We start from the raw sequence: 70414 nt of genomic DNA, 5'->3' as shown, positions 1-70414 counted from the left end.
AGTAACAAAACACCATCGGCTCTCCCCTAAGCCAAGGTACCATGTTCCTTACCATGTTCCTTCATTACTCTAAGCGAACCTAAGGGCTTTAAAACCCACATGCATAAGAAAATTTTCTTTATAAAACTTATAAACTCTTGTTCAAATTTCATATAGACTTACCTTCAAAATTTATAACCTAATTGAAATATTTTGTCAAACAAATCAAATCATTAAACATTTCTAATTCTCCTGATAACAACTCCTAGAATCTTTTATGTCCCTATTGTGTGTGCTCTACAAACTAGCCTCAACAAGCAACAAAACTATTTTTTTTTTACTTTTAACAAATAGTGATAATCAAGTTTTTTTAATTCCTTTCACAAAATATATAGTTTTCCTTCTATAATTCATTTTATAACAAAACAAAATACCTTACTTTACCTTGACGCTCAACAACGACAAGTTCGTCAAAATTTGAACTCTATCCTTCTTGGCCTTGGTCTCCATAAGGAAAAAAAAATAAATACTATGTTCCTTCACTACGGTCTTTTACGCATTGAATAGTTGGAGACTCTAATCCATGATAGTTCCAACTTAAGATCATTATGGTGCCTATGAACATTGATGAAGGTTATTCTCCAGATTAACCCTAACATGTTCATCTTTATTGAGTGCTTATTGGATTTTTTAGTGAATGTGGACCCCTTGTGTTGTGATTCTCTGAATATGTTCCTACGAGCTTGAAGATTTAGTGATAGTGATCTCTCCAAAGATTCCTTTGCTTATCTCCAAGCCTGAGAATGCCCTCCTTTGCTTAGATGGAAAGCATTTCCAATTTTATTTTGGCTCTATTTCAGCTTGGTTGTGCATTGGTGACCTATTTTCATTTTTTATTGTTTTCACATCCTTTTTGCACGCTCTTGGAGAATGGTAATAGTCCCAACTAGGAAAATCTCCCAAAGAGTCACAATGGAAAATTAACTTAGGCATGGTGAGTTACTTGTCACGTAGGCAAACTAGGAATATTAAGTAGTCATATAGGCAACAAATTAAGACCATGTGGCCATTTCAGCGACGTTGATTGCTTGGTCACCAAGTGAGGTGAAGAGATCATAAGTGGGCACCCAGGCAATGGAGATCACCCAGTCGCCAAGCAACAAATGTTGCCCATTCATCTAGGATCACCTAGTCATCAAGTGACAAGACAGATAAGCATTGGGCAAGATAAATGTCAAATATAATAATTGGGTGTTTAATGTTTAAAACTATCCTATTTTATGACTAGAGTTTATGTATATTTGATCTTAAAGGAGTATAAATAGGGGTACAATTATCTTGTGAGAGATCTTTAACTCAACTCAATAAACATCATGCAATAACCCAATGCTAAACATGCCCCATTGCCTTTTATCCTTCTTATCTATTTATGTCTTTCTCTTTCACTTTCTTCTCCACTTAGTCTCATCCCTTTCTATCTTTCCTTACCACTTCTAATCTAACACTTTTCACCTCCCTCTTTTCTCCCTCTTTCTACGATTTCTACCATTCTATCACTATCGCTTGCACTTTTGATGGGAGTTGACATTAGGAGTCCATTCATAACTAATCCACCATCTACCTATCTAGATCCACACTATTCCTAAAAAGGTGCTTGATTTTTTATCAAACATTATTTTGGCATGCCTGCGCAAGACCTATTATGCTGCTAGTAACTAAAGGTGCAAGGTAAAGCCACGATGTCGCTAAGGTTGATTAGACTTATAGGTATTGATTTAGTGACAATGCGACAACAATTTATAGAAGAGAGTTTCACGTAGTCTCTCAAACCTCTCATAAGGTAGTTGTGACGCCCTGATTTTCATACCATTTTTTTTCCTCTTCAATAAATAATAAATATTAATCAAACACCGACCATGTCAGAAACTCTGATACCATTTAAACATAACCCGACCCGAAGTGGGATACAAGGTAATCAGTTCACCATATACACACATTCCTAACAGCAGAAGTCAATATTTACAAACCATCCAGAATACAAATACCCAGAGTTCTATACAACCATACACATCCCCAAAAACCCACAATATACACTAGGAATCATATATCCCTTCACAAAACACTCACCATGTTTATCAGGGTACCAGCTCCCGTCTATCACGGAGCTCTATCACCTGGTTTGTCACGGTTTACTGAAATATTAGATATTTGGGTAAGACACATCTTAGTAAGAAGGAATAAATTATTTATAGTGTATGGTAGTATGAGTTTCGTTATATCATAATATACTCATTTAAGTGATAATATCATCTGAGAAAATATACAAATTCGTATTCATAGTCATATAGATATAAAACACAATCTTTTATAAGCTTTATTGCATTCCTCAAATTCATGCACATGCAACCCATATTTATTAGTGAAAGTTCCTGAGTATAGGGGAGATTACATGCCCAAACATGTAGCTCCCCTCTGCTCTGATATCATTTGTAACCTTACCCGAATAATTTGGGTGCGACTACAACTGATACTTATCAGGGCACTCACCTTACTTAGTAAGCTCTCAGATAGAGAGTTTTACTTCACCCTAATTATTTATGTAATTAAACTCACACTCTTTGATTTCTCATTTTTATTTCACAATCTAACTCATGAGTGTCCACTGTAACCCATTCATGTGTTGTCTGTAACTTATGGCTGCCCTGAGGATATTCTCCACGCCATGCTTCCCCCCATGGTCAGGGTTGTGCGGCCCGAAGGCTGGATCTAAACCACGGTTAGCCTACCCGGTTAGATCAAAATAAGAAATCCATCATTTCGTCTGTAGTACGATTAGCTTGCCTATCCTTGGTCTGGACCTAAGGGGCAAAACTACCCTTCTCACTAGTTCAATCAACTGTCACGCCACACTCTCCATGAGACTGTGTGGCTGCACGTATCATCCCACTAACAACGATACTGTGCTTTAAAAAATACTTTAGTCCATCAGGGTTCTCATTTCCACATTTTCATATTCACATTTCCATATTCGCATTTCAGTATTCACATTGCAGTATTCACATTGTAATATTCACATTTCAATATTCACATTTCAATATACGCATTGCAAAATTCACATTGCAATATTCACATTTTAATATGTTGGTACATTTCATCACATCAGAAATATTCTTATAAATTTTGGTTTCATTCCCAACATATTAGTACACATTCCATTTCATAATAGTATATATCTCATTCCACGTGTTTCAACATATCTCAATAAAGCATATCGAAATTTCTTATTTCTTCATTTATCATAGGAAAAATATTTATATTCACACACACACACACACACACACACACACACACACACATATATATATATATATATATATTCCATCATTTTCCAATAAAATATACATTGGTATATCACAATTTATCATTCTCAATAAAATAATTCTGTATTCCACTTTTCAACATTTTCCATATTTCAAATCCCAAAACATCACAATTCAGTATAAATCATATGCCACACAATTTTATCTGATATTCGTAGCATAATAATACAGGCAAAATATCATATTCTCATTTTCACGTATTAATTCAACCAGTAGTTTTCAAAATAACTATTATAATTTATTCCCCTTATCTGACTTATTGAGAGGTCTGCTAAAAGACCCAATCCCACGCCCACAACGTTCGAAACTCAAAATCTTGAAATTCACATTTCCCCTAAACCAATCAATTCCCCAGAATAATAATTATTTTAATATTTTCTAAGCCCACACACTCCCAATACTAATTCACCTTTAAAAATAATTAATGAATATAATTCCACTATCCTCACCCTAGCCTAGGAGTAGTGCCTAGGAAACCCAAATTAAAAATCTACTCCGGTTAAAATGACGAGGATCGAAGCTAGAACCCCATGGTGGTGTCCGATCATCGATTTGGCTAAATATTTAAGGAAAAATTGAGAAGAGAGTGAGAGGTTACCTTACCCCAGGAGTGGTGCCTACATCACTCCCACGACAAATCCACTCCAATTAAAATATCGGTGGTAGAGAATGGAACTCAGGGGTATCTTTCGTTTTTCGATCGGCGCTTGTTTGGCTGAGGAAATCGAGGAGAGAGAGAGAGAGAGAGAGAGAAGACGAGGAGAGAGACGGAGAGTGAGAGACACTGGGAGAGAGATGCTTCTGGGCATGCGCAGAGTGAACATCAAAATTTCAAATCAACTAAATCCTCAGGTAACTTCTTGAGGACTCTTATATATATATATATATATATATATATATCATGACACTTTTATTTATTTAATTAATCAATTAACTAATTAACTAATTTATTTATTTATTTATTTTAATTTAATTTAATTTAATTTAAACTTCTTTTTTACATTCCCAAGCATATCATTTTTTGGGGCGTTACATTCTCCCCTCCTTATAAAAATTTAACCTTCAAAATTTGTTGAATACAACCCCAAGTAAAATTCATCGTTAATCTAACAAGTTTTGAGTTAATCTTTTAAACCACTATATTAGAACTAGTAACTAATATAAATCGATGAATTATACATCCTGTCCTAATACACCTTACTTCAGCACCACACTCAACAACTTCAATTTTCATCTCCAATCTTCTAAAGATCTAACACCGACATAACCTTGGAAGAATCAATAGATAATTATCCTTTGATTATGACATGACCCAAAAATTTTGTACTAGTTGTCTAGAACCCACATTTCCTATTTAGCATATAACTAATCCTCTCATAATGTTTGTAAAATTAATCACAAATGTTGTTCATGCTCTCTTGAGTCTTTGAATACCCCAAAAATCATCCATAAAATTATAATGAATTGATCCAAGTATGGTTGAATAACTTGATTCATTATATCTATGAAAATGCAAGGTGCACTGCTAACCCCAATTGGTAACACCAGAAACTTATAGCGATCTTGCTGTGTACTCAATTCAGTCTTTGGGATGTGTAATTCTCAAATCTTAATTAGTGATAATTTAATTGCAAATCAACCTTCAAAAATTTTGGGATTTTACCAATTAATCAAATAATCCACCAATTCCTAGAAGTCGATACTAATTCTTAATGTAACATGATTCATCTTCCAATGATTAATGCATAGCCTTAAGATCCCATTATGTATCTTAGTGAATAACACAGATGCAACCTATGATGATATACTAGGTTGAACAAATTCTTTGTCCAGAAAATTTTCTAGTTGTACTTTAAGTTGCCTTAGTTCAATTAATGTCATTCTATATGAAGCAGTCGATATAGGCTCTGTTTCTAGCACCAAATCAATATTAAATTCAATCTCCTCTTGGAGGTAATCCTGATAAATCATTTGGAAAGAATATCTAAAAATTCATCACCTATGGGTAAAGAAGTTTGAGATTTGTTAACTCATATATTTCTTTCATTGTTGCTACAAACCCCAGACATATGCCCAAATTCTATCATTTCCCAAGCACTCAAGACGTCAAATATGAGAGCTTGTTAGTTGGAAAGAAACCATCACTCCATTTGGATCTCTGAGTATTACCTTTTTTTGAATACACTCAACTAGGCGTATGATAAATAGATAACCACCAATGGTTAGCCACATCTTTAAACAGAGAATTTGCAATGATGACTCAACTTATGGCGGCACACGTTGAGTATCAAAACATAGTTGGAAAATATCCTCAATGAAAAACGTGGATTGCAATTATGACAAGTCTAAGTTCTGATATACTGACTTCTAGTCAACCATGATTTTACTCCAGTGACTGGACTAATATGCAATAAACAAGTGTCTTGGTTTTCTGGTATAAAATACAATATAGATGAAGTTGTTTAGTTAGCTATGATTAGTGATTGGACATTGTCTAGCAACATAAATCTTGTATGAGAAGGCAGGAAGGAAAGGGTGATATTCATTTGTACTAGAGAGTTGCTAATGGTAGAAGGATTAGATTCTAAAGATGGCTTCAAAAGCCACGATAAATTGTAGACAACAACAGAATATTTCACATTAAGCTGTATACAAATCAAATCCCAACCGAGCTGATGCCTAAGCGATTAAATTGGTGTCCTACTGCCAAGTAGGATTCGCAAAGGATAAAGCGAAAGATAAAGCTCTGGGTCCTCGCATGTATGGTTTCCTTTTGGACAGCAGATTGCTAAAGGTTCGAGTATCATTATGATTTTTTTTTTCTTCTAAGTAAGTTGCTAAAGATGATTCAGTTAGATGTTATTTGATTCACACGATTTTTCAGAATACTTGGTAATGTGATGCCCATGGCATCTTATTCTCATGCTTATTTTCAGGTTATGGTGATAACATCACTTCCTAGGGAATAAAGAATTTCCACAAAACATGAGAGTCCAATTATTGCCCACTTAGTATCTTACATTCATATGAGCATCTTAATTTTAGGATTAAATTGTTATAGAAATATGAAAATATGTAGTCAATGCACATTCTCGTCGACCCATCTTTCTTTTTCCACAAACAATACCGGCGCTCCCCAAGGTGACACGCTAGGCCGGATAAACCCTTATCTAATAATTCTTGTAATTATTCCTTTAACTCTTTTAATTCCACTGGTGCCATTTTGTATAGCGCTTTACAATTCAGCACTATTTTCGGAGTTAGGTCAATAGCAAACTCTACCTCACAATCAAGAGGCAGTCCTGGCAAATCCTCTGGAAACACATCAAGAAAATCCCTCACTATCGGATTATCCTCTAACTTTAGCTCCATTTCCAGCACTTCTTTTACACAAACCATATACCCCTGACAGCCCTCCAGCAACAACGTCCTTGCCTGAATGGCGGATAATATCTATGGTGGGGTGCGCGTACATGATCCCACAAATATGTACTCCTATCCTCCTAGAGGTCTGAATACCACCTCTCTCTGATAACAACCTATACTGGCGCAGTTTGCAGTTAACCAGTCCATCCCCAAAATTACCTTGAACCCATGCATATCTAAAATCACTAGGTCAACTGGTAAAGACCTTCCCTGAATACAAACTAGATAGTTTCTAAGTACCTTTCTACACAACACTACAGCCCCAATCGGCGTAGACCTATGCTAGGTGGTATTCCTCTGCTGACCACCTCGGGGTGCCTAGTGACCTCCTCTATACGGTCTAGGAGCAGGCGCAATCATTGGCCATACTTCTCTTGCTATATGGCTAGGTCGATAGCATTGGTAACATATCACCTCTTTGGCCCGACACTCTCTTGTGTGTCTCCTATAGCATCTAGGATAGGGAGGGGGCATCGGTCTGCCCTGTACTGCTTGGTCTCTCATCCCCTGTCTCCGACCACCTCTACTATCTTGCCTACTTCACAGCCCCCAGCTGGACCTTGCTTAAAAATCTGGAGGCGCGAACCTCTTCCTTTAACTCTATACCGCATCGCTTCTCTGTAGGCCACTCTCAATCACTGTGGCTTTATCAACTATCTCTGAAAAAGTCTAGATCTAGAAGCCTACAACCTGCTCATACAATCCCTGACTCAGGCCCTCCTTAAACTTCCTCACCTTATTTTTCTTATCTGGCACTAGGTATGGAGCAAAGCAGAATAGCTCGACAAATCTGATGGCATACTGTTGCATCATCATGTGTCCCTGTGTCAAACTCAAAAACTATGCTGCTTTTGCAAACCTGTTAGCAGTAGGAAAGTACCGCTCAAAAAATATTTCCTTGAAATGGCTCCATGTCATCACTTTAGGTTCAGACTTCTATTCCTTTAACATTCTTACCGATCCCACCAGTGTTTAGCCTCTCCCATCAATTTAAAAGTAGCAAATAGAATCCTCTACTCGTCAGTACATGGGAGGATTGTCAACGTCTCCTCAATCTCCTGGATCCAGTCCTCAGCCCTGAATGGGTCAACCCCTTCAAAAAAAGACGGGGGTTCGTACGCGTGAACTGCTTAATCATGCAGCTCCGCTCCCCTGAACTCCTAGCCATCTCTGCCATCACCTGCTGGGTGACGCTACGTAATACCACTAATACACTTAACAAACTAGGATCCATAAAATAATCTTTTATAACCATTCATCTTATCATCCTCAATCCTAATTTAGGATTCAATCCTACCACTCAGAAGCAAGACCCAACAATAGTTTACTATGTTTTCCTGAAGTCGTCACCCCATGAAAATCACAGAAACAATCACGGAATTTCCTGCCTCCAGGCTACAAGATAGAACCCTAAATTCCAATCTCATCCTCTAACAACAACTAACTCATATCTCAATCTACCCATCTCCTATTATCCTTACAATCCATTCCTATACTCTGGTATTGTATTCCGCTATTTACGAAGTCTGCAGGACCTAACAACTTAGACTTTGATACCAAACTGTGACGCACCGATTTTCATACCATTTTTTTTCCTCTTCAATAAATAATAAATATTAATCAAACATTGACCACGTTAAAAACTCTGATACCATTTAACCATAACCCGACTCGAAGTGGGGCATGGGGAAATCAATTTACCATATACACACATTCCTAATAGCGGAAGTCAATATTTACAAACTCTCCAAACTACAAATACCCAGAGTTTTATACAACCATACTCATCCCCAAAAACCCACAATATACACTAGGAGTCATATATCCCTAAACAAAACACTCACCCTATCTATCAGGGTACCAGCTCCCCTTTATCACGGAGCTCTATCACCTGGTCGTCACGGTTGCCTAAAATATTCGATATTTGGGTGAGACACATCTCGGTAAGACGGAATAAATTATTTACAGTGTGTGGCAGTATGAGTTTCGCTATATCATAATATACTCATTTTAGTGATACTACCTTCTGATAAAATATACAAATTCGTATTCATAATCATATAGATATAAAACACAATCTTTTATAAGTTTTATCTCATTTCTCAAATTCATGCACATGCAACCCATATTTATCAGCGAAAGTTCTTGAGGATAGGGGAGATTACATGCTCATACATGTAGCTCCCCTCTGCTTTGATATTTTTTGTAACCTTACCCGAATAGTTCAGGTAGGGCTACAACTGATACTTATCAGGGCACTCACCATACTCAGCAAGCCCTCAGGCGGAGAGTTTTACTTTACCCTAATTATTTATGTAATTAAACTCACACTCTTTCATTTCTCATTTTCATTTCCCAATCTAGCTCATAAGTGTCCACTATAACCCATCCATGTGCCGTCTATAAATCATGGCTTCCCTGAGGATACTCTCCACGCCATGCTTCCCCTTATGGTTAGGTTTGTGCGGCCTAAAGGCTGGATCTAAACCGCGGTCGGCCTATCCGGTTAGATCCAAATAAGAAATTTATCATTTTGTCTGTAGTATGATTGGCCTGCCTATCCTTGGTTCAGACCCAAGGGGCAAAACTACCATTCTCACTGGCTCAATCGACTATCATGCCACACTCTCCACGAGACCATGTGGTTGCATGTATCATCCCACTAGCAATAGTACCGTGCTTTCAAAAATACTCCAGTCCGTTAGTTCTCATTTCCACATTTTCATATTCACATTTCCATATACACATTTTAGTATTCACATTGCAGTATTCACATTACAATATTCACATTTCAGTATACGCATTGTAGAATTCACATTACAATATTCACATTTTAATATGTTGGTACATTCCATCGAATCATAAATATTCTTATCATTTTTTGTTTCATTCCCAACATATTAGCACACATTCCATCTCATAATAGTATATATCTCATTCCAAGTATTTTAGCATTTCTTAATAAAGCATACCGCAATTTCTTATTTCCTCGTTTATCATAGGAATATATATATATATATATATATATATATATTTATTTATATATCATATTCTATCATTTTCTAGTAAAATACACATTGGTATATCACAATTTATCATTCTCAATAAAATAATTCTGCATTCCACTTTTCAACATTTTGTATATAGTTATGTTTTGGTCTACTATGCGCTATATAACATTTTGAGGAGATGTGTATGTAATTATGGTGATCTTAGAACTCTGGTACTGTATCTGGGATATTATGTGTATGATTCCGCTACATGGTTAGATATATGTGATGAACAGGTCAGCCTGGTACCACTTCGGGTCCAGGATATCATAGTTGGTATCAGAGTTTTATGTGTATATATATAGCAGAATTTTCAAGTTGTGACACCAAAGGCCTAGGAAATCTTAAGAATGAAAATGATCTCATGGCCAATTTGGAGATTGTTAGATTCATAATTCTAAGTTAGGCAAGGACCATCCTTGGTTTGGCCTAGAGCCATTATCAGAGATATTTTCTTATTCTCCATCATCGATCGATCAAATGTAGTCCAACTAGCTTAAAGGGGATTACTTATAAGTAAATTAACTTATCAGACTACTATTTAACCTAGGAATATAGCAAATATATAATAATATTCTAGGCCGAAAAGCTTTTGTGGCTGCTCATTTAAAAATATTTAAGTGCAACTAAATGGACTAGCCACGGGGGACATTGTTATCATTGTCTTTTTGCATTCCCTTAGGAAAATTGCCCAAAGAGTCACTATGAAAAAATTGCTTAGGAAAAGCTAGTTACTTGTTGTTTAGGCAAACTAGGAATACCAAGTAGTCGCCTAAGTGACAAAGGCCATGTGGCCATTAGGCGATGTTGATCTCCTAGTCACTAGGCGAGGCAAGGAGATCATAAGTGGCCGCCCAGGCGATGCGAGATCGTCCAATCACTAGGTGACAAATATCACTCACCATCTAGGATCACCTAGTCATCCGATATTAAGGTAGATAATCATTGGGCAAGTATGAATGTTAACTATAATTATTGGGTATTTAATGTTTAAAATGGTCCTAATTTATAATAGTAATGCCCCGAACCCGCCAATGGGACCCGGGGTGTTATGTGTTTCTTTCACCTATCTCTGATACCACAATCATTATGCACATAGCAGAATTAATAATACATCCTCAATTAAAATACCAGAGTACTATACTATACAACAAAAACTATAAAACATAACCAAAATACATGTGAGTTTCTGCTACCACTCACATTATGTTATAAAATCAACCCTACTCTAGAGCTTTCTAAGATCGACCACCAGAAGGTTCTGAAAAAGATGAGTTGTATATTGGGGTGAGACACTTCTCAGTAAGAATGAAATAAATTATCATTAGTGTGTGGCCAATGAGTTTAGTGTTTACCAAATATAACCATTTGTTAATCAACAACAATTTTAAAATCATTTATAGACCATACTCACACATACATCATTATTTATAAGCGAGAGTTCTTGAGGATTGAGGAGATTACAAGCCCATAACATGGAACGCCCCTTTACTCTGATACCTTATGTAACCTTGCCCATTTAGCTTGTACGTAGCTACAACTGATACCTATTAGGACACTCGTCTTACCCAGCAAGCCCTCGGGCGGAGAGTTTACTTCGCCCCAATCACATGTAATGTCACAATATAAAATACATTTAATTCTTTACTATAAATAACTTTCACATGAAAACTATAACTCACACCCGAATGGATAAACAACATGCTTCTCCCCATGGCGGGTTGTGCAGCCCATAGGCTGGATTTATCCTTGGCCGACCTGCCACCAGGCTACGTCAACTATACTGTATGTCTATTAGTACGAATGGCCATCCCATAGTTGGTCTAGACTCCAGGTGGGAACTCTATACTTCACTGACCCACTCGACTATTCAATACCAACACTCTTCTCGAGACATGTGGTTGCACTAAGATCTTCATTACTGTAGCTGCGGTACCAAGCGTTCTATGGTCCATTGAAGTTCTTAAACCATACATTGCAGTTTAACAATAATAATACTCTATACTTTACTTTTTTTTCCACAGTTCAAAAAATAGTATAATACCCACACATTTCAGTATATCAATATATCATACTATAAACTCATAACTTTAATTAAACAATAATATTCTTTCTCATGCCACACGATTTGGGTGTTTCTCATAATTATATAAATTACTAGAAAACCAGTCGTTCTGTTTTCAATATCTGTTTTACCGAAAACACCGGTTTAATTATCTCCACCATTTATTTAACTCAAAATATGTATTTAAAGGAAAAACAGAGATAACCAACTCTAGTTACTTTAATTCTTTACAAAATACGTATAATAAATGAAACCAATAATTTTAACTAGTCAAATCATTCTAGAAAATCTACCACAATAATCCATAAATCAAATACTTTAATTCAATCAGTTCAATTTTAAAATAACAATTATTATAAAATCCCTAGTCTCACAAACACCAATTTAATTAATTCATAATAATAATAATAATCCAAAATTCAATTTCCATATGCCAAACTATTCAGAAAAACGTGTATATAATTCATGTAATCTCATATTACAATTTAATCGGTTAAATTATAAAAATTCTTGGTATAATTTATTCCCCTTACCTTATTCCAAGAGTGGTGCCTACGACGCTTTTACGACAAATCCACTCTAGTTAAAATGTTGGTGGTTGAATTTGGATTCTAAGAGTATTTTCCGTTCTTCGATCAGTGCACGTTTGATCGAAAAAATCGAGGAAAGAGGGAGAGGGGTTGAGGAGAGAGAAAGTAGAGAGAGTGCAAAGAGAGAGTTGAGAGCGTGCGAGGGGGGGCTCGGAATTGAATTTCAATCCCTCAGGATCCTTCAGGTTAACTTTATTATTATTATTATTATTATTATTATTATTATTATTATCATATTATATTATTTAATTATTAATAATAATTAATTTATTTTTAAATTTTTTTAATTTTAATTTTAATTTATTTTTTCGGGTTACTACAATAATGATACTTTTATATTTAGAAACCAATCGAATTTATGGCTTGAGTTTATGATTTGCAACCTTTAAATTTATGTAAGTTTAACAACAAAGAAGCATAAATAGGGGTACAACTATCTTGTAAGAGATCTCCAACTTATCTAAATAAACAAAATGGAACATTTCAATGCTAAACAGGCCCAGTGCCTTTTATCTCTCTTATCTCTTTATCTCTTTCTCTCTCACTTTCTTTTCTTAGTTTTTTTTTTATCTCTATCTCTCTTTACTTATTTTAATAGAAGTCTTTTCATATCTTTATTTTCTCCCTTCTTTTATGATTTTTTCTGCCATTCTTGGATTTTTTTTATGAGAGTTGACATAACGAGCTTATTTACAACCAATCCACTATCTACCCGTTTAAACCCACACTGTCCCTTAAAAAGGGGCTTAGAAGAAAGGGCATATAGGTGAAAATGTCAATGCCTCTATCATGGTATATAAGAAGATACTAGCCAAAACATTATAAATGCAATGTTTTTGTGAGTTTCTATTGCCATTAATGTGACACCCCGAAACCCAACAAGTGGGGCCCGGGTGCCACGTGTTCCAATCACCTATATCTGATATCATAATTAACATGCACACAACAGAATATAAATAAATAACCTCAAATAAATACCAGAGTTTTATATAACAACCCAAAAATGAATACAACATCCAAATATCTGTATCCACAACCAGCATTTACAATATAACCCAATACAAATATATATCTGTATATATACACTAGTATCTCACAATACCCCAAAAAAAACCACCAAATACAATCCCAACCTAGGCCTTCAAACCCGGTCTTCAGAAGAACCTGAAAAATTGTTAATCCACTAGGGTGAGACACTTCTCAGTATGGGTGGAATAAATTATAACAGTGTGTGACAATTGAGTTTTAATATTAATATTTCAAAATAAACGGCTTCTTGTATAACATCAACAACAACTGAGAAAATGTACCATTAATAAAATCCCCGACATCTAATATCATACACACATTCAATATGCACAAGTACATAATTTTTATGCAGGCGAAAGTCCCCAAGGATAGGGAAGATTACCCGCCCATTCAAGTAGCTTCCCTCTGCTCTGGTACCTAAAAGATACCTATTAGAGCACTCACCTTACTCAGTAAGCCCCCAGGTGGAGAATTACCTCGCCGTCAATATACACATCTTTATTATTTTAAAGGCGAAGGTTTTCGAGGATCGGGATGTCTACCCGCCCATACAAGTAGCAACCCTTTGCATTAATACCAAGAAACTACCTAGCAGAGCACTCGCCTTTCTCTGTAAGCCCCTGGTGGTATGTTTACCTCCCCACATGCACACACATGCATTCACAATATGCTATATCATTACTATTATGTTTTAATTTAATTCACATGCGCACAACACATCCACACAGGAATCATGCATCTCATACTTCATCTTCTAATGTCCTCAATACGTGGCCCACACAGAACAACTGCGTACATGTCAGTACGTGGCCCACACAGGCACCTACGTACTTCTTATCTACACATGGCCCACACAGGCACCACTACCCACACAGGGTATATAACATGGCCCACACAAGTGCCATTATCCACACAGGATATAACGTGACCCACACAGCCACCACTACCCACTCAGGGTACGTAACATGGCCCACACAAGTACCACTACCCACACGGGGTAGATAACATGGCCCACACAGGCGCTATTATCTACATAAGATATAACGTGGTCCACACAGGCACCATTACCCACACAGGGTACATAACATGGCCCATATAGGCGCTATTATTCACCAGTATCCAATCCCCATGACCTACCTATCATACATCAGTAGAACAAGCTCCTCGACCTGCCAACGTCATATCATGATTTACATTATGGCAATATAACAACCTTCTTATTCCAACGTTATATTGAGATGCGTACGAATAACCAAATCAGTTAGTTCGCATCAATGCATTTCCACATAGGAATCCAATAGATCAATTCATTTCCTACACAGTATCCCAACAGATCAATACATTTCCACACATGAGTCAAACATAACAATTCATTTATCATGTCATAATCATTCCAAACATCCCCACATACAAACCCAAATACCACAGTAATTCATATTCAATTTATTAGAAAAAATTGTTCCCATGTCACACGAATTTAATATCATATGCAATTATCCCATATATAATCTTAAACAAAATCATCATTTTCCAGTACTCAAACTGTTATAAAAAAAATCATATAAAGAAATAATAAAATTCATATACTTGTAAATAATCAGTTCACCTTAATAAAATACTGATATAATTTTATTCCCCTTTACCTGATTCCCTGAATCACGCCTGCAGGGCTCCCAAAATTATACCTGCGACGCTCACCCGAACCCTGATTCAATCAAATCAACCCTAATAAAATATTATTTTAACATTTCTTAATTTACAATAATTAAATAATAATTAATTTTTAAATAACCCATTTATCCAAATTTTGGGGCTATTTCTACAACGACCCTACGAGAAATCCGCTCGGTTAGATTTGCAGAGAATCATCCCTAGATTCTCGTGGTGGTGTCCAATCGCCCATTTGGCTTAAAATTTAAGAAAAATTGAGGTAAGAATGAGAATTTGCCTTACCCCAAGAGATATGCCCACGTTGCTCCTACGACAAATCCATTTCGGTCGATATGTCGGTGGCGGAGAATGGAGTGTAGTGGTATTTTCGGATTTTCAATTGGGCAAAAATCCGCTGTGAAATCGTAGAAAGAAGAGGAGTGGAGAGCATGAGCTGATAGAATTTTTCTTTTTTTTTTCTCTTTCTTTCTTTCCCTGTTGTTCTGCGCGTGAGAATGAGTTTTCTTTTTCTTTCTTTCCTCTCCTACTTCTCCAAGAACTTAACCACTAAGTTTCCTTTTTCCTTTTTTTTTTCTTTCCTTTATCCTTTACTTTACTTTTATATACTTATATATATATATATACTTACATATATACTTATATATATATATATATATATCCAAAATCCTCAAATTTCTTAATTTAATTAATTTTCTTAATATTTATTAATTAATAATAATTTTTTTAATTATTTTTTTTGGGTCGTTACATTCTCTTTTCATTAAAAGAATTTCGTCCTCAAAATTCGCTAATAAATTATAAAACAACGAATCAGTTTAACATTTAAATCCTCAATTGAAATATCAAACAACTAACTTATCCCAAAATCAACCTAACTCTCAAGTTCTAATTCTGAGTTCCAATTTCTCTGTTCAGAAACATCACTATCAACGGATTTACCGTGGTTTTTTGAAATTAGCCGGATTAAGAAACTCACAGAAGTCCATCAAGGGATTTCTACCTCTAAGCTATGAAACAAAACTCAAAATCTCCTATCAACATCTTAATCTACCCATTCCTATCCTTATCCTTATTTGTACCTATACTCTAGTATTAATCAATCCTAAAGTCTGCAAAATCTATAACCTAATGCTCTGATACCATAATGTGACGCCCCGAAACCCGCCAAGTGGGACCCGGGTGCCACGTGTTCCAATCACTTGTATCTGATACCATAATTAACATGCACGCAACGGAACATAAATAAATAACCTCAAATAAATACCAGAGTTCTATATAACAATCTAAAAACGAATATTACAACATCCAAATATCCGTATCCACAACTAAATTATAACAGTGTGTGACAATTGAGTTTTAATATTTATATTTCAAAATAAACGGCTTCTCGTATAACATCAACAACAACTGAGAAAACGTACCATTAATAAAATCCCCGACATCTAATATCATACACACATCCAATATGTACAAGTACATAATTTTTATGCAGACGAAAGTCTCAAAGGATTGGGAAGATTACCCACTCATACAAGTAGCTTCCCTATGCTCTAGTACCTAAAAGATACCTATGCACTCACCTTACTCAGTAAGCCCCCAGGTGGAGAATTACCTCATCGTCAGTATACACATTTTTATTATTTTAAAGGCGAAGGTTTTTGAGGATCGGGATGTCTACCCCCCCATACAAGTAGCATCCCTTTACATTGATATCAAGAAACTACCTAGCAGAGCACTCGCCTTTCTCAGTAAGCCCTTGGTAGTATGTTTACCTTGCCGCATGCACGCACATGCATTCATAATATGCTATACCATTACTATTATGTTTTAATTAAATTCACATGCGCACAACACATCCACACAGGAATCATGCATCTCATACTTCATCTTCCAATATCCTCAGTACGTGACCCACATAGAGCAACTGCGTACATGTCAGTTGTGGCCCACAAAGGCACCTACGTACTTCTTATCTACACGTGGCCCACACAGGCACCACTACCCACACAGGGCACATAACATGACCCACACAGGCGCCATTATCCACACAAGACATAACGTGGTCCACACAGGCACCACTACCCACTCAGGGTACATAACATGGCCCACACAAGCACCACTGCCTATACGGGGTAGATAACATGGCCCACACAAGTGCCATTATCCACACAGGATATAACATGACCCACACAGGCACCACTACCCACACAGGGTACATAACATGGCCCACACAGGCGCCATTATTCACCAGTATCCAATCCCCATGACCTATCCGTCATACATCAGTAGAACAAGCTCCTCGACCTGCCAATGTCATACCCCATATAAATGACAATATGACAAGCTCCTCGACCTGCCAATGTCATATCATGATTTACATCTAGGCAATATAACAACCTCCTCATTCCAACGTTATATTGAGATGCATACGAATGACCAAACCAGTTAGTTTGCATCAATGCATTTCCACATAGGAATCCAACAAATCAATTCATTTCCCACACAGTATCCCAAAAAATCAATACATTTTCACACAGGAGTCAAACATAACAATTCATTCATCATGTCATAATCATTCCAAACATTCCCACATACAAACCCAAATACCATAGTAATTCATATTCAATTTATTAGGAAAAATTGTTCTCATGTCACACGAATTTAATATCATATGCAATTATCCCAAAATATAAATTTAAATAAAATTATCATTTTCCAGTACTCAAGTTGTTCTAAAAAAAATCATATAAATAAATAATAAATTTCATATACTCGTAAATAATCAGTTCACCTTAATAAAATACTAATATAATTTTATTTCTCCTTACCTGATTCCTTGAATCACGCTTGCAGGGCTCCCAAAATTATACTTGCGAAGCTCACCTGAACCCTGATTCAATCAAATCAACCCCAATAAAATATTATTTTAACATTTCCTAATTTATAATAATTAATTTCTAAATAACACATTTATCCTAATTTTTGGGCTATTTCTACAACGACCCTACGAGAAATTCGCTCCGCTAGATTTGTAGATAATCATCCCTACATTCTTGTGGTGGTGTCTGATCGCCAATTTGGCTTAAAATTTAAGAAAAATTGAGATAAGAATGAAAATTTGCCTTACCCCAGGAGATATGCCCACATTGCTCTTGCGACAAATCCATTTGGTAGATATGTCGGTGGTGGAGAATAGAGTCCAGTGGTATTTTTGGATTTTTAATTGGGCGAGAATCCGTTGCGAAATCGTAGAAAGAAGAGGAGTGGAGAGCATGAGTTGAGAGATTTTTTTTTTTTTTCCTCTTTCATTCTTTCCCTGTTGTTCTGCGCGTGAGAAGGAGTTTTCTTTTTCTTTCTTTCCTCTCCTACTTCTCTAGGAACTTAACCACTAAGTTTCCTTTTTCCTTTTTTCTTTTTTCTTTCCTTTATCCTTTACTTTACTTTTATATACTATATATATATATATATATATATATATATATATATATACTTACATATATACTTTTATATATATATCCAAAATCCTCAAATTTCTTAAGTTAATTAATTTTATTAATAATAATAATTAATTAATTATAATTTTTTAATTATTATTTTTTGGGTCGTTACAGTTAACTTCTTTTGTCCATTCAAAATGTTTAAATTTAAAAATTAATATTCTATAGTTGTAATAGATGCACCTGAAAAAAAAGAACTTAGTAAATATGACTTAGATACCAACTAAGATTTAACAATGAAAATCGCCTTGATTGTAACATTCATAGAAAAACAATTACACCAAAAAAAGAAAAAAAATAGCTAGGTGTTTTATCCATTTCACAAATATATAAATAAACCATTTGACTAGGTTTTTTGTTAGTGTTATCAATGCTCAATTTTAAGTGAATGAACTTTAAGGTTACGTTTGGTTTGCTGAATGTCTATTCTAAGAATAAATTAGTTTTAATAGGTTATTACAATAAATTATGTTGTTACGATAAAACAAATAATATTGTGAAATATTTTATGAGTTTGTAATAAGGAAAAAATAAGAAATAATTGTTCTCAAATTTCATCATGAGAATGTCTATTCTTTTTAATTGCATGCTGAATGATATAATATTCAAATGAATAACTATTTCACCAAACCAAACAAGTTGTAAATATTTATTTCACCTCACTGTAACATAATTTTGGGAGAAATTAAATACATAACTGTCAGCTCGCGAGTGTATAGTCTAGAGGTGGGGTGAATGGACTCTTTCGCGTATTTTTGATTTTCTTTACAAAATAGTAATCTTGGCAAGATGCAAGAAATTATATAACAATAAATAAAATATAAATCATGCACAAGATATAAAATGAATAGTAAAGAGTAAAGAAGCTTAACACTGGTATTTTAGCGTGGTTCGACACCAAGCCTACGTTTACGCATTGAGACCAACTCAAGAATTCCACAATCCACTATAAACTCCTTCACCGGTGAAGAAGTCTTACAATGAGAGAACAAATCCCTCATTGCTCACCAAGAGCCTTCACATGGGAACAAATCCCACAACCCTCACAAAGAGCTGCAAGATTCACCTAGAAGTCTTGCAATTCGATTCACAAAGAACCTTCACAACTTGGTTCACAAAGAACCCTTTGCAATTAGAAGATGGAGTACAAAGAAATGCTCCTTTAATTGAGCTGATATCAATTACAATACATTCTCATACTAATCTCTCAAGTAATGAATCAAACAAGATTAGAGAGCATGAGAGAATTTGAGCACTTGTGATGATAAACTAAAATGCAAAGTGCTTAGGGTTTGAAATACAAGATTTTATTCACTAAACTTGTTAAACCTTCGAAACTTTATGTAATCAAGTCTCTGGACTTTTTTTTTTATAGCCAAATGCACGAGCTAACTGTTATCTGAATGTTGGGAGTGAATCCCATTCGAATGGCTCGAGAACTAGTCATTTTCTTGCTCATTGGTTTCAAGGCTCGATGCAAATCGTCAACGATAACGCCCAATTGGTCGATGAGTTGCCCTAAGTTTGTCGATGAATTACCACAATTTGTCGACGAGTTCCCGGGGCAGAAAACTCATTTAAATACTAGATTAATTCGTCGATGATATGCTCTAATTCGTTGATGAGTTCCCCCAATTCGTCAACGACTTACCCCTATTCGTTGACGATTTGACTGGGCAGAAACTCAATTTAGGTACTGGTTTAATTAGTTGACTAATACACCTAATTAGTCGACTAATTGCCATGTTTTTCATACTAATATGCATTTTAATGAATTAATCCAATCTTGGACAAAAGTATATGATAGATATTAGAACTAATGATGATTTATACTTGTCCTAATGAAGTTTCAATCGAATATAAGATATCTTGTTTATGAAAACACATTTGAAAGCTCATTTTGATATCTTATACACTAGTATGTCCTATATAAAAAATATACTTGAATTTCTTTGAGTCTTTAGGATGTAAACATAGCTTAGACGCAACCGGGACTAAGATGTAAATGTTTATAGTACTAAGATGTTCAAAACTTGTCCCTTATGAAAACATATTTTGAGTATAGGATATTTTTGTCAACCTCTTTGTTTTATCTTTGAAAACCATGAGTGTTGAACTTAGTGAAATCCTATATACTCATGTGTCCTAATATGCATGTGTATTTTGCTCAACTCTTGCTCAGTAATCATACGTGAAACAGAACTGCAAGAATTACAATCAAATACTCCCCATTACATATAATTCTATATTAACTTCCTTAGATGTGTTTGAGTTCTTTCAAGTGAGTGTCCTTTTGATATTTCCTACTTGAACGTTTACTCGGTCTGATCTTTGATTTTGATTTAGTACTTCATGTATTTGTCACTTGTACCTGTACTTACTTGATCTGTAAAGATGAAATATACTTAGAACACCAAATATGTTAATATCATCAAAACACATTAAATATAATTATGTAGCCACCAAGGCTAACAATAACAATAAAACTCAAGTTATGATATTCGCATCTTCTCTCGCAAACACAAATATATAAACTTTTCACACATTTGCACTAATATAATTTATATAGAAAATAATTAACAGTTTTGTACTAATTCTATAAATTAATTCCACCATTGTCTGGCATACCAATTATCAACTAAGGAGATGTAGGAAGACTTTGTTCGTGTTCTCTATGAGGTTATGTTTGATTCATGGAATATATATTGTTAGGAGCAAGAAAGAATCAAATGAAAAATATGAATTTATGGTAATAATTATTTTTGATTTATTCTCCATTATTTGATCTAATTATGAATGAGAAAATAATAAATATTCTCATTGTGAAAATTTAAAATTAGTCATTCATTATCTATTTATTCATATGAATTCATAAAAAAAATTAGATTAGATTATTCCTTGTTTATATATTTTTATGGATTCTCATAAAGTTTCAAATTATCATTTAATTTATAATAATATATTTTTTTACACAAATTATTAATTTTTATTAAATTATTTTATTTTTAAAAATAGGCAATGCGCAAACTAAACTAAACCTAAATGCTATTGACCTCTTTTGATTTTCTCTTAAAGTTTCATTGGCTTATATGTGATTTTTGATGAGAGATGAAAAAACATTGAGTAGGCGTGTAAGTGAATCAAATTTTCTCGCAAACTATTTGGACTCGACTCTCCAAGGGTTAAGTGAGCCAAACTTCTTTGCCAACTATTCAAATTCGATTCGTCTCCTAACTCGACTTAACTCGATTCTATTTGAATTCAAGTTGAGTTCAAACTATTTAAACATTCTACCAAGTCGAATTCGAATTCAGCAATAATGTACAAATCGAGTTTTGAGTCTAACCAAGCTTTTTAGTTTTATTATTTTCTGAAAGAGGTTGGGATAAGACATTTATCAAGGGCTGTAGTCAGAACGTATTCTTTGACTTGAGGTTTGTTATGAGATATAAGAAGACTAAGGACTTGGTTGGCTAAGGATTTCTTTTTTCTAAAAATATTATAGGGATTTACAAGAGGAGGGGAGGTTTTTTGGATCTGAGCCGATTCAGGAATATAAGAATATTCTATTAGGTTGATAATTTCGAAAGAAGTAGTTCTAATTAGGCTTTAAGCTTTCCTAGTGGCATATGGTGGGCCTCGTATATAAACTGGTAATGTAGAGGCGGGTTACGGGTAGACGTAAGACATCCTTCTCCAAAAGATGCTGCCGGGGGCAGGGAGCTAGAAGCCAACGGGGGTGATCGACAAATTGGAGGAGTGAAAGAACCCCGGAAAAACTTGTTAAAAACCCTAACGAAAAACCCAAAAAGCTATGGAAGTTGATAAGTCATCCACCCTAGTTTGCACTGTAGTGGCCATGGACCATACCAGCTTCTGTTACAGAGTCTGCTCTGTCTGCGAGAGAACTCTCCCGGACCCCAGCATTTCCGCCACCCCCCCCTTCTGCAAATTTTGCGACCCAAACGCTTTCAATCCCAACTCCTCCGCTTCCAAGCGCCTCTTTCGCGTTCTTGTAATTAACCCATTTTTGAGAAATGTCGTTTTAGGGGAATTTAGAGGGATATTTTTTTTCGGGGACAAAGATTTTCCGCAGAAACAAACGGGGGGTCGTTGTCTATGTAATTCTGTTCTAAATCCTTCGGTTTTTTTTTCTTTTTTTCGCAGATTTCCGTAGCTTCAGACACGAAGGTTTTTGTGGTGATTTGCTTTGATAGGGCTGCGAGGGTGCTTTTTGGCTGTTCCGCTGATGAGTTCTTCGACTTTGCCAAGCTCCACCCATTTGCTGGTACCTCCTCTACCCCCCGCCTCCCTTTTTTTATTGAGATTTTGAGCACTTCGAGTGAAATATGTGATTGGGGCGTTGTGGAAGTAAATTGAATGAGAATGACTTGTCTTCTGTGTCATATCCGCTTGAAAATTGGTCCTGTTAGGGTATCTAGGCCACAAGTCACAAGACTCACAACCTTGTACATCCATTTGAATGGAAATGGACCTGTAGTACTTGAGTAGCTTCATTTTATGGGTCTGTTTTTTAGCCAATAATAAAGTCATTTTTATTAAGCTATATAACCCAGCAGCACACAAGGAGACCTTTTCACAAACACTTGTATGCAGGAATCTGAAGCTTTGTAATCTGTTATTCCCTTTTGTAATCTGTTATTCCTTTTTCTGTTTTACACAACAAAATGTAACAAATGTATTCTGCTTTATATTCCCTTCTCTTGTATATATATATGCACATCATCAATGAGAAATTCAGAGAATAATTTAGCCATTCAGTTTCTTTACATGGTATCAGAGCTTGCAACTAACAGTCCTTCCGATCCTACAGCAATGGCAGCAAACCAGTATTCTTCCATTTCTCCTTACTCGTCTGCTGCTTCCTCCTCTCACATAGTAACCACAAAACTCCCCCCCGACAATTATCTCTTGTGGAAGGTTCAAATTTCTGCCTACCTATGTGGGCAAGATTTATTCTCCTTTGTCGATGGTTCTTCCACTCCTCCATCATAATTTCTTCTCGATTCCTCCCTGTCAAACCCAAAAATCAACCCAGATTTTCATTCCTGGAGGCGTACCGACCAACTAGTTCTTAGTATCCTCTTCTCCTCTCTTTTCAGACTCCATTTTAGGCTATGTTCTGTCCTCCACCACTGCCCACCAATTATGGACATCTCTTTCATCCATGTTCTCTTCTCACGCTCATGCCACAGAATTTCAAATCTGACTCCAACTCACAAATCTTTCCTGGGGTGACCAGTCCATCTCCGATTACTTTGGCAGAGTTCGCCTCCTTGCTGACTCCATCGTTGCTAATGGTAATCCACTCTCCAATAAAGATCTTGTCACATATCTGTTGAATGGGCTTGGCCCTTCGTACAAGCAGTTCATCACCTCCATCACTACCAGACCCACCCCTGTTTCCTTCCATGAGCTCTATCCACTCCTCCTCATCCATGAGTCTCGTCTTGATCTTACAAACAGATCCATTCCTTCTTCTCTCAAACCATTTGCACATTTCACCTCCTCTGCACGAGATCAGCATGGTCGTGGACCCAATCGAGGAGGACGTCAAGATCGTGGCAGGGGACACTTCTCCTACAATGGCCGCGGTGGCAGATCTTCATCTCCTTCACATCCATCTCAGCATTACAATGCTCACCGTCCTATCTGTCAGGTCTGCAACAAGGCCGGCCATGTCGCTCTTCAGTGCCGACAACGTTTCAACCACGCATATTAGTTTGAAGCTCCCAACAATTTCTCTGCACTCTACACTGCTCAGACTCCAATTTCTGAATCGGTTTGGTACCTGGATATTGCCGCCACTCATCATCTCACGAATGATCTATCTAACTTGAACTTATCTTCTGAGGCATATGCAAGTGGTGAAACCATTCGGGTGGGTGATGGCAATGGACTTCCAATCGAAAATTCTGGTGATACCTCCCTCTCCTGCAGCTCCTCTACTTTTCTTCTCAATAATATTCTGCATGTTCCGTCCATCACTAGAATTTAGTGTCTGTTCTTCAATTATGTGTTGATAATTCCTGTTATTTTGAGTTTCACTCCACTCATTTCTATGTGAAGGACAAGACAACCGGGAAAATCCTCCTCACTGGTCCAACCTGTAATGGTCTCTACCATTTTCCTTCGGCTAAAACCATTCCGTCATCTCCATCAACCCATATTGGCGAACGAACCTTCACGGATCAATGGCATCGAAGGCTTGGTCACTCTTCTTTAACCTTGGTCTCTCATGTCTTGCGGTCCAAGTACCTTCCAGTATCTCCCACTGATTATGTTTTTCAATGTTTTGAATGTCCCCTAGCAAAATGTCATCAGTTTCCTTTTTCGTCAAAACAGACCCATTATACCAGGCCCTTACAATTTTTATGTGCTGATCTATAGGGTCTAGCCCACTATGCCTCAAGAAATGGCTATAAATATTATCTTTCATTTGTGGACTCCTTTACACATTTCACTTGGATTTTTCCTATCAAGTTAAAGTCCGATGTCTTCCATATTTTCACCACCTTTTTACCATTCATTGAACGACTATTTAATACCAAGCTCATCACCTTACAAATAGATGGGGGAGGTGAATTTCAACTTCTCACCACATTTTGCAAACGACTTGACATTACTCACAGATTCTCATGTCCTCATACTCACCAACAAAATGGCCTCATAGAAAGAAAGCATCGCCACGTTGTAGAAACAGGCCTTGCCCTCTTGGCTCACTCATCTCTTCTGTTTTCATATTGGCCTGAGGCTTTTGAAACTGCGGTTTTCCTGATTAATCTCTTACCCACTTCAGTCCTAAAGAACAAATCTCCCTACTCCTTGGTCTATCATCAAGAACCCGATTACAAATTTCTTAAAGTCTTTGGGTGTGAATGTTGACCCAATCTTCGACCATATTCCTCTCACAAGTTGAATTTCCGGTCCACATCATGTCTTTTCTTAGGCTACAGTCTAGCACATAAAGGCTACAAGTGTCTTGATCTAACCACAAATCGCATGTACATTTCCCATGATGTCATATTCAATGAATATTCATTCCCTCTCTCCAAAACTAGGCCTAAACCACTTTCTAATTCATCCACCTCCCGGCCAGCCTCTCTACCCATTTTTCCCTCCTCTATCTTAGGTCCACATCCAAGCACCCATGTACCTCTATTTCCTATCATCCACGGCCCAACCAATCTCCCTCCATCTCCAACCCAATAATCTCACCAACATTATCCCCTTCCTCTGACCCTTCTCCCAAACCCCCTCCATCCCCTGTTTTTCCTAACCCTAGTCCTTGTCTTATCCCACCTCGATTCCTTATCATCACTCGATCTCACACCAATTCATCTCGTCCACGGAGTTTTATTGACGGAACCATGCTGTATCCTACTCGAAATTGTCTCATTGTCTCTGCAGGTGTATCGGATGATCCTTCAAGTTTTTCTGAGGCTATCAAACACACAGAATGGAAGGAGGCCGTGACCAAAGGATACCAAGCTCTCATTCGGAATCAGACATAGACTTTGGTACCGCCTGTTCCTCACATGAATGTACTGGGATGCCGTTGGGTTTTTCCCACCAAAACCCTAGCTGATGGTTCTTTTGAGAGACAGAAGACATGTCTTGTTGCCAAAGGGTTTCATCAACAACCAGGTGTTGATTTCCATGACACATTCAGCCCTGTAGTAAAACCCTCCACCATTCGGCTTATTCTATCTATTGTTGTCTCTCGTGGCTGGTGTTTGCATCAAATTGACATTGAAAATGCATTCTTACATGGTGTGCTCATTGATGATGTCTATATGCAGCAACTTCAAGGTTTTGTGGATCCCTCTCGGTCTTCCCATGTCTGCAAGCTTGAGAGAGCTATTTATGGGCTTAAGCAAGCACCACGGGCGTGGTTTGCTCAGTTAAGTTCTTGGCTCCTTGATTATGGTTTTATTGCTTCTAAAGCTGACTCATCTCTGTTTATCCTCAATTGCAATGATTTGCATATGTACTTGCTCATATATGTGGATGATATAGTCATCACATCTTCCAAATAGTCCGCCATTACTGATTTCATTCATGATTTGGGACTTGCCTTTCCAGTAAAAGATCGTGGCTCTCTATCTTTCTTTTTGGGTATTGATAAGGGAGGGACGACTCAGATGGTATGGACATTTGCAACGTAGGCCATATAGTATACGTGTGAGGAAGAGCGACTTAGTTATTGTGGGGGGCAGTAGAAGGGGTAGGGGTAGACCTAAAATAACTTGGGAGGAGATAGTAAGGATTTAATATCCTTGAATATATCAAAAGAAATGTTCCATGATCGCATAAATTGGCGGAAAATGATTCATATAGCCGACCCCACTTAGTGGGACTAAGGCTTGGTTTTGTTGTTGTTGTATCTTCTCAGCCGCAGCAATATGCTTCATGCCAAACCAATTTCCTCACCAATGGCTGCTTCTCTAAAATTGTCCAAATCAGATACCCCAGCTTTTGAGGATGTTACCCTATATCGTAGCATTGTAAGAGGCTTGCAATATCTCTTGGTTACAAGACCAGACATCTCCTTCTCAGTCAACAAGGTTTGTCAATTCATGCATTCCCCAAAAGCATCTCATTGGAGTGTTGTGAAACGCATACTCAGATATTTGAAAGCCACCATAAATGATGGTCTAATTTTTGCCTCCAAATCAAATCTCACTCTCCAAGCTTACTCGAATGCCGATTAGGGGGGTTGTCCAGATGATCGTCGTTCCAAGGGAGGCTTTTGCATCTATCTTGGCAAACACCTCATTTCTTGGAGCTCCAAAAAGCAATAGATTGTTGCTAGATCTTCAACGGAAGCTAAGTACAAGTCCATAGCTTCCTCAGCAGCTGAACTAATTTGGTTACAAAAAGTGTTGTGTGAACTTGGCATCAAACTTTCTCAAGCTCCTACTTTATGGTGTGATAACCTAGGGGCAACGTACCTCTCAGCTAATCCTGCTTTTCACTCAAGAACAAAATACATGGATATTGATTTTCATTTAGTTTGAGATAGAGTGGCTGCCAGTTCGCTTAAAGTTTTTTTCATTAGCTCCAAAGGTCAAATTGCTGATGTCTTAACCAAACATCTAGTTGCTGACAAATTTCTTCCGTTCAAATCGAGTCTCAATGTTGTAAATACAATGTTGCCTCAAAGGGGTGTATTAAGCTATATAACCCAACAACACACAAGGAGACCTTTTCACAAACACTTGGTGTGCAGGAATCTGAAGCTTTGTAATCTGTTATTCCCTTTTGTAATCTGTTATTCATTTTTCTGTTTTACACTAACAAACATGTAACAAATTTATTATGCTTTATATTCCCTTCTCTTGTATATATACACGCACATCATCAATGAGAAATTTAGAGAAGAATTCAGCCATTCTGTTTCTTTACAATTTTCTGTTAAAATTTGCTTCAAACAAGAATCTGTGAATGATGGATTGAGTTTGCCCATTAGTCTATTGCTTGCATATGGAAGATGTAAAACTAGAAGGCTGAAAACTTAAAGAACCAAAAACAGAGTTTATACATGAAGGTGGAGGGCAGACGAGCTGGAGAAAACTACAATTTTATTTCCTGGTATTTTAATACAACAATTGCATGGAAAGGCACCGGAAATGTTTTTGTGTAGGCTTGTAGTCGTATGTTAGTTGCTAAGGAGGATTGGCTAAATGGTTGGCCTACTCAAAGCATTAAATGCCTTAAAGTGGTTGACAAAAATAGAGATAAGAAACATCATTGAGAGAAATTTTATTCTCCTCATCTATTCACTTCTGCAATACAAACTTGATATTTATATATACATCAAGAAGGAATATGCTTTGTAACATATTTCAGTTTTGCAAACCGAAACAGAACATGTGTGAAAACAGAAAATTATTCTGAAGGGTTCTGGCTTGGCACAGCTGCAACAGTTGCTGATTAGTTGTCCTTTGAGTGCTGATCAGATGAGGTAATGGTATTGCTAATACGCCTCCACGAGCCAAGCATGTTTGGAAGTACAACGAGGCTCAATCTCAGTGTGGAGGACCTTGAAACTGATAAAGGCTATGTAAAAATGTCGGCAAGTTGATCCTTGCTTGAGAGAAAAGAGACTTGAAGAGCTTTTGTGTGAATTCGATCCCGTACAAAATGATAGTCAATATCTACATGTTTGGTACGGGAATGCATCACCGGATTCATGGAGAGATATGTAGCCCCCAAGTTATCATAGTAAAGAGTAGGAGGTTTGGACAAGAAAATTCCTAACTCAGACAAAAGTGATTGCAGCCACAACACTTCACAGGTTGCATGGGAAAGGGCCTTATATTCTGCCTCAGTACTAGATCTAGCTATAGTAGATTGTTTCTTTGAGCTCCACGAAACCAAGTTCTTGCCATAAAAGACACAATAGCCACCGGTCGACTTCTTGTCATCGGGGCATCCTTCTTAGTTTGCATTAGTGTAGGCATCCAGAAATGGAGTAGGAGAGGGTGTAATAAGTAGACCATAGTGAAGTGTGTGCTTTAGGTAGCGTAAAATACGCTTAACACTTTGCCAATGGGAGAAGCATGGGGCATGCATATATTGACAAATCCGGTTGACAGAGAAGGCAATATCTGGTCTGGTGAATAGTAAGTATTGCAAATTGCCCACTGCACTTCAATATAAGGAAGGATCTTCCACAGAGGTGGAATCAAAAGCAGACAACTTAGTGGAAGGGGACATGGGGTTGTGAATGAGTTTACAGTTCAACATATTTGTCTTTTTGAGCAAATCCACAATGTATTTCCGTTGAGATAACATGAGACTAGTACCATTACGATGACATTCAAGGCCCAAGAAATAATGTAAAGACCCGAGATCCTTAATAGGAAAATCAGTGCTTAAAACTGAAATAATTTGAGCTAAAACACTCGAATTTGAGCAAGTGAGCATGATATCATCCACATAGACTAGGAAATAGAGGACCGTAGATTGATGTCGATAAATAAAGAGGAAGGTGTTTGATTTGGAAGCAACAAAGCCCAATTCTAGCAGCCGAGAACTAAGACGTGCATACTAGGCGTGAGGAGCCTGTTTAAGGCCATATAAAGCACGATTGAGCTTGCAGACATACTGGGGAAATTTGAGGGTGTACAAACCTAGGTAGCTGAGTCAAACACATGTTCATCAAGAGTCCCATGCAAAAAGGCATTGTGGACGTCTAACTGGTGAATTGGCCAACCAGAAGAAATGGCAATGGATAAGACTAACCTGATGGAAGTTGGCTTTACCACATGACTAAACGTTTCGTTGTAGTCCAAACCTTCAAGTTGATTGTAGCCCTTGGCTACTAGTCATGTTTTTCTCCGTTCAATGGAGCCATTCGACAAATGCTTGGTCTTAAAAATCCATTTACAGCCAATAATGTTCTGATTAGAGGTAGGGGGAACCAATGACCATGTATTAGTGGACAAGAGGGCATCAAATTCGAGCTACATTGCGCGTCTCCATTTGGGAAATTTGGAAGCTTCAGTAACGTAGGTGGGTTCATGTAGAACAACAGTGGAAGTGACATGGGTGCGGGGTAGAGGCTAGGAAATGGTGTCGTCAGTTTTGATTTTGGGACAATTTTTGTTGGATTGGGCTCTGGTTTGCATGGGATAAACAGAAGGGGGAGGTGGTTCGATGGGCAGATGCGAAGCTACGAAAGATGAGGTAGAGTGTGCCCTAAAGGAGTCAGTAGGCGGGCTTGGGTATGAAAAAGGATGCTGATATGTCAGTGTTGGGTGGAGATGGAAATGTAGCTGGGCTAGGACTATGAGGTGTTGAAGTGGGTAAGTGTGAGATAGATGGATTACTGATATCAGTAGTTGCCGATGAGCTGGGCTGAGTAGAATGGGGAGTAAGATGTTGTGAAGGCCCGGGAGTGTGAGAAGGGGAAATGAATGGTAAGTGAACATGCGAGGAAATGGGCCGAGAGGGAAGAGATGGGCTTGGGTTAGAAGAAGAAAAGGGGAAGTTATTTTTCATCAAAGTGAACATCTCGTGAGATGTACATTCGTGAGGTGGGAACGTGAAAGCACATATAGCCATGATGAGAAGAGCTGTATCCAAGAAAAACACACGGGAGTGACCGAAAACTAATTTTGTGACTATTATACAGCCTAAGATTAGGTCAGCATTGACAACTGAAAGTTTTTAAAAACATGTAGTCCGGTTTTTGATGAAACAAAACTTCAAGTGGTGATTTCCTATGCAAAATGGGAGTAGGGAGTCTGTTGATTAAAAAAAAAGCAGCGACAAAAGCATCAGACTGGTAAGGATGAGGTGTGGAAGAATGGGCATGGAGTGCAAGCTTAGTCTCAACAATGTGTTGGTGTTTTCTTTCTACCTGAACCATTTTGAGAGTGAGCATAGGGACAAGAAATGCGATGAGAGATACTGAAAGATTGTAACACATTATTGAGAGATCTAAATTCTCCACCCCAATCAGATTGTAATGCTTGAATTTTTGTATTAAGGAGAGTTTCTACATGATGTTTAAAAGATAGAAAAACTGTGACTACATCGGATTTACATTTTAATGGAAAAATCCAGGTAAACCTACTGTAGTCATCTACAAGTGAAAGATAATATCTGAAACTACCACGAGATAACACTGGTGCAGGTCCCCATACATCTGAAAACAGAAGTTGAAGAGGAGCTGTAGATCGGGAAGAGGATCGACCGTATGGTGGCTGGTGGAGTTTAGCTTTGCAGCACGAGGAGCATGGACCAGTTGAAGAAGAAGACTTGACAGGAAGAGAAACCTGAGAGATTATTTGATCAACTAGTTGCATGGACGGATGGCCTAGCCGAATATGCCATTGGAAGGAAGAGACACGATCACCAATATTTGCTTGAGGAGATGGATATGGTGGTGGAAAAGTATACATGCCGTCTTTAGTAGGGCTGTGGAGGAGTACTTTCTTGGTTCGGGAATCCTTCACACAGAAAAAGGTCTAAGTGAAATTAAAAAAATACAGGGTTATCTGCACAGAATTGTCTAATAGAAACTAAATTCTTGGAAATTGAGGGAACATGATAGAGTTTTGAGAGAAGAAAATTGCCATTTGTGGAGGGGATGGTGGAACTGCCAACATGGTGAATAGGGAGAGAATTACCGTCATCGACACGGACTTGTTTGTCACCCTTGTACTCAGATGGATTAAGAGAAATGTTAGAGAAATCATGCGTAAAATGATGTGTAGTAGCAGAATCAGGGTATCAGTTATTGTCGACAGGGTGATGAGGTGCTGGAGCGTAGGGTGAAGCAGAGGTAAGATGAGCTGAAAGGGAGGGTGGGGGAGGGGACTGAAAATTGTAATCAAATCGATGGTAGCAGGTATTGGCTGTATGGCCTTGCTTGTGACATACTTGACAAGTGGGACGGTGAGGGGAAAAGAAGGATGGAGGTGAAGAGAAACGGCCACCATTTCGTCCTTGGCCACGCCCTCTGAAACTGCCCCTGCCATGAGAGAAACCATGACCTCGGAGAGGAGTGTTACCAGGTTGTTTTTGAGTGATATTGCCTGAGAACTCAGGGGGTGCCGTAAGACCAGTTTGCTGATGGGTTGACCGAGATTCATGAGTAAGGAGGTGACTATAGACTTGAGCTGGACTGAGAGGTTCCACACGAGTAGTAATGGAGACGACTGAATCATAATCTGTGCCCAAGCCAGCCAAGAGAAATGTGATAAAATCAGAAGAAGATAAAGTTTTACCAGCCATAGCAAGAGTATCTTGGAGAAGTTTGGCTCACTGGTAATAAGAAAAAATGGAATCCGAACCCTTTTTAAGGGTTGTAAGCTGCAATTGCACTTGCATGATGCGAGCTTGGGATTTTGCAGCAAAGAGTTCTTCAAGAATAGCCCATATTTCACGAGACGTGGATGCCCCGAGAACATGTGCAATCAAAATTTCAGAGAGGGAGGATATGAGAACACTCATGATGGCTTGATCCCGTTGTTGCCAAGATAAGAACGCAGGATTTGTTTGCTGTGAACTTTCATCAAACAGTGGGGGTGGGGGGAACAATGGTCCCATCAACATACCCGAACAGGTTCTGTTATGATTTGTGTTTTCCACAGAAGATAATTTTCATGGTTTAATTGACAGTGATTAAGTTTGTGGGAAAGGAAAGAGAGGCAGTAGAGATTTGGGGGGAGGAAATTTTTGTTTGTTCAGGAATTTCAGCCATGGTGGGAAAGCTTTATGAGCTGAAAAACCTGGAATGATGGATGTGAGTCCTAGCTGGCTCTGATACCATGACAAAAACAGAGATAAAAAACTGACATTGAGAGAAATTGTGTTCTCCTCATCTATTCACTTATGTAATGCAAACTTGATATTTATATATACATCGAGAAGGAATATGCTTTATAACAGATTTCAGTTTTGCAAACAGAAACAGAACACGTGTGAAAACAGAAAATTATTCTGAAGGGTTCTGGCTTGGCACAGCTGCAACAGTTGCTGATGAGTTGTCCTTTGAGGGCTGATCAGGTGAGGTACTGGTATTGCTAATAGTGGCCAACTAGCAAGTGGCGTGTTGCCCACTTGTGTGTACAAAGGCTATCCATACCATTTTATTTTTCCTTAAAACTTAAAAAGGCTTTCCATGCGCTTCTCTCTTATCCAATATAAAATTACAAATTGCTTCACTCTTTTTTTTTTTAAACCTCCTCTCTTAATTTGTAATTTTAACATAATTTTTAAGTCATTTGAAACTTTCTGCTGTAATTGCCCTGGCTGTAGCTCGTTGGTGTTGACAAATTTTAGGCGAATTTCTTCTTTTTGCACAAGTTTATGATAAAGTGATGTTGTAATGTAACATGTTTGGTCTGAATTCTTTAGTATTGAAATTATGGGCATATTATCATAGTGAATAGTTGTTGGAGCATCTTCATTTTGTATTAGTCTTCTTAGACATATTGCTCCTTATGCTGTTGTTTGTTACTGAATTCGGCTTCAGCTATTTGAACGACTATTTTCGTTTTTTGATACCCATTGAAATAATTTTTTGTCCTAAGCAAAATACATTTCTTGTATTGCTCGAACTTTTCCAGATGTGGTTGGTGTATCCCGCAAATGTGTCTTCTTTTTCTTTGGCACATCTAATGCAGAATTTTCTTGTTCCTTGAAGATTCTCTTAGTTGCTATAAAGTGTAACTTGTTGGATTGATGCATAAATCTTGAAATTGAGTTGACTGGGCAAACCATTTCGGGTATGTCTTTCCATCAACCTTAAGCGCTCCAAAATTTAATTGCATCTTCTCATTCACTATCACTCATGTAGAAATTGGATTTTATAAATTTTCTTAAATAAGTCCTCGAGATATTTTTCTAGAAAAATAAATATTTTTGCATTGCCAAACTTGAATTCCAAGAAAATATTCCATTAGGCCCAAATTTGTCATCTTGTATTCTTTCATTATTGCTTTATTGAATTCTTCAATCATTGCTGGATTTGTGCTATGTATATTAAATCACCAACATATAGACAAACAAGAAAATCTTTTGTACCTCCTCTCTTCGGGTTAAAGACAATCGTGGTCAGCCAACTTAACACTTAAATCCAATATGATCACCGTAGTTTAATTTCTACAATTGAAGTGATCCAACTTCTGGAATTGGTTTAATGTCATTTAAAATCAAACATCCATTAAAGAGAGTGGGCGAAAGGCTGTGCTGGCGTCTTAGTCAGCAATCCTAGGCATCTAGTTAGCATATGATTCATTGTTTTCCCCTTCTCTTTTCTTCTTTGAGACTCTTCTTCTTCTTCTTTAATCCCGTGCTCGATACAAAATCCCCCCTTGAACGACGACAACATTACTTACGCAACCTCCTCCTCCTTCGTGAGAAGCGCCAGTAGTTGCTACTACTTGACAGTGAGTGCTGGGTGTAACTGTTGGATTTTGGCAGCGAGTAATCTAGCTCTGTAAACTCCAAAAGGAAGGGCGAGCGCATTGCCCTTCTTGATCATGAGTCATGACAACCTTCTTAGATTCTGGGAGGACAATTCATTTAACACCACTCCTTAAAAGCAAGGCAGAGTTGGGGGAGAAGAAAGAGTAAGCACATAGACAAACCAAACCTTAATGGAAACAAGTCTATGAATTCATAGAACATAAGGAAAAGCATGCATTCTAATATGGAAAATTGAAACAAATTTACAAAGCATAGGAACATGGTTAATTTACAAATTGTCAGTTAAAGCTAAAGCTGCTAATACAATTAGAAGGAATAATTTGTTAAGTAATAAATCTTATTAAACTCCTTGTAATATTTTTCCTTCTTTGAAAATTTTACGTAACTTTGTTTGAAGAAATTGTAATAAGCTTTAGAGAGATGAAAATTTTAAGACTGACAAAAAAGAAACCCAATTGAATTTAGGATTAGTGGAAGAGCCAATCCTTGAGAGGATTAATACAAGTAAGGATAGTGAGATAAGGGGGGATGTTTCAGAGGATGATAGTGTAGGTAGCGGTGATTTTGAGTGTGACCAGGGTTTACTTTTGGATCAAATTAGGGAGCAGCAAGGATTTTCTTCTGGCTCTTCTTTTGATTGTCTCAGGGATTTATCTTATGTGCTGCCTCCTCCTTGAGAAGGTTTAGATGGAATTAATATTTTTGAGGATGATGTTTCTAAAAAAAGCTGAAGGTAAAAGATGGTATTCTACCCACTCTAGTTCAAGAATTTGTTGAGAAAGACCTTCAAACTCAGAATTTGTTGGATAACTTGGGCCTCACGTTGTCTAATGATGGATGAAATGAAGCTAGTCGTGGTGGTGGAAAATCTAAGGCAAAGAAGGGTCAGAGAGAATTAGCGAATATGAAGTGTTTGGTGAACTATGATGGAAGGGATTAAAAAAGGGGCTTTCTTGGATAATTTCAGTTATTTTTTTTAAAATTTTTTATTTCTTTTATTTTTATTTTTTCGTTTTGTTCTTTGCCTTTGTTTTTCCTTTTCTTTTTGAGGATTTAGTATCCTCACTTTGATTGTACATTCAATTTCTTAACATACCTTCTTTTGTTAACAAATATATATATACATATCTCAAGGAACAACCCTTCTTGTGGGATTTTTGATTCTAAGTAAATTTCCGTTGAAGAGCTTGATTGTGAAGTTCCTGAATTGGGAGATTCATTTGTACTAGAACTTGGACTTGGTTTGTACTTTGCTTGAAGATTTTGATTTTTGAAAGTTGAGGATCGACTAGGCATATGCAATGTTGATCTTGGTGAGTAATTTTCTTTCCTACTCCTTGATGCCTTTTCATAAAAAATAACATCTCGATAAGTTATAAGATCTTTTGTCTTTGTGTCTAGCAAACAATATTCTTTAAATTACATGCCCAAGGAAGATATTCTTCTCTCCTTTTTCATCAAACTTTTCTTGATATTGTGATAGAATTTGTGAATTAAGCTATTCAATAAAAAATTCTCAAAAGTATGGAGTCTTATTTTGAGCTGCTTTTGTCGAAGATCTGATCAAGATATAAACAACAATATTGACTCCTAGCCAAGAATTATTTGGAGTCCTTTACCTTTTAGCATCCTTTGAACCATTTCAGCAATTTTGTGTTTCTTCTGTTTGTTACTCAATTTTTTTTGGGACTATTCTGTACTATTAGATGCCTTCTTATGCCTTTACTTTTGCAATAATCATTAAATGTTATAGATAGAAATTCCCCACTATGATTTATTTAATCAAGTTTCTTCCACTTTGCTTCCTAGCAAATGGTTTGAACTGAAGAAAAGTGGTGAAGACTTTTTATTTTTTGTTTTAGAAAATAAACCCATATCATTTTGGTAGAATCATCAACAAATGGAATAAAATATCTGTTATTATTGAGCAATGGCATTCTTGTAGGCCCTCAAATATGTGCATACACTTATTTTATTGAAGCTTTGGCTCTTCCGGAATGTTAGCTGATTCATTTTTTCATAAATACAGCCTTCCTAAATTTTTTTCTTAATTCAACAACATTTCTCCTTCAATAATTTTAGGCCTGTGAAATTTAGATGCCTATATCTTAAATCCCATAAATAAGAATCATCAATATGAAGACATTGAAAAGCAATTCTCTTATGTTGTGGCATAGATAAAGGGAAAACTTTGTTTAAATTCATTTTTACTCTTGCAACAGTGATATTTTTCCTTTTTTAGTTGATGCATTCTCCATCATCAAAATACACCTTATATCCTTTTTTGTAACAGTTCCCAATAAAATCCCGAATTAAATTAGGAACATAAATCAATCATAAATGAGTTTAATATTACCTTACATTGTATGGACTGCTATTGCTTCCTTTCTTGGTAACTTTGAGCATTCATGCAAGAAGAAAATACTTGCCTTGCTGCTTCTTCTTCATAGTAACAAGGAAACAACTTATTATCTTGCTCTCTTTTATGATATTTTTGTGCTCCAATATTTATTTTGGATCGAAAAGCTTGCTCTAGATTTTGGTTTGAAAATCTGCTAATTCCTTTTTCATGGGCTTCAAGATTTCCTAGTAGCTCATCTAAAGTGAGCTGTGACAGTTTGTTTGATAGACTATTTTAGCAACTATATGCTCAAATTTCAGTGACAAGCTTCTTAAAATTTTTTCAACAAATTTTTTTATCCTCTAATGTATCTCCAGCCTCTAATTTGATTAATAATTATATAAACTCTGGTAAAAAAATTGTTGCACATCTTCCCTTTCCTTCATGACTAAGTTATCAAATTCTTGCCATGAATTTTGAAGGTTAATGGAAATTGCCTTATCATAACCTCCAAATTGTTTTCTTAAAATTTCCCAAGCATCTTTTGAAGTATTTGCACCCATAATTCTAGGAAGGATAGTTTTACTTCCCCCTTGGTGCTTAGGGGTGAGCAAACGGTCGGTTCGGCCAAATTCGGGTAATTAACCGAATTAACCGAAAAATTCGGTTAAATAATGTTGTTAACCGAACCGACCGAACTACTGAATCACACCGAACCGACCCGACCGAATTACCAATTCGGGTAATTCGGTTAACCGATTTTAACCGAATTTATTCAATTATACATTAAATAAAAATTTCATAACTAATTTATTTTAATAATTCTGTTAATGCATTTATTCTATCACATAGGCTTATTTATTTTGACGTGCAATAACTTTTATTTATTTATTTATTCTAGGTCTTCGCAAATCAAGTGGAAATAAAAAAGAAGGCGATGTTTTTGTTATTATTGAAACGTTGAAAATAAAAAAGATGAAAAAATTTTTGCTAAAAATGTTTATTGTCGGCGTCGTCATCCCCTTCGACGACAACATTAATTTCTACAAGGTATATCCATGTTCATAATAAAAAACAATTATATTCATAATTTATATTTAAAATTTAATTAATTAATAATTCGGTTAATCGGTTAACCAAATTATTTTGGTTGTTAACCGAACCGACACTGAATAACCGAATTTTTTTAAAATCCCAACCGAACCGACCGAACCAAGTGTTTTACCCGAACCGAACCGACCAATTTCAGCCGGTTAATTCGATTAATTCGGTTTTCACCGAATTATGCTCACCCCTATTGGTGCATAAAGGATAAGGCTCTTGCATATTACATATTGTTCTTTTTGTGCTACTTTGTTTTGTTGGTGACCAAGTTACTCTAATTTCTGGACTCGGTGTTTCTTCATATCCCTCTTCAATAATATCCTAAAGATCTTTGGAGATGAGCAATATTTTCAGAAGAGTGCTCCATAAGTTGTAATTTTCTCCGACAAAGATCGGAATTTTTGTGAGAATAATTGAAGGCAAGCTTGTTATTGCTGCTTGAGGTCATTGTAATGGCTAATATGCAAGGAGATTATGGTAAGAAAAATGAGATCAAGAGGCTGGCTTATTGGGTGTATTATACAAGAAATGTAAAGCTAGACTCCTGGACACTTAAAAGCGCAAAAACAGAGATTTGATACGTGACAGCAGAAGGCAAAGGAGGTGGAGAAAACAACGATTTTATTTCATGGGATTTTAGTATTACGATTGTATTGAAATACATGGGGAGTGCCTTTACATAGGCTTGTAGTTGCATGTCAGTTGCAAAGGAGGATTGGCCCATTCAAGCATTAGATGTCTTAAATTGCCAACTTAGCAAGTGGCATATTGCCCACTAGCATGTTCAGCCAAGGCCAGCTGTACATTCTCAATTTGCTTGAGCCTTAAGGATTTCTACACACGACTACCTTGCTCCATGTAAAATTTTAAATTACTTTAACTTTTCTTTCTTGTCTTTTGGTTTTTCTTTAAAAACATAGTTGACTGTCTTTTGGTGGGGATATTGAATTCAGCTGCAGCTGCTGGTAGAATACTAGAGGGGGAGATGTTTAGAATGACACTGTCTGAACCAAAGAATGGCAACGCACAGCATCTGCGGGTTGCGTCTGTTGTTCCTTTGCGATCTGGGTTTCAGCCAGCAATCCAGAGCTTGAGGGAACTGTATGGAGTAAGAACTGGTTCGTAGATTCTTTCTATATTTCCACACTTTTCTGGAGTTACAGGCAGCCTCTCTCTCTCTCTCTCTCTCTCTCACGCACACGCACACACACACACACTCACCCAGTATGCGCAGGCACAAAAACAAACAGAGATTCCTGCCAAGCAGATTTGTTGTTGTTTCCTTGCAGTGAATCTTGAAATGAGAGAGTTTTATGCCATTGAGATTCTATTTTCTTCTATGCTATCAATGTATCGAAAAGGAAAAGGAAATAATCTTCCTTGCAGTGAATATTGCCCCGGATCTTTGCTTCTGAAGGTAAAGATGTCAGTCTTGGAGCTCAAATGTTAATGAGTTTTTTGATTACTGAATTTGTAAAATTTGGTCCTAAAAATTGAAAAAGAACTTACGCTGTGTTTGGGAGCATGAATTTCAAATCTTGATTTGGACAAATTTTAATTCAATTTTATACTGCATTTTATTCAATTTTAATACAAATTCAAATTCAAAATCTCTCCAAATATAGGGTTATAGAACTTGAGAACTGCACAATACACATTCCACAGTTATTAGTTATGTGAAATCTCCAATTCCAACCCTCGAGACTCCATGCACCCCTAGCATCAGAAATGATGAATTTTTTCTTTGCATAAATAAATTTTCCATCCCCCTGAATTAGAAGTGCACTGAGTAATAATGAGAGGACTGCAGTTGAAGATGATCCAACACATTCTATAAAACCATCATACAAATGACTTATGTTAGCAAGTAAATCAGCAACATGATTTGCTTGTGTACACTACTAATCTTAGCTTAAATTTATCGAGAGCAGACACATCTTTGATTAACTCCTATAGTCACACTTATCACTAACAGTCAATAACTAATATTAAATCACTTTCACCCTGCATCTGGAAGCATGTAATTGAAACTTTAAATTTAGATTTATGAAGATATAGGTAAGCCCAAATTCTACTTCAATGTGAATCTTTAGAAGGCCGCATCTGCTAGCTTGAAGCAAACCCTCCCCACTGGTTAGGCATTCCAAAACAAGCACCCAAGCAAACTAAACTTCAATCTAACACGGTAATGAGTTGTTTGGTATGCAAGAATAGAATAAAATGGAATTGATCATGATCATTATTATTTATATACATTTATTCTATACTTTCTATTGCATTTGGGCTCATTCCATTCGATTGTGTTAAATATTTTTCTCATGTTATATTCTATAGAATGAGTTCAAAGAACGGGTACTGTGTGTTGGTAATCTAGTGCACGCATGTTGATGGGTTTTGTGAATACTAAATTTACAATTCGGCCTTAAAAAAATGGGAAACAAATGTAACTTGATAACTAAATGAGACAAAGGCATATTGGTATAGGATAATGTAAGGCAAAGCTAGTAATAAATTTTCCTTTGGTTAATTTATTAAAGAAATTATAATAATAATATGCATGATGGTGTGCTTGATTTTATTTTTCAGTTCGTTTAATGTGGAATGGAATAGATAAAAAATTAAATGATATAAAAGAATTATGAGAAGATTGTGGAAATGGACTGGTGAATTCTATTTAATTCTAGTGCATTTTATTCCACTGTATTAAACATTTTAATAGTGCTTGTAAAATTGATCAATAAATCCTAATAAATTTTTTCTCACTAAGTTTTTGATGTGGGGAATTTTTTATTCCATATAATGGACTTGCTGAGTATTTGAACTTAGAATTTAATGGGGTAGAGCATTTTCACAAGGTATGAGAATTCAGTTATCTTAATAAATTTTATTGGAGTTTTATTTTTGGGATTTAATACTTCTGCTGTTTTGACCAATTGGACTTAAGTGCACCGTAATATTCCATTGTTACATAGTATTATTACATATAATAATAAATGGTTTATAATAATTAAAATGGAAATTAATAAACAACCTAGGTAATACAATTATTACAACATTAATAATATAAAACAGTGTCTGAAGTTTTGAGGTTCTTTGATTAATTAAAGTATTGTGTGCCCAATTATTTTCCTATTTATAATTATTGAAAAGCCTAGGACATAAATTTAATTTTATATATATTCATGATTGCGGGTTGAAAATATGATTATCATTCATATGCTGTGGATACACAGGTTAGGGTATAATGTAATGAGGTTAGAATAAATATTGTCATGGACATTTTGCCTACAACTTTTAGAAGTCTTGTACAACAAAAATTAGATTTCTCAAGAGATCATTGTATTTAACTTTTCCATCATTTGTATTATAAAAGTTCAATTTTTAAAATTATCTTTTCAGATCTCTTTTATAAATATTGAAAAGCTGAAAAATAAGATGGTTTTTATTTTTTTATTTTTTATTTTAATTTAAAAAGTTCAAAATAAAAAAAAATTATTCTGGGCTACTAATTAAGCAGTCCATGCATAACAGTCATTATTCATATATTATGAAATTGCAATTGACAATAAATAAAGTTGTTTTCTTTTATCAAGCCTGAGCAAAAAGTAACACTTCGCGAAGCGTTTATTCTAACGAATAAATTAATTATAATAGGTTAGTTAAATTGTGCTGATACCATAGAGCAAATAATAATGTGAAATTTTTTATTAGCACATAATAAGGAACGAATGAAGAACTATTCCCAAATTTTATCGTCTTAATTATTACATATTGAATGAAATAATAATTAAGATAAATATAAAGAATAACTATTACTTACATTCTTAAAATTTTCATTATATTTCATTTTATTTCAAGAAATAGTTATTCCGTAGCCAAATAAACCTTTGGGTCTAGTCTTCATAAATCTTCCTCATCAACCTAGCTACAACCCACCCTTGCTAGCTACAAATCAAACAAGATTTCCCAGTGTCCATCTCCTCAACATCTCCAATGCAACTGCAGGCTGATCCATTGGAACCATGTGGCCAGCATTATACACTTTGAAGAAAGTGAGAGGCCCATAGCTCTTCACTTCTCCTCCTCTGGTGCCAGCAGTGGTAAATGGAACAAAGGGAGCTAATCTGTACTCTCTTTGACCAGCCCATAGCAAGGCGTCAACCCATCTTTCATTCCCTGCAGAAGGACATGTAAGGGTATAAAACATTATTCAAACTACTAAACCAAGAAAGGAAATCACTTGAATGAATCAAACTTCAATTTTTTTTTCTTAAAAAGAAATAAGCTTGGTTACCGATCCAGTTGCAAGTGAGATCGTACTCCCCAGCATACACAAGCAACTTGATTCCATCCTCGAGCAATTCAGGAATGCTAACAGTTTGATTCTTCATATAGTCGCCTATCAAACCCTTATAGACACTTATGCTGCAAGAAACAAAGTTTACGTTGCCAACGCCAAGAGCAGCCTTAACCGCTGCTTGGTTTAGGAATTTCTCCATGTTGGATAAGTCGTAGCACATCTTCCCTATGCATTGCTTTCTAATGTCATATCGCTGCAAATCTCGTCGTGTCAAGGTTGAAACAAAATTATGTTATAATTGTTTTCTATACTCGCAATAATAACATAGGAAGCTAGATAGATTCGGTATAACATATGTTTTTTTTATATCTTACATTTAAATTGTCACGTTGTAACACCATGCTCGAGACGTTAATATAGAAGGGAATGCAAGCATCATATGCAGCTTTGCAAGCAGATTCACCTCCATTGTCTGAAAGAATAAGCAGAACCATTACAATTTCTTGGCATTAGTTGCTTCCTAGCTTTTCTTGCTCTATGTGTGATAATGCTTACTTTCTTTTGTTGTTCTATTTCTATAGACTGGCAGCATTCTCAGTATCTAAGTATAGGAGTTAGGTTTCTTGCATATTGTGGATGACAATGAAAAGGTATATGGGGAACAAAATGAAGACATTAGAAGAATTTAAGATTGAGTAATTAGGTGATGGATTTTTATCTGTAATCTCCCAATGCTTGTCTTGTAACTAAGGTATTCCTCCGTCAAAAGTGAGGGTATATCAATAAATAAATGGAGGTGCCGCCCTCCTTTATATATATATATATATATATAAAAGGTGATGGATCGAACCAGCAGCGCAAAGCTTTAATTGTTGTTGACATTGTGGAAACATTTGCTTCAAGGCTTCATAATCAACCTTTGAGATTCGACCCGTGGACAATGCATACTCTGCGAGTGATTCATATTGGATTTCCGGATTCGTGAGCCCATTGCCAACAGCAATCCCCTGTTCAAGAAATGAAGTTGAGTTGAAATTAGCTCATTGAAACTAGTTTTGTTTAATTAGAAGTAATTGATTGAAATCAAATCGTGGATAATACCTTTAGGTTTATATGAATTCCTTCTTTTGCTTTGTTTGCTTTTTGAACTCGAGCAGCTAAAGCAGGAATGTAATGCCCAGCATATGATTCTCCAATTATGAAGAAGTCATTGTTAACAAATTGGGAATGCTCCGCAAAAAATGCCTAACATTATAGATAAAATTAGTAATTAGTGAAACACAAACTCAAATTATATCTTAAATTTAGACTTTCTCACAGATTTTAGCAGGCTAATGCTAGATTTAAGCTCAAATAACTCTAGTATATTGAAAAAGAATGACTTAAATATCAAAAGGGATTTCAAAGGAGGTCATTTCATCACATATTGATAATTTTAATAATTAAGGTTTATATGGATCAATTATAATAGAAATATAAAAGGAGGAGACGAAGCATACCTGTAGGAAGTCATATAAGTCATTACTAATACCATCTTCGTTGTACTGAGTGTCACGTTCATCCAAACTAGTACTGAAACCGGTTCCAATTGGCTGATCGACAAATAAAATATTTGAGGCCTGTCATTTAAAAAAAAATTGTAAAAAGTTTTGCATCGCAAGTTAAAAAAGGTATTGCAGCACAATACTATTATGGTACCTAAGTTTTTTGGAAGATCCTTATATAATTTATTAAACTGAAAATTGAGTACACATCTGGCTAGCCATAGACATGTAGAGTTCAACCTTTCATAAGGCTAAAACGATTTTTCCCCACTGCACACACCCAAATATATATTAAGAATGTTTATTTTCTTAAATATATTGTGATTAGAGATTTCACAATTAACTTGAGATTCGTGGGATGGGGGGGAATTTTCTCTTTGTTTTCATGGATATCTAACCATATGTTAGATTGGTTTAATCAATTTCAATAATGAAAAAACTACAATACCTTGTCCCAACCGAATTCATTTTGCTCAAGAGATAAATTATCTGTAATCTTGAAAGGACCATTTTCATAGAACAATGCCGTCGAGCCGCTGCATCCTGGTCCTCCAGTCAACCACAAAACAACAGGATCTTTCGTTTTGTTGTTTTTTGATTCAAAGAAAAAATAAAACATGCTGCACAAACAATATTTCAGCACAAAATTTTAACAAGTAATTCATATAGTTTATAAACATAGAAAGAGATCAATAACATTTAAACCTAGCAAGAATTTGGGAAAAGACAAAAAGTTAAATGATTTTCAATTCCATTGCGCAATATTTTCCAATTTAAACCCACTTCTCAAATTGAATTGATTTCAACAACTGATGTTATTGATTCAACGTCATGTTTATATGCATGTTAATTAGAACTGCATCTTTTTTTTTTTGGGTCTATTAAGGTCTATGCTGGACATACATGGTAGGTTTATAGTTTGACAATCTCACATCATTCTATACCCCTTTGGCCTCCTTATCCTTCCCAATATTCAAGATTGATACTTTCTATATAAAATTCTCAAGTTTTAATCATCCAAATTTCTCTGAAAAGACATCCCATGAATAAAAAATTTATAATTCAAAATAAAATTTTAATTTCTTGCAACTCTTATTGTATACAAAGACACACGCACTTATCATATTTTAGAAAATTTAACAATGTGAATGCTCAAGCCCTTAAAGCTAGACTAAGATGGTAAAATTTTGAGGTAGAAAATAATATAAATCCAGAATATTACAAATAAAAAAGATAAAGATTAAATAATGTTAAAGTTTGATATACATTGTTGGCCCACAACTCAGGGGTTCTAGTCTTGTTGCCCGCAATTTAAAAAATCATAAATTTACATTCCTTATTATGGGTGGTATTCATCGTGTGTTTATCTTTTCACGTGTTGTCCAGGGAGTGTTAAAACTTGATATACATTATTGGCCCACATATACATTATTCACAAAAACCTCATGGTAATGTAATTATTATGTGAACTAAAAACACAGAGGATGGAGTCCCTACGTATCACAAAATTTTATAGTAATTGAATAATGTTTTCTTGGAAGGTAGTAATTGAATACTTAATTAATTATAATAAGCCTTTACAGTTGCCAGAAGGAATGAATTGAAGTTACCTTGCAGCGCGAGAGCGGGGAAGCTTATAATGCCCAGCATTTTGAGAAAGATTCATTACAGAACGTTCAGCACTATTCTGCACCGCCGAAGGCATCCGAGAATCCTTCGTGGAAGGTGTCTTGCTGTCTCCAGCGGACAAGTGAAACCCCTCGAGAAGCTCCGACGCCTGAGACTCTGCGTACACTTGAGTTGCAGAAACTGACGACGATGAGGAGAAGAAGAAAGGCGAAGTGATCAGCAGAGCTGCGAGGAGAAAGAGAGAAGGGCGACGCAAATTTGACGTCATTTTGGATTGGTGCATGGGAGACGTGCGTGCGTACGTGCGTCTTAATTGAGAGGAGATTGAAATGCCCTTGTGGGATGTTTTTGTTATAGGGTTGGGTCTTTGTGGGGTTGAGGATGGAGCAGAGGTGGAGCGGGAAAGTAGATAGAGATATGCCAAAGATAGAGATTTTTTAATTAACTTCATAGCTTTATATCTTTTGGTCAATTAGGTTTGAGAATAGCTCCCCCAGTGTTCAATCTTTGCTAATAATGTGTATGTGCGTTTGCGTTCATGGTTCGTGTGTTAGGTCACAGCCACGCTGTTACAGCTATTTTTAGCTACCGGATGTATTGGATATGGTTAACTATGATGGTGTTTTTTGTTTCCCTTCTTCTGCTCTCGAGAGGAAAAAAGAAAGCAAAAAGAAGTTTTAACAGCTAAGATGAAGTTGGAGGGCAAAAGAAGGGGTAATATGCTATAGTAATTATTAATAGTTCTTCAAATAGGATTTGTAATCTATCAATCATGTGTGATATTAAAGCTTGGATAAATGAAATGAAAATAAGGTAGTAACAGCCGGATGAAGTCGGAGGGAAGAAAATCAATGTGAAACTAATGCATATATATTATTTAGATTCTCATCATTAATTAGCTAAGTTACACACAAAACATATGCTTACTGGGTCATGGATCTAAGGTGCTATTGTGATATTTTGTAATTGGTAGATTACAAATCCTATATGGATTGGAGGCACGGTTTCCTAGCAAGATTTTTTGGTTATGAGCATCAATCGATTCATGGTTTGTTTCATCACGGAATTTTAGCATTAGAAGTTTTATACAGTGATAACAGAGCAAAATGAGTTAATTGATGATGCCATTAATCACACAACTTTTTGTATAAATGCACTTAAGGATGTGTTAGGAAAATTAAGGATGAGCGCTAGCTACTTGTACGACGTACAGTCTTATAACCCCTAGTTGATCCATTAATTTTCTAAAACTTTAATTTTGTATTGTTATTTTCTTGTTAATACCCTAGATACCTTTATTCAAATCCTACTCAAATTACATACGAAAAATTTTGAATATATGTGCTAATTACTTTGTATAAGTAGCCAGAATTCAAGAGTTACCACTAGCTAGAAAAAAAGATACGAAATTATTTCTCCTTTCCAAATTATTTTATTGATTCTGCTTTGTCATTGCAGTGAACTTATCGAAAAATAACTAAAAAAATAATAGTAGCGTGGCAATGACTACTAATGTTTGGTAACATGCATGCCATGCAAATGGCCAAGCATTACTTGTGGATAGAATATTATGTACACCTTAGACTCTTTATTTTTTTGTTTTATATTGATTACAAATTTTTAACTTGTAAAAAGGAGATGGATGATGGCTTAGAAAGGAATGCTGGTTTGCTCAATATATATATATCATCATGGTCTATTGAGTTATTACACATTTTAGCAGTAGGCAATCATTCTTGAGGTAACATTTATGTTGGATGTGGCAGAATGGCGGTGTAGGACTGTAAGAGTCTTATCCTAATTAAAGTTGATGAGAAAGGATTACAATTGAGGTAACATTTATCTTGGATGCTAAGCCTTATCTTAATTTGATCCATTCTGGGAGAACCCTATAAAGAGTATGTCTCTTCTTTGCCCCATTTGTATGTAAATTCATAGAAGTAAAAAAAATGCTAAACAACAAATCAGAGTTATTTAAATATACACTGAATTATCTCAAGTTAAAAAAAAATTGGTTGTCTATGTTTTCCACTCACTCGATCTTACAATATCAAGAAACTTCAGCCCAAAGCCATTCCCTGTTTGTTCGTGGGTTATTCTTCGGATCAAAATACATACAAATTCATTGATCTAAAAACTGAAAGAGTCTATCACTCTTGACATGTTCTCTTCGATGAAAACCAGAATGGTCCTCATGACAACTCAGAGTCTTCATCGTCCTCTATAGCTGCTCCACTCATCAACGTGTTGTCTCCATTGCAACCTCCACCAGTGACAATGGTAGGGGATAACACTTTTGCATCACCTCTAGGTAACACCTCTGTTTTCTCTTCTTCTAATTCCCGAAATTTAGACTCTATTCCTTTGTGTTCTAGTTTTTCTTCATCACATGCACTACAAGAAATAATGTTATTAGTGACAGTTTTAAACCGTCACTAATAATATACTATCAGTAATGACTATAAAATTGTTACTAATATTGTGCTTTTAGTGACCAATTTGAACCCAGAAAATGTTAATTCTATAGTAACAATTTTAGCTTTTAGTGATAGTTTAGAAAACATCACTAATATTGCGCCCAACTATTATTAGTGACGGCTATTCAAACCGTCACTAATACTTTGAAAAAATTATTATTTTTTTTTGAAAATTCCCGTAAGAACCTATAATCACATTTTAGCATACATAAAATTAAACCAGAATTACTAAAACATTCATAAATTATTAAAATTTAAAATACAAATTATTCAAAATTTAAATACATCCAAATACAAATTCAGAGCAATTACTCCAAATCCAATATAATCTAACATAGAAATAGAGGAGAAATTCAAACTGATTTTTTTTTAAAGAAAATTGAATAAAAATTCTATGCCAATCACCAATACCAGATTTGGGTCCAAAAATAAATTTAGATCCAAATACCCTGGACTAGAAAACCCAGGACCTAGGTCAACTTTAACATGGATCCATTGACCGTTGACCCATTTGCCTTGTACTAGCCCAAGCTAGACGTAACGACCCCAAAATTATTACCACTTTTTTTTTATAATATATATATATATATATTATAAAAAAAAAGTGGTAATAATTTTGGGGTCGTTACGTATATATATATCCTACAACAATATAATATTACTTTGATACCAATAATAATGTCCACTATAATATCTCGGACCTCAAGTGGTACCAAGGATACCTGTTCACAAAACATACCCCCTATGAAGCGGAAAACATAAAAATATATTAACATTATTTACAATACTAGAGTTTTAGTATTTCCCAAAACATACATATACATATCCTATAAAATCTACAAAAAACTCCTAGGGATTATTCAAAATACATCTCCTAATACAACACTTACCCTTCAACGAGGGTAGTACTAAAGTCCCCTCTATCTCAGAGCTTGCTCTACACGCCTATTCGGATCACTTGAAATGTTTGGAATTCTAGGGTGAGACACCTCTCAGTAAAACGGAATAAATTACAACCAGTGTGTGGCAAATGAGTTTTACTTGAATAACATAATTATTAGTTCACCTATAACTGTGATAACATTTCAATGTAAAATATATCATAACTCACATCTATGCATTTTAAAATAAGCTTTCTTTTTGAACATACTTTTAATTGTAATAGATAGTTCCTATTTTCTATAAAACTATATACATTTATTTATATAACTGTGAAAACTTTCCTGGATGGATAACTGTATGCATGAGTTAACCCCGCATGCTCGGGTTGTGCTGCCCGTGGGTTAGACTTTACTTTGGCTGGTTTACCAGGTTAAGTCAAACTGTAAACCTCTGTAGTACGATTGGCCCCTTCAACCTGGTCCTGACTACTAGGGAGCTCCTCGTATCTCCTTTGGGCACAATTGACTGCCATTCCACACTCTATCTGAGATGTGTGGTTACACTATCTATACTATATTAGTTACGGTACCGTACTCTGTAATATGCTATGGTCTATTGGGGATATGATACTATATCTGTATATTACTGTTTTACCATGATTCTGTATAATAACTGTAAATCATAGTTATGTAATAACTATATATCATGGTTCTGTAATAACTGTTAATCATGGTTCTTAATTGTACTGTTGGTTAACTTCATGTGAGTATACTGTTCTTAACAGCCATATAACGATGAGACTTGCATGAATGACTTACTTCGGAATTGTGTGCATTGTATGTAACACCCCGACCCCGAGGGGCCTGGGATATTAACTTTTTACTACTAATTCACAGCGGAAGCAAAATAAACTCAATTTTATTCAAACCAGAGCGCTAATTATTCATGTTACAATCACTTATTTCAAAAGAAGAAAATTACACAAACGTAAATATCTGAAATCATACTATATTTCTAATTAATCTTTATTTTTCTAATCCCCACCCGCATGCTTGCTAAGCCTGATTTCCGACATGTCCTTCAGAGTTATCTGAAATAAAATATGATTGGGGTGAGACGACGCTCAGTAAGTAAATAAGATTATTATTAGTGTGTGGCCAAAATGAGCTTTTAAAGAATTTCGTAAAATAATATTTAATACTATAACTTCAAGACTGCTTTTAGAATAAACATAAATTTAAAAATTTCTACATAAAACTTTTGTCATCAATTTCAACAGTAAATTTTTACAATCATATACTATAACTGCTAAATTAAACTTTTAACTTTAAAACTGTAAAAATATTTAATGATAAACATACATATACTTTTCCTTATACGTTTTCCTTAGATCGTCATTTAAGTACCAAAATGATTCTTTTCACGTAAACTTACACTTTTCCTTCAAATCATCAGTAACTTTGTACACGTAATTAAATATGTATAAATATATATTATAAAAACCCACCCTTAGGCCTGTTTGCCGTAAGTCATGTTTACCCCCATGACTGGGTTGTGCGGTCCGAAGACTGGACTTAGCTGGCTGGCCGACCAAACTAAATCAACGTACGTAAACTTTAAGTGAGATTTTCCTTATTAAGTCTTGGTCCGGAACCAAGTGTGCACTCAGGAGAAATCCACTAACATAAATAACCACTCTGTAAACAGTGTGGGTGCACTCTGATCCGTATAAACTTTAAGCTGCGGTACCGAGCATCTGTAACTTTGAACTTTCGTTGCCATAAGGGGTTTTAAAATCATCTTATTATAATTTATGCAATTTAAAATAATATTGTGAAAATCTCATCTTTACTCATATTTTCATAAAAATGTAACGTAAAAATAAACTCATGCCACACAATTTTTGTGTTAAAAATATATATAATTTTATTTTTGAATAGAAATAAATGCTGAAAATTTACCCGAGGGGATTAGAACATTTCTTAACCCAAATATAGATGCAAGTATATTAAAGATAGAACTGGTATAATTAAATATGCGTAAAAATAAACTCATAGAAATTTTGTGGAACTAAGTAACATAATTAAAATTTACGTACATAATAAACTCGGGTATGAATTTAAAATAAAAAGAAACTAACATAATCAAAATTTACTTACCTTCTTCTTTTACCGTGTGCTACGAACACAATATCTATCTTTAAGATATGAGATCGGAAAGAGTGGGTGATTGAGAATTTATTCAAAAATTCTCTCTCCACCACAAATTCTTTCACTCACTAATCCTTCTCTTCTTTGGAAAATTGTTGTGAAAAATGAAGGTTGAGAGCTCCCTATTTATAGGAAAATTTTGGGGAAGAAATGGAATTTGTAAAAGTGTGGGGAGATGGGTGAAATTATAATTATTAAAAATTAAAGAATGGGCAAGGTATGGGTAAGGTATGGGTTGAGTATGGGATGGGGATGGAGGCCATGTGGGAGTGCTTGCCACCATTCCCATTAAATAAATTATTAATTAACTACTTACCTAATTAATTAATCAATTAGTTAATTAATTATTTTATTATTTTTCTTAATCATTATTATCATTATTATTATCATTGTTATTACTTTTAAACTATTTTTAGTATTTATTTATTTTATTATTTATTTTTGAACAAGAATTAAATTTGAATTTTGAAAATTCATGTGGGTCCCACACGGTCTTGTGGGCCCCACACAACTTCGAGACCTGAATGGATCCTACGTAACTCGAATAATTCTTATACGATTTTATGCATCCTAAATAGCTTTGAGACTCGTGTAAACCTCCATACGGCTTCGGGACTCATGTGGGCCCCGCATATGATACTTACATTATTATTATTTTATTATATATTTCTACAAATTATATCAATTAAAACATTATTTTATGTACTTATTTACGTATATAAACAGTGTCTTGTGGCTCCGGGACTCATGTGGACCCAACATAGTCTTGTGGGTCCCACATATGATACCTATATTTTTATTATCTTATTATGTATTTCGACAAATTATGTCTGTCAAAACACTATTTTATGTATATATACTTATTTACGTGTACAAATAGTGTCTATCCTGTTTATCCTATGAAATTCCATTTTGACCAGGCCGACCTCCAGGGAGCGACTGAGCCGCAATGGTCTCTGAGCACTCGCTAAGACAAGGTCTTTCTTAGGCATCAAACATGGAATCAAGAATCCTACAGAAAAACACTTCTGTATTGATATTAACTTAATGACTATTTTTATTATTTTATTATTATTGTACTTTAATCATATATATATATTTTTGGGTCATCACATTGTATAAATGAGCTTGTGTGAATTTTAGTTATATTTCTGTATGTGAAATGGTGTGGTTGTGTCACATATGTAGTCGTTTCATATTTGTTGGAGTTAGTATTTCTGGGTACCGCCTTGGAATTCGTTCACGTTATTTGCTAGAGACTAGCAAAATGTTAGTTGAGGGGTGTGATTATGCCCTTAAATTGCGTAATTAGGTGGTTTAATTCATCCATTGAGACTTATATTTTTAATTAAATACCTAATTATTCTCAATATTCCAACATTGTGTGTTATTTATAAAATTTGGATTTTATTTAGTAAATTATGAATTTTTGGTATTTTTTATCGCAAGACGATTATTGGAAGTTAAAACCGACATACTTCGTAATTTATACGTACTTTTCTTGTTCGAATTCTAATCAAGACGATTCGAATTCTGTGAAAAGATGAGAAAATTATCTATAACTTTTGTGTTTTAAGTTTCGAGAGATACAAGCTCTAGGATGGTCAAAAGTGGGTTTGTTCACTGGGAAACAAAAAGAAGAAGAAATAAGAAATAAGAAATAAGAAATAGTGAAAAGAAATTCTTTTTTTTTTTTGATTTGACCCAGCTATGCAGCCGGGTCCTCCTTGCGCTGGATAGGGTTGGTTCTCCTCTCTCCCTTCATATATATTGTTTTTTTCTTCTTTGCTACAGACAACAGCACTCAAGCCCTTTCCTTCCTTCTCTTCACCCCAGCACCCCTCTTCTCTTCACTTCATAATTTAGGTATGGGTAATACTTAGACTACTGTTGTTGATTTTTTTGCATAGGATACAGCGAGACAGACTACAGTTCCTTAGGAAGTTCCTCACACAGGTGATAGACATGAGCCTACAGGGCTAACCACTAGCAGAGAAAGGAGGAATGTTAAGCCTCCGGTCAGGTATGGGTTTGAGGACTTAGTTGCATTTTCTCTGATTACTAGTAGTGGAGTCTCTTTATAAGAATAACACTTGAGTATTAGTTCAGAAGCCCAAGGACAGGAAATTGATTGATTGTAAGTGGGTTTTTAGAAAGAAAAAACCTACTTTAGAATCAGAAGGGATAAAATATAAGGCTAGGTTAATAGCAAAAGGATACAAACATGAAGAAGGTATAGATTATAATGAAATCTTTTCTCCTATTGTTAAGCATGCTTCTATTAGATCCTTGTTAGCATTGGTTGCCATGCATGATTTCGATCTGTAACAGATGGATGTAAAGACAACTTTCCTTCATGGTGAGTTGGAGGAAGATATCTTTATGGAGCAATTGGAGGGGTTTGTGGAACAAGGTAAAGAACACTTGGTATGTAAGTTGAATAGGCCTCTTTATGGTTTAAAACAATTCCCTAGGCAATGGTATAAGAGGTTTGATTCTTATATGTTGAGGATTGGGTATGTTAGAAGTAATTATGACAGTTGCGTTTACTTCAGATTGCTTAACAGTGGTGTATATGTGATCTTTATGCTATATGTGGATGACATGTTGATTGCCTCTAACAGTACTGATGAGTTGAATGTGCTGAAAGCCAGGTTATAGGATGAGTTTGAGATGAAGGATCTTGATGCAACTAAAAAGATCATTGGCATGGAAATCAGGAGGGACAGGCAACAGAAAAAGCTGTGGTTGTCACAGGGTAAGTATATTGAGAAGGTGTTGGAAAGGTTTAATATGGATAAGACTAAACTGGTAAGTACACCTTTAGCTGCTTATTTTCAGTTGTTTGCTAAACTGTGTCCTTCAACTGATGAGGATAAGTTGGATATGGCTAGTGTGCCTTATGCCCATGCAGTAGGGAGTCTGATGTATGCTATGGTATGTAATAGACCAGACTTGTTATATGCAGTTAGTTTGGTAAGCAAATATATGTCTAATCTAGGTAGAATGCATTGGAATGTGGTGAAATGGATTTTTAGATATTTGCGTGGCACTTCTGATTATGGTACCTTGTTTGAAAGTATTGATGATTGTAATGTTTAGGGTTATGTGGACTCCGATTATGCAGGTGATTTGAATAAGAGGAGGTTTACTTCTGGCTTCATTTTTACCATGGCTGGTGGTTTCATTAGTTGGAAGGCTATATTGCAACGTACTACAACTTTGTCTACTACAGAAGCTGAATACATAACTTTGGCAGAGTCAGGTAAGGAGGCTTTATGGTTAACTGGACTAATTCAGGAACTTGGTGTTAAGCAGGATAGGTTACATGTATTCTGTGATAGTTAGAGTGCGATCCACTTGGTAAGGAATCAGGTCTACCACTCTCGCACGAAGCATATTGACGTGCGACACTATGTAGTTAGAGGTTGGGTTGAAAGTCGTAAGTTCCAGTTATTGAAGATCCACACAGATGGAAATGTTGCGGATATGCTCACAAAACCTGTTACATTAGCTAAGTTCAAGCGTTGTCTGGACTTAGTTAATGAAGTCTCTTGTTGATTGTTGATAAAGCATCTCAGAGCGTGGGGATGGAATGTTGTGCTTGGCTGTGATTAAAAGCCAAGGTGAAGATTGTTAAAAAATATGTATTTATTTATTTATTGTGGCTTTTATCACAACCGTTAGATCGTCTCTAAATCCAACGGTTGTGTGGTGTCATATATATATTTGTAAGCTACGAGAAAAAGAGGGTATTACTTGTCATTTTGTGCGAGGAGAGTTAAAGGGGGCTTTCTCTCTAGGAAGAATTTTTCTGCATTGGTTTAAGGTGAAGGGGTGTGCAGGGGATTTGGGATCGAGGAGAGTCTTATAAGATCTTGTGCTGCCATCGTTTCATAGTGGATTTTTCTCTAGGTACACGCTCCGTGGACGTAGGCAATCTTGCCGAACCACGTAAAATCTTTTGTCTACATTTTTTCTGTGAATGTTCTTTGTACTATTTATTTTATTGATCGGAAGATTAAAATTGTTGTGCATCAACGAATAGAGAGTTAACGGTTTCCAGAGTAATTTAATCAGTAAAACTGCAATTATGGGCCTTTCTGTAACGAACTAGACATTGTGTAATGGGTTTGGAGTTTGCTTTTGACCATGCAATTTGGGATTTGAACAAATTCAAATGCTTCTTCATCTACATAGTGGAGATCTGGAAATTTGGTAATTAGAGTGTATGTAATAAAATGAATTTGGTAATTATTGAGAATATGAATTGAAGATATTAAGGGGATCAAAATGAAACATGTCTGTGTAAAAAGAAAATAGAAAGCAAGATGTTCGTGAAAGGGCTTGCTTAAACAAATCAATGCTTGTTAAGAATAAACGAGGATGCCATTGTTATTGGCAAGTACATGAATATTCAGAAATTAAGGGACGTCTTCTATATTCCATTGTTTATTCCGAAGGTGAACAAATGTGTACAAAGGCTGATTTCTATAAGCATCAAATCAGTTATTCCCATGTAAAAGGGTTGACATGGTCAGATCTTCAAATCATACAATTTTTTTTAGTATAATAGCTAAAGAACACCACATGCGCTTTTTCACGGCTTCATTATGAGCATGCTGAAATCAAAGAACTGCAAATGTGCTAAGGTCATTCCTGTGAAGACACCATTTTGAAATTAAAATGAAGAAGGTGCAGCGAGAAATAGAGGCAGCTACTGTTGACTGTAGATCAGGTTCTCACTCGCTGTCACTGCATCTGCAAGTTTGCCTTGAGTCCACCTCTTCAGCATCTCTAGTGCAGCCTTGGGCTGATCCATTGGAACCATGTGACCCGCTTTATGGACCTGTTGGTACACAACCAATGTTGCTGACTCAGAATTTACAGTCACCCACAAAAAAAACTTCAAACACACACATACACGCATGAAGAGACAGAGAGGAAGAGACCTTGAGGAAAGTTAGAGGCCCATAAGTTTTCATTTGTCCTGCTTCTGCTCCATCAACTGCAAACTGGACAGTGGGAGATGTTTCAAACTTCTTCTGACCAGACCACTCCATGGCATTTACCCATCTAGAATTTCCTGTTCAAATATAAAGATACCACAAATTTAGATGCAACTAAAGAATCTATTTTTCCTCCTAATATCTAAACGACAGGATAGGATTAGTGCAGTTCCACAAACTAACAAACATGAAGCTCTCGATTGTAGCCAAGAAGCTTAATTACCGAGCCAGTTGCAAATGAGATCATACTCCCCAGCATAGACAAGCAATTTAATTCCATCATCAAGAAGAGCTGGAATGCCTACTTCAAGATTTCTCATCCAATCTACGACCATTGCATCATACACTTTAGAGCTACACGAAACAAATTCTATCTTCCCGACCCCTAGAACATTCCTGACAGACTTCTGGTTTAGGAATTTCTCCATGTTGGAGAAGTCATAGCACAAGTCACCATCACATTTCTTTCTGATATCATAGTACTGCAGATTAAGAACAAAATGTATTCTCATCAAATTTTGTAATGTATCATGTTTAATTCTTCAGAACTTAATTTCAACATGACAAGAATGGTGCCAAAGTGAGTGATGTTTAGTACTTAAATTTCTTACATTGGCATCTGGGATAAGTTCCATGATCTGGTTGAATATGTTAGTGCAAACAACATATGATTGAATACAAGTAGATTCACCATCAGTGCCTGAAATAGAAGGTGCATTAATTATTCTAGGAAGAGAAAAAATGAATCAGAGAGCATCAGTTTAATCTTATAAAATATGCTGAAGAAGTTTCTTGTACGGTTGTCTACTTTCAAAACTGATCTCATTTAGTTTGTTTGTTTCTTTTCTTTTTTTTTTTTCTTCAAAGGGGATGGGTAGAGATGCAAGAGAAGCAGCCTAAAGAGTATTGTGAAAACACTCCAGAGCAAAAAGAATAGAGAAGACAAATTTGGAAGAAGTTGAATCACCACAAAGTTTAATGGCATCTTCACATGCTGGAATTCCTTTGTTAATATTCCTGTAATCTGTTTCATTAATTAATCCCATGCTCAGAGCATAATCTGTATATGCTTCGTACTGGATTGCAGGATTTGTTAGCCCATTACCAATAGCGAATCCCTGCTCACCAATGGAGTAAAAAAAAAGTCACATGAGCTGAAGCAATTTATGGCATGTTTTGGTTTGCAGAAAGGAATGGGGTAGGAAATGAATGGAATGAAAATTTGAATGAGGAACATGATGAAATCAGTGAAAAATTTGATTTTATTTCTACCAATTCCATTCCATTCCTACGTACCAAACATGCAGTAAATGCAACTGATTTCAAACCATCTTCAACATATACCTTCAGGTTTATGTGAATCCCTTCCTTAACTTTGTTTCCTTGGTTAACACGAGATGCAAAAGCAGGAATATAGTGGCCGGCGTATGATTCCCCAGTTATGTAGAAATCATTTTTAGCAAATTGAGAATGTGCAGCGAAAAATGCCTGCATTCAAGAAAAGAGGCTGTGATTTCTATTCTAAATTCTTATCCTGCGAAATTCTTAACATTCAAAACCATAAAGTCACTCTGTTTTTTTTTATATTGGAAATAGGTTAATAGGATTTCAACCGTCATAGCCCAGGGGTTTTGCTATAGCACTTTAGGGATACATAGATTCAAAGATGACCTTGTGACAAGTTGAGCAGCAAACTGAAAAACAAGAGAGAAAGACAGACCTGCAAGAAGTCGTATAGGTCATTGCTGACACCCTCCTCATTGTGACGAATGTCACTCTCATCAGAACTATAGCTGAAACCAGTTCCAGTCGGCTGGTCAACGTACAAAAGGTTTGCTGCCTGCAATTTGAAAACAAAAAATCGTCATATTATCATATAATGAGACTACCGGATGATACACTAGTCAACTGTTCAAAATAAACAAGCACCATAGTTTCCAGCATATGAACAATTTAGTCTCCAATATAAGTGCATTATACATAGTTTACTCCATATAAAATAAAGTCTATTGTTTCGCTTAAGAATTTCAGGTCATTTGCTAAAAGTAAGCATGAATTTCAAACTTTCATTTGGATAGGGACAAGAATGGCGTGCTACTGTGAGCCGTGACACTGTCTGTTTTTCATTGGAAGCTTATTTTTAGAAACATTCATCTTAGTAAGTTCAACAATTGACCGAACTTTGCAAGTGATTCTACTCTACCAGTTGGTATATATGAAAGGAAATGCAATGTCATTAGTAGCTGGGAGAATTTTCCAGCAGACACACTTGACAAAGGGACATATATCTGTCACTAAAATAATTTGCCGACTGCAAGATTCTTGTGAGGTCACTATCCAAACTAAAAATGTCTACCTAATATGTCCACTTGTGTTAGTTTTTTTCACACCTAATACTGCAATAAAATACGGGCAGAACTTGTTGACTAAATTTCCAGAATCGGAAATTCAGAGAGGAAACGAAATAGATAAAGCTTCTAATCACATTTTTAATCTTTGAATCAGCGTTTTCTTCATCCATTTTTATTTCTTGATGAGTATACTTCAGTGCAAAATTTTGAGGCTGAGAATGTCAATCTTAAAATTGAAACAACATAAGCTAATCAGAAGGCACCAAAAAAAGGAGGAGGAAAAAGATAAAATATATAGCTGTAATGTGAGAGAGGGTATTATAGTTTGTCAAACAACTGAAAAAAAAAAGGAAACAAGAAAGAAAACTAGCATACCTTATCCCAGCCAAAGTCATTCCATACAAGAGATAAGTTGTTTGCAATCTGGAAAGGACCATTTTCATAAAACAATGCCAATTCACTGCTGCAACCAGGACCCCCTGTCAACCAGATAACAACAGGGTCCTCCTTTCTATTTCGCGATTCAAAGAAAAAATAGAACATCCTGCAAAAACAGTTCAGCACAATTTTTAGCATACAAAATGGAAAAAAGGTCAGCTCATGAACAAAAAGGACACCAGCGAGGTATAACTAGCCACAATTCAAGAAAGATGGATCATATAACTCTCCCATCCCCACAGCTTTCAAATGAGCTATTATTCTTCTCAATGGGAAGGGGAACTTATCAATGAGATCAACCAATGTCGATAACCATCAGAAAAATCAAATCCCGGCATAAGCGCCACATGCGTGCGGCACAGAAACATGAACTCCGAATGAATTGCATTTCCAGTTTCCACTCTACATGTCAAGCACGTATCATTGTACATATGTGCATCAAACATGACTTATCCATCTTACATCTGTCACTAGGATCTACTCTCATGAAAGATAACTTAGCAAAAGATTTCTCGCTGAAAAAACTAGAACAATTAATAAGAATACATCACCTAATGCAGTCATTTCTTTTAAGGCATTCGTGCTGGTAGATCTACTGCTGAGAAATACTTGCAAGGATCGGTCCTTCACATAAGATTCAAAACTCAATGAAATGTTTTATTAATGGTTGGACCTACAAATGTGATGTGAGGCTCACACCATTCCATAATTCTAACTTCTACGGATTCAATTGATTGGCATCAAGACGGTTCTTTGCAAGTTTTTCTTTCAATTGGCTCGTTTCTTCCGCCATCTACCAGGACTCACATTAATTATTATTTTTCATGCAAACGAGACTTACATGCACATTTTTTTTTTTGTAAAATAGACATGGCGTCACTCGCGAGAAAATACTAGCACACCAAGTCGGATTTAACATGATTTCACATGCGTATGCATTTAATTAGATTAGTCAATTTTTTATACACATGATGAAATCATATTAAATCATATTAGATCCCGTGTATCCACCTGCTATGCCTAATCATTTCTCCTTACTTGCATGAAAACTTGGGACATGTGACAAGGAGATTAGTGTATTGTAAATCTTATGTGATGCTCGGCACCATTCTGTGTAGCTAACATTCGGAGAAAACTAGGAACACAGAAAGGCAAGTAAGAAAATCAATGCAGGTCTGGAAAACAGGGAAGAGATTTTTTCTCATTTTCAATCGGCAAACTTCATTTCTGGAATTGTAAGAACTCGGCAATGGGCATCATTACTAATATACGGGACAACAGTCCTAATTAACTTCAGAATTTGCCTACTAAAATTCACTACCTTCAGTTGTACTTCTCAAATTTAAATGAACGCACTCAACAATTTCACTCTTTATCTCCAAAAAGAAAATTGCGGCAACCATGAACAGAGCATCAAATAACCCATTTAACATCAGAAACGGAATGAAAACTTAAATGGGCATTTCTCAAATCTACCCAAAAATATTACCTTGCAGCTTTAGAATTCTTAATCGGATAGTAGCCGGCGTGGTGACCAAGATCTTGAATGGAAGTTCCGGAATCCCCAAGAACAGGGAACCTGATGCGCTTCTCAACAATGTTTGTGGAGCAAACAGAGGAATCGCGGGAGCCACCATTGAAAGCGTCCTTGGGGAACAAGTTGAGCCCTCGAATTAGCATTTCGGCTTGCAGTTTTGGGAAATTAGCGGGGGAGGCCAACCGAGGGTCGTGTACGGGAAATGTTGCAGAGGAGAGAGAGGAGGAAGAGAGAAGAAGAACAAGGAGAGAGAGGAGGTGAAAGAAAGAAGTCGCCATTGCTGCGGGTGAGAACGGATTGAGTTGCTGTTGTCCTGTGTTGGGTATTTATACTGTTTGATTTGTAGCTTCGGTGGGAATGCTGAAGTGCACGCATACGCACAGGCAGAGACATGGATGAAGATAGAGAGGTAACGGTCTTCAAATTGCTCTGCCTTCTGTTCTTATTTTTAATTTTAAATCAACTTACAAGCAAACTTTTTTTTTTTTTTAAACTTTCCACAATGCTTTATATTTTTCTGCATGGTTTAATTATTTTACTCACTTTTTTCTTCCCGTCTCCTTAGTTATTGATTTTCACTTTTACCTTTATTTTTTATTGTTCATTGGAGGAGAAAAGGAAGTAGAGCTATATCCATGATAATCATTCTTTAATTATTGCATTTAAAAAATTAAAATTTGAATATTATAATTATTGGGTATTTGATGATTTGAAATTTGAGTGGTTAAATGTTATTATGACAAAAAATAAATATGTTTAATATTTACAAATCAAGTAAACACAAATAATGTGTGCAGGTATGCATGCACATCCAAAGAGTATGAAAATATATTAAAGATGACGGCACTTTTTTTTTAACTCTTAAATAATTCATTCAAAGGGAATGAATGTTGAAAAATATGATGCCATCAACTAGGATAAAAAAGTGAGAACGCAATAATCAATATTTATTTATGTCTCATAATATAACACAAGATTTTTATGTTTGGAAAATATTTTTTTTGTTTTTATTTTTATTTTTTAAAATTTCAAGATTCATATTAAAAATATAGAAAATAAAAAAGGTAGTTTAAATGTGCAAAAGAAATTTTCATTCTTTATTTTTAGACTTGAAAACAATTACAGAAAGACAACTTATTTCTCAAATTTTCAAATTTTGTGACATTTGAAATCATGAATTTTGGAAATTAAAGTTCAAGATCTAAATTGCATGCTATTATATTCAATTTAAGAGTTAAAAATTTTAAAAAAATAATAAAAAGATATTTTTAAATTTTTTTATATAAACTTAGAAAATAAAAAAAGGTTTGTAATTATTTTAGAAATAAAAATAAAAAATAAAATAATTTTCATAAATAGATAATGGCAGAACTATTTATCATTATTCATTTATTATAAATATTGGATCTTGCAAGGCCACTAACGATATTAATTAGAAGTTTTAATTGTTAGATCTTAGTTTTTTCTTGTCTATAATCTTAGAATTAATTTAGGTAGAATTAATCACTCTGGCATTAATCCTTTACATTACATTTGGTTTGCAAGAATGTCTACTCCAAAAAAAATAGATTAGTTTTACTAGGTTACTTAAAATTAGTTATATAAAAAGTTATGTTATTATTATAAAATAAAAAATAATGTGAAACATTATATGAGTCCATAATAAAAAATAGATAAGGAATAATGATTCCTAAATTTCATCATGACGATATTTATTCTTTTCTTATTGCATTTTGAATGACATAATTAGTAGTAATATACAAAGAATACCTATTAGTTATGCTTAGTTTTATTGTCATAGTTTGATGGGTTGCTAGTGTTGGTTTTTTTTTAGGAGGATTTTTCTGTACTCTCCCTTTTATTTTATCTTGTAATCACGGTATTCCTCTGCAAAAAATGAGGGTATATTAATAAATAAATGGAAGTGCCGTCCTCTTTTAGTAAAAAAAAAAAGAAAAGAAAAGAAAAAAGGAATACCTATTCACTTGATTCTGAAAATTTAAACTATATTCTATCTTATTTTAAGGAATAATTATTTTGTCGAACCTAATGAGCCTTTAGTATTTTTTTGCTCTTAATTTTACCACTAACCAAAATAAGGATAAAAAGAAAAGAGTGGTTGTACAAATTTCAAGTCTTGCACTTGAAATTGAGTCAATTTGAAAAAAAAATTAATATAATTTAATATTATATTTTATCCAAATTCATACAAATCCAAGCCCAATATTTTAATTTCATGCTTCCAAATCATGGAACGTAGTTGTAAGAGAGAAATAAAAAAAAATTATATAAAATTATAATTAAAATTATATTATCTTGAGAAAGAATGGTAGTAGTAATTATTTGAAAGATCATTATATTTATGGAATATTACTCTCATACTCAAAAGATATTTATTTTCCTTTTATTGTATATAAATTTATTATTAATAAGAAACAAAACATATATTGCTTTATTTAGCTAGAAAATATTCATTTAAAAAAAAAAGTACCGGAGGAGTAACTTATTTATATGAATGAGATTAAGAGTGAGTTTGACCCTTTTTTTTTTTTTTTTTCCGAATTTTAAAAGTAGAAGTCAGAAATAATAACTCATTAGATAAATGGGGTCTTGACCACACCCACCAACCACACCACCACCCCCCCCCCCCCCCCCCCCCCCCCGCGCCGGGGCGTCGCCATTTTTTTGGTAATGTAAGGAAGTAAAAGTAAAAACCACATGCAATAACTTTTGTTCAGAACATCTTAAAAAATAAGTATTTTTCCAAAAAAAGTACTTACATTAAGTATTTATATAAAAAAAACTGTTTGATTTACACTTATTTCAAAAATACTTTTCTAAATTAATTTTTTTTTTGAAAAAATATTTTTTTTCTGTAGAAAATATTTATTTAAAAAATATTTATAATAAGTAATCTCAAACTATTTTTAGACAAGTATATTTTTTTTTGGATAAGTATATTTTTCTAGAAAAAGACTTTTGTGGTTCCAAATAATCCTTTTAAGAGAGAAACTAGCAACAAAAAAACCAACACAGGTAGGGAACCCAAGAGCAGAAGAATGCATTTGATACACTACTTTTGAACTTCAAAACAAGAGGGCTCCAAAAAAACCAAAAACAAAAATACCACTGATAGTTACTTGTCATTTGATAAATTGGTCCCCAATGACTTTTTAAAAGCACCTGAAAAAGAACTTATTAATCCTATTTTAAAAATTATTTTGCCTATCTAATGAGCACTGCTCATGAAAATCATAAATATCCATATGATGAGCACCGCTCACGAGGTATAAAAATACTCATCTAATGAACACTGCTCATGAGGAAATAAGATATGGATATTACTCGGCAAAAAATTGATCCATTTGACGAGTATTACTCATAAGGCCTAAAAATGTACATATAATGGGCACCACTCGTGAGACATCTAGAAACATGTATTATTTGGCAAAGCACATACCTATCTAATGAGCATTTGTTATGAGGCCCAAAGATGCTCATGTGATGACATAATTTGAATCTCGTGATAATAAACGAACTTATAGTAAATGCAATATACTCTCGAGCCAAAAAAGTAATTATAGGCTCGAGAATGTGGGGGCAACTGATATAACCTAAAAGAGACTCCCACACTAAACTCTATATTAACTTATGTAAGACAAAAAAATGAAAAGACATAAAGGAGTCGATGGAAATGAGGCAACATCCATTAATTAAAGTGGGTTAGCATATCAATTTTTACTTCCTATTAACATATACATAGCCAAATTATAACTCCTGAGATCCAAATAAATATCCATTAGTAAGAAAATCAATAGGAATGTTTATAAAAAAAACGACTTAAAGAAGGTAAGACATCTCATCTTATCCTCACTCATTTCTTTACTATTACAATCATATAATTCTTTCAAATTCCCTGACTTGGGCATTGGAGAGGTCTCTCGGAATACACTCTGAATCTTTCAATTCATTCTTGGTAGGTGACCAAAGTCATGATTGATCCAAATTCTATCGGACAAATTTTGGCAGCAACAAGTACGAAAGGAGTAACTCGTTTAATTTTTCTATTTTGAAGTAAAAATGAAAACCGCACACAACTCAGAGAGAGAAACTAGTAGGAGCAAAACAAAACAAGAGCAAAAGAGTGCACTTGATACACAACTTTTTCAACTTTAAAATTAGGAGGCAATATTGGCACAAACCAAAAAACCACCGGCACTTATCATCAATTAAATGACATTAAAAAGGAAGCAGTGCTATTGCCCCTAAAAAAAAAAATATCACCCACACTTATAATGTATTAAACTACAATTTTACCATTGGACTTTTACTTTATAAGTGAAAAATTTTAAAAAATGAAAAAAAAGAACAAATTTGTCACGCAATTGAAAACGCAAGGGGTAAAACTATTATTTGATACACGAAAATAATAAATGTAGAGCGCCAAGAGTGTCTATATCGCTTTCCTTTAAGAAAAAAAAAAAAAAATTGTCCTCACGGGTATGGCACGGTGGAAAGACATCAGCACGTAAGAAGGAGCATCGGGAGTTCAATTGCAAGTAGATACACTCACGGAACCAGCGGTACCTGTGTATGGTGAGAGTTTACTCTGTGAGTTAGCGGAGATTGTGGATGGTGAGATTTCGTTCTGTGAGCTAACGGAGACCGAAGATGGTGAGAGTTCTTTGTGAGCCAGCGGAGACCGTGGATGGTAATGAAGATGTATCCTGGGGGTTGGGTTGGCTAAACGTTCAACTGATGCACGGAAGCTGTGTCCACATTCTGGACTTTACCTTGATCAGCAAGACCTGAGGGCAGAGGACGCTGATTCGTAGGTTTAGTGCCGCACCAGGGGGGTCCGAAGGGCTCGTTGGTAGCTGGAGTTCCTATGTAATAATTTTTTTTTTATATATTTTTTTATGTGAACTTTTAAAAGTTACGGATAAATTGATCCTCTGATGACTTTTTTAAAAGAACCTTTTAAAAGGAATTGATAAAAAAGAAACTTATTGATATCATTTTAAAAATTGTCTCGCACCCTAAAAATAATTAAGAAGTTGTTAGAAGAAAAAATCAACTTGGAGTGTTTGGTAAAAATGTTGAAAGGTGTTTAAACTAAAAATATTTGAAATGACTAACATGGATTATATTTTAGGAAATATAATTGAAGCATTGTAGTTTTATAATATTTGAAAAAAAAAACTAATTAACAATGAAATTTAATAATTTGTCAGAGAAAAAGTTAGCTTAAAGTTCATTCAAATCCATAACTTTTAAAAGTTCTTGAAAAAAGTTTAAAATAGATTTTTAAAAATTAAAAAAATTCTTTATATCAAAATTTTAATTTTAAAAAGGAAAAATTTGAGAGAAAAGGGGAGAGGGGAGTTGCCCTTAAAACTTTCAAAAGCTAAAAGTTAAATTTTTTGACAAATTATTCTATTCCATAAATGTTCTTAATTTTGTTCAAATATTAAAAAACTATAAATGCCCAAATTATATTTTTTAAAAAGGCATATATCTATTTTAGTTTTTATAATGTTTTCAGGCATCTTGCAACTCTTTTTTAACCACACACTCAAAATTAACATTTTCTTATAGCTCTTTCATTTGTAGCTAAATAAATTTTACAACAATATCAATCAACTCTTTTTCATTATTTTTTCAAAAGTTAATTTTCAAAAGATAGGTGAGAAGTTAATGATTTTAACTTTTTTTTTTTGAATTAAGTTAATTGGTATGTTTACCTCCTAAATAATTCCCTTTTATCTACCCACTACTTTGTGGGTATTGTAATATACATATGGTACAATTATTTAAAGCAATGAGTAAGAAAAATGTGATATTTGGTAGGTATGTGTACCATTATTCTTAAATATTAATCCCATAAAAGGAGTCACTTGGTTCTAACAAATGACATTAAAGTCAGTAGTACTTTTGAGCAAGCGTCAACAAGAACTTAGGTTATGTTTGGTTCACAGAATGCTTATTATTCCTTAGTTTTGATTAGTTATAATGAGTTAATTATAATTAGTAATATAAGAGTTATTTTGTTACCATAAACTAGTACAAAGCAAATAAAAAAAGTAAAACTTTTTATAAATTCATAACAAGAATAGAAAAGGTTTTGGCCCTTTCAATTGTGGAAAATAATTTTCATTTTCTATTTTAGTTTTTCAAAAAATTATAGAACATTTAGCTACATTTTTTTTTTTCATTTTTACTACATTTGTATGAAATAAATGAACAAAAATAAACAGTTTTGACATTATTTTCTTATGAAAATATTATTTTTTTTTTTATTTTTTAAACAATTGTCGCAATATTCCAGAAAAGGGTCTAGAATGGTTGGGGGGGGGGGGGGAGGCCTATTATTTTCCTAGTGTGGTTAGTTTACCTAATTATTACTTGGTGGATGGTCTCTAGACTAATTTTAAGGTCAAAGAAATAGTAGGGTCGACTCTTCACAATATGACCCTAGACGAATGATTTAATTAGGGGCTCTTAATATTTTGTTTAATTTTTATTTTTATTTAAAATTAATTTTTTTAACTTTTTGAGATGCAAATCACTAATTAAAGTTTTATATTTAAGATTATATTGAGACTTAAAAAAGAAATAATTAAATTACATTTACTTTACTTTTCAAAATATAATTTCATTTATTTTTGAGATAGTGGGAAAGTCAATGTATAGGAAGAGATGACATTATAAATAATATTAACATTAAAAAAAAAAATTGGGGGCCCTAACTTTTGAGATAGTGGGAAAATCAATGTATGGGAAGAGATGATATTATAAATAATGTTAATATTAAAAAAAAAATTGGGGGCCCCAAAAATTTTGGAGCCCTAGGCAAACTGCTCAATGACCTTATGGTCAGGATGGCCCTGAGAAATAGTAGTCTCAGTCTGTATTTACTAGAGTTGGAATCGGGAGTTCAGTTATGCGATAGGAAAGTACTAGCACACCATACACACTCGTTATATAAACGGTACCTAATTAACTATAAATTATTCCTAAATTGAATCTAATGGTCTTAATTAACTCCTTATAAAGGCAAATAAATATTAAAATTTTTTAAAAAAAAGTGAAATAAGGTACAATTTAGGAATGTTCATTAAGACCTCCTAGGGAGGGGTTTTTATTAGGTAAACCACACTCAAAACTAATATAAGTGAGATCTGAAATGTCTCTTTACTCTTTGTTTAATCATTGAGACAAACATACACAAAATATAATATATACAAATATTTAAACATAAAATATTTTAAACAAATCCATAAAAATAAAGCAAAAAGTCTTTAAAATATTTCCAAAATTTTTTAAGAATTTGTTTGACTTTTTTTTCAGTATTTTTAAATAATTTTTCCTCTATTTTATTTATTTATTTTTTAATTTTTTTTGCTATCTAAGTAAAAAATGACTTAAATAATTTTCATTCATTTTTTAATGATTTTTACTATTTTTTTTCCAATTTTTTTAAATTAAAAATGAATTAGAAATCAATTTTTAAATTTAAAAACAAACCGTGGTTTAGAATGGGTCAAATCGGTTCAACTGGTCTAAAACGAGTGAACAAGTTGGCTCGAGTCTCCGGTTTGATCCAAACCGAGGAAAGGTTGCCACGTTTTAGCCTAAAGCGGTGACACGTGGCGAAAATTTATTTTAATTAATTAATTAATTTATTTTGAATTTATTGTAACAAGGTGACATCAAGGTGAGGGAGCCAGCGTCGCGGAGGCGGAGGGTTGCACTGGGTTAGCCAGCGTCGGCGACGTCAAAGCCGTGACGGTGACGATGATGACTACGACGGTGACGGGGAAGACGACGTAGGACCAACGGTGTCTCTGTGAACTGCCGGGAAGATATCGCGACGGCGTCTATTTTGTGCCGCCAGGAAGCTCTCGCGAAGGAGGGTTACAAAGCGACTACTGCGACGACGACAACGATGACGAGCAAACCTGTGACGGCAACGACAAAGCTGTCCATGACGTCTTCGTTCTTTGAACCGCCGGGAAGCTCTTGAGTTTCTTCTTCTCCCAAGTTTATTTATGAAGGAGGGTTAGTGTACTAGCATCGGTGATGGCGAAGACTGTGGCAGCGAACCTGCAATGGCGACGACGACGAAGTTGCGATGGTGAATATGCGACGTCGACATAGTTTTACGGTGACGGCGATGACGCAGCCAACGAAGTCTTCTTTACTGTGAACTGCCGGGAAGCTTGGGGGACACAACACGCTAAGGGGTTTGCAATCGCCATCGAAACTCAGGTTCAATTTACTCTCTCTATAAAAAGTTTGGTTTTTGAACAATATGGAAAACAGGTAGCCACTAGACATGGCCGCGCCGCTACCAATAGCTGTTACCGAAGGGTTGAGGGAAGGTGCCGAAGGTGGTTCACGGGTTACGGGGATTGGTTCGGGGGATGATATGGTCGGAAGGAGGGAAGGTTTCGTGGGAGGAAAATTGCTTGCGGAAGCATTGAAGAGGCTGATTCCATCTTCGAAATTCAAAATCCCTTTGAGGAAGCCAAAACTGATTAATGGGGAATTATGTTTTATTTTCTCGGATGTGGAATGGAAAAGGGTGCTGAGGATCTGAAGTTTGCGTTGGTGCTTAAATTTCCTTCTACAAGGCCATCTATCAATGTCTTTCAGAGGCATATTATCCAATCTTAGGGTCTTTCTGAAGTTCCAATGATAAGTTTTATGGACAACTATCATGTTTTGTTGCATTTGTAAATGAAAAGGACTACATTCATGCATGGGCACGAGAAGGAAGATGGGTGGCAGGGTGCCAATTTTGGCTATTTAACTGGTAATTTTAATGTCAACAAGGAGCCATCGATCGCACCACAGTGGATTTTATTACCAAGTTTGCCTTTACATTTATATAGACTGGACTGTTTACAGAGTTTTGCCACTAGATTTGGTAGATTTTTGGGTACAGATAATGGAACATTGTATAGAACATGAGCCACTGGTGCAAGATTGTGTGTTGAAGTGGATTTTTAGAAGGATCCTATGGAGGGTTTTTCGCTGGTGGTAGGAAAAAAACAGAGTTAGCAAAGGGTAATATACGAGAAGAGGGGTTTCTATTGTAATAAATGTTATAGGCAAGGTCACACTGATGTGGTATGCCGGTTTAGAGTAAAGCCTAAGGATAAAAGGAAGGTAGGTATGAGGAAGGAGGGAGATGGGATGGTTTGGAAAGAAGTGGGTAGAAAAGAAAATGTGATAGTAGAAGAGAAAGGTCCTATTTTGAGGATTCAGGATCAGAGGGTGGAGGAGAAAAAAATGAAGATGTAAGTGGTCCTTTGAATGTGAATGAGAAAAAGAAAAAAGTTGTGAATGAGGTTAGTAATGCGGGTACACATAAAGTGGATGAAGTGAACTTGGTAGAGAATAGTGGAGAGAAAGTCGAATGTTTTCAAGATCATAAGGTAGGGGTATTAAGGGTGCAGGTAGAACTAGGTGGTTGTTCTAGGACTGCCCCGGAAATCAGAGTTTTCGATGAAGAGGGGGGGGGGGGAGAAGAGGTGTGGTGTGTAAGATAATTATGATGTGTTATCTAAGGGAGATATGCACGTTTGCATTTATACTTAAAAAGAATATTTCTCTGATTCAGGTAATGTGTCAGTGGGTGTATCAGAAGGAAGAAATAAAGAAGATGGGCAAGTGAGAAAGTCTAAGAGGGCTAAGGTAGTGCCCCAAAAATTGAACTTATGATTGACAAAGTTATGTTTTGGAATATAAGAGGGTTGGGCACGTCGAAGAGAAGATTGAAACAAATTGTGAAAGATCAGAAGGTTTCGATTTTGGCTGTTTCTGAACCTTTTCAAGATGTGGAGAAGTTACGAAGGTGGGCGGTGTATTTGCAATTTACTAATTTTTGTTCTAATGCAGAGGAAAGTGAGAAGAATTGGCTGTTCTGGA

The 70414-nt window shown here is 35.4% G+C and overlaps 3 protein-coding genes across 4 annotated transcripts; 1 reads left to right on the top strand and 2 right to left on the bottom strand.

The window, feature by feature from the left end:
- The first annotated feature begins 22358 nt into the window (after positions 1 to 22358).
- LOC131147590 (uncharacterized) lies at positions 22359 to 39653 on the top strand. Of its 2 annotated transcripts, none has more exons than XM_058097082.1 (4): positions 22359 to 22702; positions 22855 to 22975; positions 39055 to 39219; positions 39391 to 39653. In XM_058097082.1, exons 1-4 carry the CDS (start codon positions 22502 to 22504, stop codon positions 39549 to 39551), a joined length of 648 nt encoding a protein of 215 aa, XP_057953065.1. In that variant the 5' UTR covers positions 22359 to 22501; the 3' UTR covers positions 39552 to 39653. The 2 variants fall into 2 exon arrangements, with proteins under 2 accessions (XP_057953065.1, XP_057953066.1); XM_058097083.1 differs by having other exon boundaries at positions 22374 to 22702; positions 39327 to 39653.
- Positions 39654 to 42053: 2400 nt separating this feature from the next.
- Positions 42054 to 45842, bottom strand: LOC131148113 (serine carboxypeptidase-like). The gene is made up of 8 exons (XM_058097846.1): positions 45556 to 45842; positions 44394 to 44565; positions 43901 to 44020; positions 43503 to 43646; positions 43252 to 43408; positions 42776 to 42873; positions 42396 to 42654; positions 42054 to 42277 (listed from the first exon to the last, which is right to left on the bottom strand). The coding sequence occupies exons 1-8, from the start codon at positions 45840 to 45842 to the stop codon at positions 42054 to 42056; spliced, it is 1461 nt and encodes a 486-aa protein (XP_057953829.1).
- A 9717-nt stretch (positions 45843 to 55559) lies between these two features.
- Positions 55560 to 60904, bottom strand: LOC131147589 (serine carboxypeptidase-like). Its single transcript, XM_058097081.1, has 9 exons — positions 60431 to 60904; positions 58879 to 59047; positions 57873 to 57992; positions 57497 to 57640; positions 57120 to 57270; positions 56764 to 56852; positions 56376 to 56634; positions 56096 to 56229; positions 55560 to 55992 (listed from the first exon to the last, which is right to left on the bottom strand). Exons 1-9 carry the CDS (start codon positions 60754 to 60756, stop codon positions 55861 to 55863), a joined length of 1524 nt encoding a protein of 507 aa, XP_057953064.1. The 5' UTR covers positions 60757 to 60904; the 3' UTR covers positions 55560 to 55860.
- Between the last annotated feature and the right edge of the window lie 9510 nt (positions 60905 to 70414).

Source organism: Malania oleifera, chromosome 2, assembly GCF_029873635.1.
Source record: "Malania oleifera isolate guangnan ecotype guangnan chromosome 2, ASM2987363v1, whole genome shotgun sequence".
NCBI classification, from domain to species: domain Eukaryota; kingdom Viridiplantae; phylum Streptophyta; class Magnoliopsida; order Santalales; family Ximeniaceae; genus Malania; species Malania oleifera.
This window is presented reverse-complemented; position numbering and strand designations above follow the sequence as displayed.

What these genes read in the sequence shown, in the direction of transcription:
- LOC131148113 (XM_058097846.1), bottom strand. Translation starts at nt 45,842, where the DNA reads ATGACGTCAAATTTGCGTCGCCCTTCTCTCTTTCTCCTCGCAGCTCTG. An exon ending in ATGAATTCGGTTGGGACAAG is followed by an intron (nt 44,021 to 44,393) that starts GTATTGTAGTTT and finishes TTTAAATGACAG; the next exon opens with GCCTCAAATATTTTATTTGT. An exon ending in TACAACGTGACAATTTAAAT is followed by an intron (nt 42,655 to 42,775) that starts GTAAGATATAAA and finishes CGAGATTTGCAG; the next exon opens with CGATATGACATTAGAAAGCA.
- LOC131147589 (XM_058097081.1), bottom strand. Translation starts at nt 60,756, where the DNA reads ATGGCGACTTCTTTCTTTCACCTCCTCTCTCTCCTTGTTCTTCTTCTC. An exon ending in ATGACTTTGGCTGGGATAAG is followed by an intron (nt 57,993 to 58,878) that starts GTATGCTAGTTT and finishes TTCAAATTGCAG; the next exon opens with GCAGCAAACCTTTTGTACGT. An exon ending in GGATTCACATAAACCTGAAG is followed by an intron (nt 57,271 to 57,496) that starts GTATATGTTGAA and finishes ATTGGTGAGCAG; the next exon opens with GGATTCGCTATTGGTAATGG.
- LOC131147590 (XM_058097082.1), top strand. Translation starts at nt 22,502, where the DNA reads ATGGAAGTTGATAAGTCATCCACCCTAGTTTGCACTGTAGTGGCCATG. An exon ending in AGCGCCTCTTTCGCGTTCTT is followed by an intron (nt 22,703 to 22,854) that starts GTAATTAACCCA and finishes TTTTTTTCGCAG; the next exon opens with ATTTCCGTAGCTTCAGACAC. An exon ending in ACTGTATGGAGTAAGAACTG is followed by an intron (nt 39,220 to 39,390) that starts GTTCGTAGATTC and finishes GTTTCCTTGCAG; the next exon opens with TGAATCTTGAAATGAGAGAG.